Source organism: Notechis scutatus, chromosome 5 (assembly GCF_049901735.1).
Source record: "Notechis scutatus isolate UNSWTSFEM ecotype Mainland chromosome 5, rNotScu1.2, whole genome shotgun sequence".
Lineage (NCBI taxonomy): Eukaryota > Metazoa > Chordata > Lepidosauria > Squamata > Elapidae > Notechis > Notechis scutatus.
This window is the reverse complement of record NC_142013.1, coordinates 1,671,146-1,741,081: the sequence shown is the minus strand read 5'-3', so window position 1 is coordinate 1,741,081 and position 69,936 is coordinate 1,671,146. Positions and strand designations below refer to the sequence as shown.

At 43.7% G+C, this 69,936-nt stretch overlaps 4 protein-coding genes across 4 annotated transcripts in view; 2 read left to right on the top strand and 2 right to left on the bottom strand.

The window, feature by feature from the left end:
• LOC113429704 (maestro heat-like repeat-containing protein family member 7) overlaps positions 1–303 on the top strand; it is a 48,050-nt gene extending 47,747 nt beyond the window's left edge. The window contains 1 exon segment of the mRNA XM_087967511.1: positions 26–303. Coding sequence (XP_087823637.1) covers positions 26–303 — 278 coding nt within the window.
• Positions 304–11,208: 10,905 nt separating this feature from the next.
• KCNE3 (potassium voltage-gated channel subfamily E regulatory subunit 3) lies at positions 11,209–11,780 on the bottom strand. Its single transcript, XM_026690724.2, has one exon. The coding sequence runs from the start codon at positions 11,777–11,779 to the stop codon at positions 11,501–11,503; it is 279 nt and encodes a 92-aa protein (XP_026546509.1). The 5' UTR covers position 11,780; the 3' UTR covers positions 11,209–11,500.
• A 22,419-nt stretch (positions 11,781–34,199) lies between these two features.
• Positions 34,200–36,920, bottom strand: LIPT2 (lipoyl(octanoyl) transferase 2). The gene is given in 3 exon segments (XM_087965914.1): positions 34,200–34,802; positions 36,476–36,877; positions 36,880–36,920. Coding segments are annotated over 3 exon segments (675 nt in total). The 5' UTR covers position 36,920; the 3' UTR covers positions 34,200–34,569.
• Positions 36,921–52,072: 15,152 nt separating this feature from the next.
• The window catches only part of POLD3 (DNA polymerase delta 3, accessory subunit), a 23,687-nt gene continuing 5,823 nt past the window's right edge, over positions 52,073–69,936 (top strand). The window contains 10 exon segments of the mRNA XM_087965934.1: positions 52,073–52,306; positions 56,590–56,645; positions 58,047–58,149; positions 58,737–58,776; positions 59,685–59,817; positions 61,290–61,382; positions 61,384–61,546; positions 63,057–63,138; positions 64,895–65,054; positions 66,077–66,186. Coding sequence (XP_087822060.1) covers positions 52,175–52,306; positions 56,590–56,645; positions 58,047–58,149; positions 58,737–58,776; positions 59,685–59,817; positions 61,290–61,382; positions 61,384–61,546; positions 63,057–63,138; positions 64,895–65,054; positions 66,077–66,186 — 1,072 coding nt within the window. The 5' untranslated portion in view covers positions 52,073–52,174.

Genomic DNA, 69,936 nt, shown 5'->3' with positions numbered 1-69,936 from the left:
CTAATTCTAATTCTATCTCTTCCAGCCCTTTCCAAACTGCAGCACGACCCGGATCCTTCGGTCCGCATGGCGGCTATGGAAGCCATGCAGATGGTCCAGGATGCTTGCGGGGGGCCCTCCATCGCGCTTCGGAGCCAGACCCACTTCAACTTGGACAGGGAGGAGCGCCTCTTCTCCCAGGGACACTGGGAAGCGCCGGATCCCTCGCTGACCCATCGTTGGAATCCATCGTCCCCGGTCTCCCATAGGATAGTGACTGGCTTCGTCCGGAGGCGGCAGTCAGGGGCTGCACGCCAAACCTGACCCACATCCGCGGGAAGGATGGCAGACCAGGACAGGCAGCTGGCTCTTCCGGGAGCGGTGGGCTGCGTCAGAACTGATCTAGAACCCCCCCCCCACCCCAATCCGGAAGGGATCCCCATGAGAAAGCCGGTGATGGACGTGATCCAGTCCCATGGTAGCGTCCGGAAGTCCGAGGCGACCGTGGCAGAGTGAATTTTTCTAGCGAGGCTAATCCGGTCAGTTTCCCTGCCTAGCAGAACGGGCTCATCCACATTTCTTTGTTAGTGTCTCGTTTTCTCCTGGCGCCACTTTTGAGCAAACTTGCAAGGGTGAGGAACCAATTGGGAAGGAGGATGAAAACCATCCCGCAGAGAACGGAATCGCAACGTTTCGATCGAAAGCAGCCTAGTAAAATGAAAGGCAGGTAGTGCTCGACGTACCATGTCCACGTTGGGACCGCTGAAAATTACAAAGCACTGACAAAAGGGACTTTGGATCCGTTCTCACGCTTATGACCGTTGTGGCGTTCCCACGGTCAGAGGATCAAACTTCCGATGCTGGGCAACTGGCATGTACTTATGACTGTTGCAGTGTCCCCAGTGGTAGGATTCAATTTTTTTTTACTACAGGTTCTGTGAGCGTGGCTTGGTGGGCATGGCGTGGCTTAGTGGGTGTGGCTTGGTGGGCATGGCAGGGGAAGGATATACTGCAAAATCCCCCTTCCCTCCCCACCCCACTAGCCTGCTTTCCAGCTCTGTTCTCCTGGGCAGGGCAACCAAAGGAGACCCAGCTGATCAGCTGTGACCATGGCTTGATGGGCATGGTGTTCTGTGGGTGTTGTAGTGATGGCATGACATGGCTTAGTGGGTGTAGCTTGGTGGGCGTGGCAGGGGAAAGGATATACTGCAAAATCCCCTTCCCACTAACCTGCTTTCCAGCTCCGTTCTCCTGTGCAGGGCAACCAAAGAAAACCCAGGCGAACAGTTGGGACTCGATGGGAGGCAGAGGATAGATGGGGTTGGTGGGGCCAGTCAGAAGTGGGATTGGCCGGTTCTCTGAACTACTCAAAAGTTCTACTACCAGTTCTCCAGAACCGGTCAGAACCAGCTGAATTCCACCTCTGAGCATCCCAGGGGTCACCTGATCACCATTTGTAACCTTCCCAGCCATCTTCCAACAAGCAAAGTCAATGGAGGAAGCCCGACTCGCTTAACGACTGCACGATTCACTTTATTATGACTGCAGTGATTTGCTTAACAACCGTGTCCAGAAAGGTCCTAAACTGAGCCAAAACTCGCTTAACAGCTGCCTCGCTTAGCGATGGAAATGTTGGACTCCGTTGTGGGCATAGGCCCAGGGCTACCCGTAGGGACAGCCGTTAAGCGAGAGAACCTCACTTTAACGACTCCCACCAACCGCTCTTCTTTCTTGGCTGCGGCTGTTAAATGAACGTCAGTCGTTAAGCGGAGCTTTCTGAAGCACTGTGTGGAAGAGATCGGACGGCCCCATTGGGCCACTGCAGAATCAGCCGCCATTTTTTTTTCCAAGTGACCGGAAATCAAAGCATCCGGTCGAAATATGGCAGCCACATCTGGAATAACACCAGGTATCTGACCAGAGTGCAGAGTGCTGCAGAAAACTCCGGACATCTTGAAAAGTCAATGTGCGTAAGTGCATGATGGGTGATGATGGTGTAAGAAGGTAAGTGGATGATGGGTGATGGGGGGGTAAGGGGGAGACTTACCTGGGGGGGACCCAGGGATGGGGAAGCCTCCAGGACCCCATGTGGGGGGATGGGAGGAGATAGGCAGGGCAACAGCTGCAGCGTCTCTGTGGTCGGTTGTAAGGGCAAATGACCACAGGGGAAATCGCAGCGGTTGTAACTTCGGGACGAGGCCAGAAGTAGCACCTGGTGGTTAAGTGAGGATTACCTGGAGTAGCGATGAGAGGGAGGGCTTTCGTAGCTGTGCTCCAACTCTTGCCTTTCTTTGCTACAGAACTGAGAACCGCCGGATCGGTTTTTTTTTTTTAAAACAACTGCTGGAATCTGCTGGGAGCCAGGAACTTGATGGCGGACCTAAGATCGCAAAAGATCTCTGGAAAAGATTGAGTCCATGCTGCCCTCGTGTGGCCAATCCAAGAACATAAGGGGTTAGAAAAGCCACAACTCTTTTTATTTCTTATTTATTTACTATGAAATGAATATTAATCCCTTCATTCTATTTTCCAGCAAAAGGCCCCAAAACAAGCTACAATTATAATCTAAATTTGGTCTTAAAGAAACCAGTTCAACAAATATAATATTGAATATTACATAATGTCTATCATATCTATCAATCAATCTATCTCTATCTACGGTATCTATATCTATATCAGCTATCTATCTATCTATTTAATTATATCTGTCTATATCTATCTATATCTATCTCTAATCTATCCATCTTTGTCTCTCATATCTATCTATATCTAATTATCTCTAGCTAGCTATCTATCATCTAATTATCTATATCTATCTCTAATTATCTCCAGCTAGCTATATCTATCATCTATCTATCTAATTATCTATATCTATCTATCTCTATATCTAATTATCTCTAGCTAGCTATCATCTATCATCTGTCTATCATCTACCTCTCTATCAATTTATACCTATATATCTATCTCTATGTAATATATCTTTATTTCTATCTCATATCTATATCTAATTATCTCCAGCTAGCTATCATCTATCATCTAATTATCTATATCTATCTCTATCTCTAATTATCTCCAGCTAGCTATATCTATCATCTATCTAATTATCTATATCTATCTATCTCTATATCTAATTATCTCTACCTAGCTCTCTACCTAGCTATCATATATATCTATCATCTACCTCTCTTATCAATTTATATCTATATATCTATCTCTATGTAATATATCTTTATTTCTATCTCATATCTATCTATATCTAATTATCTCCAGCTAGCTATATCTATCATCTATTTAATTATCTATATCTATCTATCTCTATATCTAATTATCTCTACCTAGCTATCATCTATCATCTATCTACCTCTCTATCAATTTATATCTATATATCTATCTCTATGTAATATATCTTTATTTCTATCTCATATCTATCTATATCTAATTATCTCCAGCTAGCTATATCTATCATCTATTTAATTATCTATATCTATCTATCTCTATATCTAATTATCTCTACCTAGCTATCATCTATCATCTATCTACCTCTCTATCAATTTATATCTATATATCTATCTCTATGTAATATATCTTTATTTCTATCTCATATCTATCTATATCTAATTATCTCCAGCTAGCTATATCTATCATCTATCTAATTATCTATATCTATATATCTAATTATCTCTACCTAGCTATCATCTATCATCTATCTATCATCTACCTCTCTATCAATTTATATCTATATATCTATCTCTATGTAATATATCTTTATTTCTATCTCATATCTATCTATATCTAATTATATCTGTTAGGTATAACATTGATACCAAATATGGTTTGGGTGAATAAATATATAAAACTTAGATATCATGGTTTAAGTGCTTATCACTTTAAGCACAATGCAGCAGGCAATTAGCCGATTAAGGGTGCGGTTAGAAGTTACAATATAAGGAAGCATTAGAAGCTGGAAAGCTTACTGTCTGTCTCTGACTGTAACTGAGTGCTGTCTGTAACTGTGTGCTGCTGCGACTAACTGTGTGCTGCTGCGACTAACTGTGATTACTGACTGTGAGTGCCTGTGACTGAACTGTTATTGTTTGCTACTGTTTGCTGATTACTGCGTAATTCTACTGAATATCCAGCGTTTGTTTCTCTGGAGAGTGAAACCGGAGGAGGAGAAGATATCTTTATCGGCTGATAAAGATATTGCAAGGACTCTTAACTTGGACTATACTAGTGAGTCTTACTGGATGGAAATACTGTGAATGACTTAATGGACTGAATGACAATGATTAAACTCTAACTGGATTAAAAACTATTTAAACTACAAACAGTGTTTGTGTTCAGTGTGTGTATACTCTGGGGCCCTTCCGCTCTCCTTTGGTTGCCTGGCTTGACTACTGCTGCAATACTCTTCTAGGGGTTAATTCCAAACCCCTAACATTGGTTATGGGCCCAGCAGCATAGTCTAACTAACCAGGATATAGCAGAGAGAGTTGGTGTGAGTTGCACATTACTGTAAAAACAAACTGTTTTAATTAGTTTAAAATAGTCAGAATATCTGAAGAGTAATGGCACAAATAAATTTGTCACAACTGTCCATGATATCCAGGCTGGATGGAACAAACTATGTTTCATGGTCAATGAAATGTAGTTTACTTCACGCAGAGAAGGTTTGTGGGACATTATAGCAAACCCACCAGATGTGAGTAGCTGGGATCCTGCTGATGATGATGATAAAGAAAAGTTACAAGACTTTAAACTGAAGAATGAGCAGGCTTTATGCATCATAGGACTGACTCTCTGTGATCAGCAGCTTGTCCATATTCGTGGAGAAGAAAATGCTGCAAACTGCTGGGAGAACCTCAGGAAGATTTATGTTCGGGACAGTGTAGGAGCACATATAAATCTTACACGGAAGCTTTTTCGAACGCATCTTCAGAGGAATGGAGATATGTTAGTTCATTTAAACTGTATGAAGAGCATTTTTCAAGATTTGCAAGAAAAAGAGCTTATATTTAATGAACTGCAACAAGTCTACATAATATTATCTTCATTAGATCAAAGCTATGATGACTATGTGACTTCGTTAGAGGTATTGCCAAAAGAAAGCCTCTCATTAACCGAGATTACAGGCAGGCTACTAGAAGAAGCCAGAAGAAGGCGTGAGCGTGACGAGCTGAGAGAAGATAAGAAAGAAGAGGAATTATCTTCAAAGCTTGAAAGAAACCAGATTAGCAAAGTAAAGCACCTGGAAGAAGAGAATTTATCTTCGACGGCATACACAATTAAAAAGTGTTTTAATTGTGGAGGCAGAGGACATTTGGCAAGATTCTGCAAAAGAGAAAAAGCCAGAATGTAAAAAAGCCAAAGAAAGCATTTGAACTAGCCACATTTAGCAACTCTGATGTGAAGAATAATTTATGGGTGGTTGACAGTGGCGCATCCCACTGCATCACAAGAGATAAGACAAAATTTATAAAAATGTCTACAAGTTCTCAACATATATCTCTTGCTAACGGCTGGAAACTGAAAGCTAAAGGTCAAGGTTTTGCACGTTGTCCGTACATAAACCAGGATATAAAAATGTTGTATGTACCGCAACTAAAGTTTAATTTGCTTTCAGTAAGGGTATTAGATAAATTAGGTTATGTAATTACTTTTAAAGATAATAATTGCATAATTGAAAAAGATAACAAAAGGGTAACTGCAGCTTTAAATGGAACATTATATGTATTAGATAATAGTAAGAAAGGGGAGGCACAAACTGTATTTAATAATATAAAGCCTCATGATGAATGTATCCATTTATTGCATAGGCGTTTGGGGCATGTAAATTTTAAAATGCTAAAACGTACAGTTGAGTTATCTGAAGGAATAAGGTTAAAACCTTGTGATAAATATTTGCGTTGTAATGTTTGCTGTGAAGATAAGAGCAAAGTATTGCCTGCAAATAGGCTAAATGGTTTCAAAACAAAAGAACCTTTAGAAGTAGTATTTGCAGACATAATAGGTCCAAAGAAACCCAGTATGGGGGTGCTAGATATATACTGAGCATTATGGACCATTATTCTAGATATGGGTTTTGCTATTTAATGAAAAGCAAAACTGAAACATATCAACATTTTTTCAATTGGCTTAGGTTTGCTGAAAGAAAGTCTAAACGACAACTGATAACCCTGGTAACAGATAATGGTACGGAATTTATTAATAACAAATTCCAGAACAGACTTAAGGTAGCTGGAATAGAGCATAAGAAGTCTGCTCCATACAGGCCAGAACATAACGCTTTTATTGAAAGAAGAGGCCAAACACTACAGGCAATGGTTAGAACAATGTTAAATGATTCTGGGTTACCTGATTCTTTGTGGGGGGAGGCTACAATGTGTGCTAATAACATATTGAATAACGTTGTTAATACAACAACAGGTGAAATTCCATTCACCAGGTGGCATGGCAGGAAACCTGATCTAAGTTACCTGCACACATTTGGTGCACCAGCATGGGTGCATATTCCTGCACAACTCAGAAAAAAAGGGCAACATAGAGCTAAAAGATTTTTCTTCGTTGGTTATCAGGCTAACCATAGGGCATATAGATTTTGGGAGAAAGGCACATCTAAAGTGTTATGTAGTGCTAGTGCCCAATTTCTAGAACATGAAGGATGGGAGAAATTAGAACAGGATGCCAATAAAGATGTAGTTATTGAATCCTATAGAAATCCCATTAGTTATCCCTGTAACTTTAAAAATAAAGTAAAGAGACAAATACAGGATGAAATAGTGCCCATAGAGGAAGAAACAGATTCAATAGCTGAACAGGATGAGGAAGATGAACAGGTAGTAGTTCAACAAAGTCCTCCTGTAAGCCCTGTAATTCCCAGAAGAACTACACGTATATCTAGACCGCCTGATAGGTACCAGGCTAACACAGTGTGCCAGATTAATCAAGTTCCTAATTCTGTAGAAGAAATTAAAAAGTATCCTAATAAGGAAAAAGAAAATGGTATGCAGCAATGAATAAGGAACTGAATTCATTAAGTGATATGAAAGTGTATGAGAATGCCAAATTACCTGCAGGAAAGAAATCCATTGGCTGCAAATGGATATTTAAGGTAAAAACAGATAAAGATGGTAATTTAATCCATAAGGCAAGGTTAGTAGCCCAAGGTTTTAGGCAGAATGCTAATGACTATGATGAGGTGTTTGCACCTAGTCTTAAGGCAGCAACCTTGAGAGCAGCTTTAGTGTGGGCAGCTAGTAAAAACTATATAGTTAACCATTTAGATGTGGAAACTGCTTACTTGCACGCCCATTAAAACATATTATTTATATGAAAAACCTGTTGGTATTAAAAGTGAAAATAAGGATAATAATGATTGTTGGTTGTTAAAGAAAAGCCTCTATGGTCTTAAACAATCAGGCTATGAATGGAACCAGTATATTGTAAAGGAACTAGACAATATAGGATTTAAAGCTGGTTTAGCCGATCCATGTCTGTTTAAGAGGGAGACAAATGGGAAAGTATCATTATTATTACTATTCACAGATGACATTGCATTGATAACTGAAACTAATGATGAAGCAAATAAAATAATAGCATCATTAGGAAAGAGAATAAAGATCAAGCAATTAGGGGAGATAAAGAAGTATCTCGGTTTGAATATAAAGAAAACACGGAAAGGTTTTAAGATATCTCAGGAAGATAAGATAAGCAAATTGCTAAAAGATTACAAGATGGAGCTTTGTAAGCCAGCTAAGACTCCAATGAGTCAGGAGTTTAGCAACACTGATGTACAAAGCCCTGAGTTTGATAAGGTGATTTATCAATCTTTAATTGGTAGTTTGAGTTATATTAGTAATTGGTCTAGACCAGATATATCGTACTGTGTGAATCAGTTGGCTAGATTCAATTCTGCACCATGTGAAAGACACTGGAATGCAGCTAAGAGGATATTAAGATATCTTAAAAAGACAATGAATTATTCATTGTATTTAGAACCAAAGGGTGATTTAATTTTGAGTGCTTATGCAGATGCTAGCTTTGCATCAGAAAGAGACACTAGAAAGTCGACTTCAGGAACAGCCATAATGCTGGGTAATACATTAATAGGCTGGAAGTCAATAAGACAACAGCATATAAGTTTGTCTACTATGGAGGCAGAATTCTCCTGTTTATCATTGTTATGTACAGAATTAATAATGTATAAACAAATGTTAATTGATATAGGTATAACTGTGGATTATCCTATAATTATTCATGAAGATAATCAGGCAGCAATTCAAATGGCCACAAATATTGGAGTAAAAACAAGGAGCAAGCATACAGATCTAAGATACCTAAACGTGAGACAATCTGTAAGAAGTAAGATGATTCAGCTAGAATACTGTATGTCGGAGGACAATTTAGCTGATAATTTTACTAAAGCCCAAGGTGCCAGTAAGCACCAGGAGAGTTGTGAAAAATATGGGATAAGATTGTAAGGTATTATATATTTATTTCACCCAAAAGGGGAGTATGTTAGGTATAACATTGATACCAAATATGGTTTGGGTGAATAAATATATAAAACTTAGATATCATGGTTTAAGTGCTTATCACTTTAAGCACAATGCAGCAGGCAATTAGCCGATTAAGGGTGCGGTTAGAAGTTACAATATAAGGAAGCATTAGAAGCTGGAAAGCTTACTGTCTGTCTCTGACTGTAACTGAGTGCTGTCTGTAACTGTGTGCTGCTGCGACTAACTGTGTGCTGCTGCGACTAACTGTGATTACTGACTGTGAGTGCCTGTGACTGAACTGTTATTGTTTGCTACTGTTTGCTGATTACTGCGTAATTCTACTGAATATCCAGCGTTTGTTTCTCTGGAGAGTGAAACCGAGGAGGAGAAGATATCTTTATCGGCTGATAAAGATATTGCAAGGACTCTTAACTTGGACTATACTAGTGAGTCTTACTGGATGGAAATACTGTGAATGACTTAATGGACTGAATGACAATGATTAAACTCTAACTGGATTAAAAACTATTTAAACTACAAACAGTGTTTGTGTTCAGTGTGTGTATACTCTGGGGCCCTTCCGCTCTCCTTTGGTTGCCTGGCTTGACTACTGCTGCAATACTCTTCTAGGGGTTAATTCCAAACCCCTAACAATATCTTTCTCTCTCTCTCTCTCTATCTATCTATCAGTATCTCTATCTATCTCTATGTATGTACTGTATGTATGTATGTATGTATTCGTGTGTGCATGTATGTATATGTACAGTATATGTATGTTTCTCTCTCTCTCTCTTCCCTTTTCTCTAGGAGCACCTCCTGAAGAACAGATCAAACGAAGACTACAAACCCCCAATACGTGATAGAAAATCCAGAATAGTTCGTTCTTACTTCAAAAGAATACACTATAAATAAAGATTTCAAAAGTGTTCACGGATTGCAGCTTCTTCTGTGGGACTATGGGAAATTTTGCTAGTTTTTAATCATGCTCCTTTGCAGCCAGGAATAACCGGCGGGTCCCAGTTCTCTCCGTTTTTCCTTTATCAAAAAGTTTAGTTATTCATTCATTCAGTTTGGAATAAATCTGTTCCATCCTCCAGGTGACTCTGCCACAGCCAACCTCCGAACATCAAAAGAAAGAAAGAAGGAAAAGCATAATGGCAATAAACCAGATGCCAACTTTTGCAATGATTTACTTTGGGCTGGGCTCCCAAGATACATCAATCAGTTGTCCTGTTTTGTTTTGTTTTCCTTTCTTTGATCCAGGTATTATTACCCTTTGGGCGAAGTTTTAACACAGGTAGATTTATTTGTTTTTTCCAGACTGCAGGCAGCGGAATGCAAGGACTTGATCAAGTTCTGTGAGATATTAAAAAAATAAATTAATTAAAAGTTCCTCCAAACACAAATTGTTTTCTACCACTGGCACTTTGCCCCTCACTCAAAATGCCCGGCAATCTCATTTTTAACTAGCTACAGGAAGTCCTCAACTTATGACGGTTCATTTAGTGACCGGCAAAGTTTCAAAGGCACTGAAAAAAGTGACATAGGACCATTTTTTTATTCACACTTACGACTGCTGAAGCATCCTCAGGGTCATGAGACCAAAATTCAGTCACTTGGCAACCGACTCATATTTACGATGGTTTGCAGCGTCCCGGTGTGTGTGTGACATCATCCCCCCTTTGCAACCGTCGGACAAGTGAAGTCGATGGGAAACCGGATTCGCTTAACCCCTGTGTTGTGAACAATTGCAGTGATTCCCTTGTGACGAGAGGTCGTAAAATGAGGTATCACTCACTTAACAACTGTCTGGCTTAGGAACAGAATGATCGGGTTCCATTGTGATCGTAAGACGAGGACTACTTGTATATGACAGTGGGCGTAAGGGAGAGAGAGAAAGAGAGAGCATCTCTGTCCAATTGCGTTGTAGAAAAACAGCATCTACCCAAATCTTTAAAGGTTGACTTTTCTCACCATAAACATATAAATATCCGAACTAGACTGCGTTGTTTCTCTGTGTCATGTATGTGGCTATATACATAATTTTTTAATTATTTTTTTATTATCTTTATTATTGTGGTTATATAGTGTTCCATTGGATGTGGTGATCCTTCGAGAGCTGTATGCCACGGAATTTCATTTTTAATGTATGCCAATTAGTCTACATTCAAAGTGACAATAGTTATTCTACATTCTATTCTTCTCTTCTCTTTATCCTCTTTTCTATTCTCTTCTATATTCTCCTTCTCCTCTTCTATATTCTCTTTTCTCTTCTCTTCTCTTCTCTTCTATATTTTCTTCTATATTCCTATTCTCTTCTCTTCTAAATTCTATTCTCCTTCTCTTCTCTTCTATCTTCTCCTTCTCTTCTCTTTATATTCTCCTCCTTCTATTCTCTTCTCTTCTATATTTTCTTCTCTTCTATATTCTCTTTTCTTCTCTCTTCTATAATCTCTTCTATATTCTCCTATTCTCTTCTCTTCTCTCTTCTCCTCTTCTATATTCTCTTCTATATTCTCCTCCTTCTCTTCTCTCCTATATTCTTTTTTTCTAGTCTATTCTATATTCTTATTCTATTCTATTCTATTCTATTCTATTCTATTCTATTCTATTCTATTCTATTCTATTCTATTCTCTAATTCTATTCTATTTTCTACTCTATTTTATTCTCTCCATTCTATTCCATTCCATTCCATTAACAGATAAATAAATAAATACCTTGAACCCTTCCCACCTTCCAATTTGTTTATTGATAGGAAGAAGTAGATTAGGAAAGCTTTTAAAAAATTACTTTACAAAACTTTATAAATGGGTCATTTAAGGCAGGTGACGTCAGTCCCTCTGGCTTCTTTAAAGAGCCTGCTTTTAAAATCCCTTAGATTTTTAACTTTTTTCTCTCTCTCTCCACGCTCCTTGGAACGTAGACGTTCCTCCGGTCCTGAGTTCGAGACTCGACGCCATTTTCATGGCTGACTGAAAGGCCCGCGAGGACTCCCGTGGCTCCTTCTCGTTGCCTCCTCCCTTCAAATCATGTTCGCCCGGTTCTTGATGTATATGTGGTAGGGGTCGCTGGGCTTGTCCACCGCCTCTCGGGATCGGGTGTAGCTTAGGATCAGGCTGCCAACCGTCAGAGCAAAGAGGAGCATCATGAAAACGATGTACATGTAAGCATAAGTGTCTTTTCCCTCCTGGTCGGCCTTGCCCAGCCGGGAACAGGGCTCCACACGGGAGATGGTACCGTTGAAGAGCTTCAACATCACGTCCAGCTTCTGGAACCAGGTCTCGGTGTGGTTAGAGGCCATCCTGGTCTTGGGCCCAATGCTGGTGGAGCAAAACAGAAGGACATTTCGGAATGATCACCCATCCTCCCCAGAGAACAGAACCCGATTCCCTGGTGAGAACTTGGAGAGGAAGGACACCCCCACACCTCCATCTGCAACGACCTGGATACGGTGCCTAGAAAAACAACCTGTACCTGAACATCAGCAAGACAAAGGAGATGGTTGGTGTTAGACTTCCGGAAGAAGAGAGAGGAACCCGCTCCACTTGACACCGAGGGGGGCTGTGTGGAGTTTTCCTCCTTTAAATTCCTGGGAATCTACCTCGGTGAAGATCTCACCTGGAAAATCAAGGTGGGCAGAAAGGCCCAAAAGAGACTCCGTGTGATGACCCAAAGGGGCGTGGCACAAAAGCAACCAAGTCACAAAAATAGGTAAAGTCCCTTTAATTCCTCCAACTTGGCCCCCAAAATCCAGTTATCATCGGCTGGAGAAAAGAAAAAAAACTCTCCCAAGAATAGTTTTTAAAGGGAAGAAATTCAATCCGAACCCAAAGTAGATCTAAATTATAAATAAAAACCAACACAAACCACAGCTGCAGCAATTAACAAGACAGGGCAGGATAAGGAATTGCAGACTTCAAAAGATAACAAAACGCACGCCGTTGGGAGGTTGCCCAGAACTAAGACAGGACTTGACAAACAAAGATAATGCACGCTTTGCTTCCAGCAAGGTTCTGTGCGCAGACACCCTTTTAAAATCCTGTTTTCCCAGCTGCAGCTAATGAAGGGAATCAGGGCCCTTTTCTCCCCCGGAAACCCACATTGCTCCCTTCTCCGTTCCTCCCTGCATGGCCTAGGATGTAGAGGGGGTAGGCCTGGGTCTTCCTCTGAATGCCCAGCCAGACTGTGCCCTTCCCCAGTTTCCTCCCCAGCCACCAGACAGAGCCACACTCCCACTCTCTGTCAGCTGTTCGACTCCCCCTCAGAATCAGATTCCGACAGGGTCATGACACGCAGCGACCTAGATATGGTGCCCAGAAAACAACCTGCACCTGAACATCAGTAAGACAAAGGTGATTGTGTCAGACTTCCAGAAGAAGAGAGAGGAGGGGGGGCTGTGTGGGGAGTTTCCTCCTTTAAATTCCTGGGAATCTACCTCAGTGAAGATCTCACCTGGAAAATCAATACAACCCAGGTGTCCAGAAAGGCCCCAAAGAGACTCCATTTTCTTAGGGTCTTGCGAAAGAATAAAGTGGGCCTCCTTTTACCAGTCCACAATATTCTCTCATTCTCTCACACTGCATGACGGTGTGGTATGCTGGCTTGACAGCCGTGGATAGACATTACAGAGGATGGTGAGCACAGCACAAAACCTCGTGGGCTGTTCCCTGATACCACTAGATGACCTCGCCGGGGCTCGCTGCCTTAAAAGAGTAAGGAAAATCCTCAGGGATGACTCACACCCCGGTCAGCCCTTCTTCGCCCTCCTACCATCGGGAAGGAGATAGAGGAGCAGAGCCAGCTGCACCAACAGGCTGTTGTGGTTCGCCAGCAGCAGGTGCAGACAGCTGAGGCCTCGGAGAGCGAGGACTCAGGTGAGGGGCCTGCGTGTGATGCAGGGATGGGGCTAGGACCATCAGGGAGTGGAGTGCGGCCTTTGGAGCTTGTGGGGGCTGGCAGCAATGAGGAAGAGGCCCCCGAGGAGCCTGTGCCCAGTGCGCATGCACGCAGGAAATTGCTCGAAGGAAAAAGCAGCGGCAGCAGCACAGGTAAAACTCAGGAGTAAGGCTGCAAGGTAATGGCCCCTCCCTTAAGGGATAAAAGCCAGCCTGAGAGACCGGGATTCTTTGCAGGAAGCAAAGACGTTTTAGCACTTCAAGCCTTGTGGACGTTCAGACTATCCTGGCTTGTATTTGGAGACTTTTGGTTTGATTATTTCCTTGCCATTTAATCTACCGTTCTTGGCAGCGTTGCACCGCCTTGGCGAGGCTCGTTCTTATCTGGGACAATGAGTTTGAAAGAGCCTTTTAACCGTGAAGGAACGGAACTCACAGAGAGGCATGAAAAGGTTTTGCTTTTATCTCTGTTTGGTGTTTGGTTTACTTGGGACAAGGTTTGGGTCAGAACACAGGCTGAAGAACAGTTTCCACCCATGGGCTATCAGACTCCCGAATGGAAAATAACTTCATGTCAGCATAGTATGACAGATTGTGCGACCGGTGTGTTGTGCAATGGGTAATAAGATTGGCACTGTATTAGGGACTTCTGTTCTCACTGTGAGTTGTGTGTGTGTGGGGGGTTGTGCATGAAGGGAGGCTCAGCCAACCTCACTGTACACATGTTGTACTCTGACAATAAAGGTAATAATAACGGATGAGACCCTAGGTCTCCTCTAGGGCAGGGGTCTCCAACCGTGGCAACTGGTTAATTGTCTTCCCTGTCAAGAAGTTTCTCCTTAGTTCCAGGTTGTTTCTCTCCTTGGTTAGTTTCCATCCAATATTTCTTGTCTGGCCTTCAGGTGTTTTGGAGAATAGCTTGACTCCTTCTCTTCTTTGGGGCAGCCCCTCAAATATTGGAAGGCTGCTATCATGTCGTCCCCAGTTTCTGCAACTATTCTTTTGTAAGTTTTACCCTCCAGTCCCCTAATCCTTTTTCTCGCTCTTCTCTGCACTCTTTCCACAGTCTCAACGTCTTTTTTACATTGTAGTGACCAAAATTGGATGCTGTACTCTAGGTGTGGGCTTAAGCGTATGGTACAGTCACCCACTCCACCCCTGTTCCCGGTAATTCTCAATTTACCAAGCACTCAAAAGCTATATTATATTCGATCCTTTCTTGTTCCTGCCCTCTGCAATGTCCACTCCTTTTTCCTTTTTTCCCCTAATCTCAAGATCGTCTATCAAAGTCTTTTATTTTTTTTTCCCCCTTCCCGCAGATCCGGTTCCTGTTGATCTCAGTGCTCTCTTTCCCAGTCATCTTAGTAACCTGAGAGGCGATAACAGCCATACCTGGCCTCCAGGTGTGTGTTTGGAGAACCTGGCCCATCCCTGCAGGGCATTAGAGGTTTTTTTTTAAGGGTGCAGGTTTTTTTTCCTCTTAGTGTCTGTTTCTCAAATTTAAAACGCGCGGACTTCAACTGCCAGAATTCCTCAGCCATGCTGGTTCAACCATGGGCTTCATTTAACAACTGCGCACATTCACTTAACGGCCGTGGTTTTAAAAAGAAGATGTAAAAATCGGGTAGATCACGTGACTAACCCGTTTTTATAACTATAATGGGCAGGCACCATGACCATCATATATCAAGGACTATCTGTATCTCTCTGCTTCTTTTGAGATCCAAAACAATTTTTCTTGACCTGCCTCGATGTGAGAAGGAGGCAATCACTTGAGCATGAACCAGCCATGTGCTGCAGCCACCAAAAAAGCCAATGTAATCCTGGGCTGCATTATGAGACGGACAGAATCAAGATAATATGAAGTTCTGATACTGCTTTACAAAGCCTTAGTAAGGCCACATCTGAAATACTGCATCCAGTTTTGGTCACCACATTATTAAAAAAAGAGGTTGAGACTCTAGAAAGAGTGCAGAGAAGAACAACCAGGATGATGAGGGGACTGGAGACTAAAAGATATGAAGAACGGTTGCAGGAACTGGGCCTGGCTAGTCTAGGGAAGAGAAGGACCAGGGGAGACAGGAGAGCAGCCTTCCAATAGTTGAGGGGTTGTCCCAGTGAGGAAGAGGGGGTCAAGCTATTTTCCAAAGCCCCCAAAGGCCAGACAAGGAACAATGGATGGAAACTGAACCAGGAGAGAGATTCAACCTGGAAATAAGGAGAAACTTTCTGACAATGAGAACATAGCCAACACCCAAGAAGATCGGCTCAAGGTCCAGATGGATCTTGACAGACTCGAACACTGGGACCTATCTAACAAAATGAAATTCGACGTAAAGAAAAATAAAGTCCAACATTTAAGCAAAAAAAACCAACAGCACACACATAGACTGGGTGAAACCAGGCTCAATAGCAGTAACTGGGAGAGAGATCTTGGAGTCTTAGTGGACAACCAGCTAAATAGGAGCCAGCCGTGTGCAGCAGCAGCAGCCAAAAAAGCCAATGCAATCCTAAGTTGCATTAATAGAGGGATACAATCGAGATCAAGTGAGGTACTAATACCACCCTATAAAGCCTTAGTAAGACCACACCTGGAGTACTGCATCCGGTTTTGGTCACCACATTATAAAAAGATGTTGAGACTCTAGAAAAAGTGCAGAGAAGAGCAACCAGGATGATGAGGCTCAAACATACAATGAACGGTTGCAGGAACTGGGCCTGGCTAGTCTAGGGAAGAGAAGGACCAGGGGAGACAGGAGAACATCTTCCAAAATTTGAGGGAGGGGCTGCCACAGAGAGAAGGAAGGGGGTCAAGCTATTCTCCAAAGCACATTTGAAGGCCAGACAAGGAAGAATGGATGGAAACTGATCAAGGAGAGATTCAACCTAGAAATAAAGAGGAATTTTCTGACAGTGAGAACAATCAACCAATGGAACAAAAGTTGCCCTCGGAAGTTGTGGGAGCTTCATCCCTGGAGGTTTTCAAGAAGAGACTTGTCAGAAATGGTGTAGGGTCTCCTGCTTGGGGGGGAGGTTGGACTAGATGACCTATAAGGTCCCTTCCAACGGACAGACGGACACAATACAGAAGCCTGATGATGGCAGATGAGATTCTGCCGAAACGTTGCTACAACTTTAAAAGCACAACTACAATGACATGGGAAAATACCCGAACAAAGCTGAATACCATACATGTAAGTACCCGCGAAAACTTAAGAAAACATACATACATACATACATACATACATACATACATACATACATACATACATCCTCCAAGAGATCAGCCTTAAAATGTTATAATTCATGCCGTTCTTGGATCAGGCAAGTTGTTGTGAACCTGCTCGGTGGGAACACTTAAGGTCCCTGCCAAGCAGCAGAACAAAAGCTGGCTGATCGCCCGGCGTAAATTTGCACACAACCGGGTGGGATTGGTCACACCGACACGAGGGTAACCATTCCTTCAAACTGAAGTCCCGTTGCATTCAATGGTACAGTTCTACAGAGGAAGGATGGAGTCTGTCATCGGCACCTCTATCACTGTCTGATTTGGCTCTGCAACCCAACAGGACAGACACAGACTCCAGAGAGTAATCAGGACTGCAGAAAAAATAATTACTACCTACCTGCCTCCCATCGAGGACCTGTATATACTTCACAAGTCAAAAAGAGGTCTGAGAAAATATCTACAGACCCCTCACATCCTGGACATAAACTGTTTCAACTCCTTCCCTCAAAACGAGGCTGTAGAGCCCTGCACACCACAACAACTAGACACAAGGGGAGTTTTTCCCCCCAACATCATCCCTCTGCTAAACAACTCATTCACTCAACACTGTCCAATTATTTACAAAGTCTGTACTATTATTATTAATCCTCCCATCCTTTCACCCATCTCCTCCCACTTATGACTGTAACTTTGTTGCTTGTATCCTTACGATTTATATTGGTTGTTTCCTAGTATGATTCAATTGCTTATTGTACCCTTTGACTATCATTAAGTGTTGTACCTGATGATTCTGGACTCTTGACAAATGTGTCTTTTCTTTTATGTGCACTGAGAGCATTTGCACCAGAGACAAATTCCTTGTGTGTCCAATCACACTTGGCCAATAAAGAATTCTATCATCTCTCTCTCTCTCTCTCTTCTATCTATCTATCATCTATCTATCTATCTATCTATCTATCTATCTATCTATCTATCTATCTATCATCTATCTATCTATCTATCTATCTATCTATCTATCTATCTATATCTATCTATATCTATCTATCTATCTATCTATCTATCTATCTATCTATCTATCTATCTATCTATCTATCTATCTATCTATCTATCTATCTATCTACCTACCTATCTATATCTATCTATCTCTATATCTATCTATCATCTATCTATCTATCTATCTATCTATCTATCTATCTATCTATCTATCTATCTACCTACCTACCTACCTACCTACCTACCTACCTACCTACCTATCTTACTCTTTGCAGGCTAAAAATGCTCAAGACGGGCGTCTCTTGAACCGCAAGATGCAATTAACCTCCTTTTTTTTTATTTCCCCAAATAGCAAAGTCTAGATTAAGCTCTTTTTACAAAAAAAAAAAAAAAAAAACATAACCAGTCTGACCAGTTTCAGATCTTAACTTTCACTTCTCCCGACCATTTCCTGAGGGCTGCAAGAATCAAGGGCTCTTTTGTGCAATTCAGCGCAAACACACACACACACACACACACACACACACACAAACACACCCCTGCTAATTTTCCGCCTTCCCTCCACAACTGCAGTGATTTGCTTAACAGCAAAAAAATTAAAAATTAAAAATAAGCTCACAAAATCAGCACCACTCACTGAACAACTTGCTTAGCGACGGAAATCTTGGTCCTGATGGAGGTCGTATGTTGAGGGCTTGTCTGGGCCACTCCTCACTGAAGGACCGGTGCAAAAATTGTCTCTACGGTTACGCAAAGCCCAAAGCAGACGCTGTTTTGCAGCCCTGCGTGAAATGAAAAGCAGGAACGGTGAAGGAGTATTTTATCTTCCAGACAAACCGAGATCCGCCCTCCAAACAATCTTCTTTTGGTTGAATGCCCTGGAAGACCGGATCATGGGATCACCTCCTCCTGGGATCACCTCCTCCTGGCAAGCATCTGACTCTCCCTAAAAGGGTTAGTCGGTTCCGTCAAACTCCGCCTGGTTTCTGGCTAACACAGCTCTCCTTCTACAACGGCTGCAATTCTTGAGCCTCTCAGAACTGCAGAGTTGGAAGGGACCTTGGAGGTCTTCTAGTCCAACCCCTTGCTCAAGCAACAGACCCTAGACCGGGGGGTCACCAACCTTTTGGAGCTCAGGGACCACTCAATGCGTCATTTTAAATCCCGTGGACCACGAATGTGAATTTTTCTAAAGAAAGACATAGTATTTAGTGCAATATAGAAAATGCAAATAATTTTCCTGCAGGTCTCCAGTGATCCATGGGCCACCAGTTGGTGACTGTTGCCCTAGACCATTTCAGACAAATGGCTGTCCAATCTCCAGTGATGGAACACCCACAGCTTCTGGAGTTAAGCCATTCCACTTATTTAACAGATTAACAGAGTTGGAAGGGACCTTGTAGATCATCTAGTCCACCCCCCCCCCCGCCGCCCAAGCAGGAGACCCTCCACCATTTCTGATAGAGGGCAGTCCAATCTCTTCTTGAAAACCTCCAGGGATGGAGCTCCCACAATTTCTGGTGGCAAGTTGTTCCACTGGTTAATTGTTCTCATTGTCAGAAAGTTCCTCCTTATTTCCAGGTTGAATCTCTCCTTGACCAGTTTCCATCCATTATTCCTTGTCTGGCCTTCAGGTACTTTAGAAAACAGCTTGACCCCTTCCTCCTCTCTGTGTCAGCCCCTTAAATATTGGAAGATGCTCTCCTGTCTCCCCTGGTCCTTCTCTTCCCTAGACCAGCCAGGCCCAGTTCCTGCAACCGTTCATCTGATGTTTTAGTCTCCAGTCCCCTCCTCATCCTGGTTGCTCTTCTCTGCACTCTTTCTAGAGTCTCAACGTCTTTTTTTTTATAATGTGGTGACCAAAACTGGATGCAGTATTTCAGGTGTGGTCTTACTAAGGCGTTCCAAAGCGGTATTAGAACTTCACTTGATCTTGGTTCAACATCTTTTTGATATCATGGCCATCAAAACTGGATGCCACATTCTAATAATCTCCTTCACTCAGACATTCAACCAAGCGGTAAACAATGTCACTTGATCTTGCAGAGATCCAATTCTGGGAAATTTGTCTGCCTGGAAAGACCATTCCCCATCCCTGCTGTAGGGGGGAAAAGTTTACAGCGCAGTCATGGGGTTATGATGTTTTTTTCAGTGCCGTCGTAACTTCGGTCACTAAAAGAATTCTTGTAAGTTGAGGATCACCTGTAGAAATTAGCTTTCTTCTTTTTTGCTTCAAACTCTCCAATTCAACTTGTATCCAGTAAATAATTCCAACCGACTACCAACTCGTAAGTATGGCCAGGTATTTGATGGCTTTGAGGGTGTTTCCACCATCCAGTGTTGTCCTTGCCACTTTTCTCATTCTTTACTAATCACATTTTAAACTTCTCCGTCCATGAGATTATCTAACTCTTTAAAAAAAGTCCAGATATTTATAAATGTCATCCCGATGGTTCCTGATGAATTGTCCATTCGGCATTGTAATGTCATTACTCTTTGCTGTTTTACCTTGATTTATTTCCACCCTAAGCACATTTCCTTGACCAATTTCCATTGCTATACAACTGTGCTACAAATTCTCCCAGTGCTGGTGAGCGATTCCAATTTCTGGTTTTCCGTAAATCTTCAGATCATCCATATAAAGCAAATGGGAGGTTTTATTAACATTTATTAAAAAATCTCTGGTACCAAATCCCAAATGTACTTTTTTTTAGGAGGAAACTGGACTTTCTTGGTTTTTCTTTGAAGATGTTTTGCTTCTCATCCAAGAAGCTTCTTCAGCTCTGACTGGATGGTGGGGAAGGGAAGGATTTCTCTTCCTTGCAGACAGCTGGTCGTTTGCATCCTTTTTAGAGGGTCCTTGAGGCCACTTGGAGGTTTGTCTGTGTCCTCTCAGGGTCACCTGAGTGGTGTAAATCAGGGATCCCCTTTTTGGCGCGTGGCCCGGTACCAGCATCAGCTGGGCGCCGTGGCTCAGGCTGGGCGCCGCATCTTTTTGATGAGGGGAAAGCTCCGGAAGCCTTACCATGGCGGCGTCGGGTATCGGTCCGCGACGGGGGGGGGGGGGGGGCCGGGGGGGAAATGGTTCCTGTAGTCTGCATTTTTTTCTCTCTCTCTGGAAATCCATTCCTTCTCCTTCAAAAGGAAAAAAACCAGAAAGTCCAGTTGCCTCCTGAAACAGCATCTTTGGGACAACTGTGACCTGAAGGACGGAGAATCTCTACAGACTTTGGTACCAAGATTTGTTTTCTGCAAAAATCACTGAAGTTGGGAGCAAGGCAAGGACAAACAGTAAGGGTGATGACTCTTCTCATCTTGACAAGCCCATATTTTTCACTTCCAATCACCTGATTTCCACTGCTTTGTTATTTTTCCTACAAACAGACTAATGTTTTTACTGACATCGGTTGTTTCCAAACATCTGATGGTCCATCTATGGGGCAATGAATCAACTGTCTTGATTTCTATTGTTTTAGCTCACATGCTGTTCCATTTGGGAGGACTCAAAGCAGATCACCTCGAGACAAAATGTTCTTGACGACATTAGTAACACAATACACACGCATGCACACATCCACAATGCACGGTCACTTGGGAGCAACCCCATGTCCATGGGTGGGTGGGGCGCAGGGCCAGAAGGACCAATGAAATCATAAGCATGACACAAATTGAGATGAAGTTCGTAGAACGTAGAAGAACAGAGTCAGAAGGGACCTTGGAGGTCATCTGGTCCAACCCCCTGCTCAGGCTTTCACACAAATGGCTGTCCAATCTCTTCTTCAAATCCTCCAGTGATGGAGCACCCACCAGCTCTGAAAGTAAGCTGTTTCACTGGCTAATTGTCCTAATTGTTAATTAAACAGTGGAAGTATTATAATACTTATGGTTATTAAAGTTGGACCTTAAAAAAGCAGGACAGGAAGAAAAATTCAATGGTGAGAAAAGGAAGGTTGTACATTTAGGCAAGAAAAACAAAATGCCCAGGTACAGTATATGTGGTACCTTACTCAGTAGTAGTAGCTGTGAGAGGGATCTCGGAGTCTTAGTGGAGGACCACTTAAATAGGAGCCAGCCGTGTGCAGCCGCCGCCAAAAAAGCCAACGCAATCCTAGGCTGCGTCAACAGAGGGATAGAATCAAGATCACATGAAGTGTTGATACCACTTTATTACCACACTTGGAATCTTGCATCCAGTTTTGGTCGCCGCGGTGTAAAAAAGACGTTGAGACTCTAGAAAGAGTGCAGAGAAGAGCAACCAAGAGGATTAGGGGACCTGAGGCTGAAACATATAAAGGAAGGATCAGTTGCTGGAATTGGGGATGTCTAGTTTAATTAAAAGAAGGATCAGGGGGGACATGATAGCAGGGTTCCAATATCTCAGGGGTTGCCCCAAAGAAGAGGGAGTCAAGCTATTCTCCAAAGTTCCTTGTCGTAAAAAAAATAATTCAATAAAAGAGGAACACAGACAAACCACAGGCAATAAATCCTACTTTGAGATCAAAGGTTTATTTCATGAGCAATTTGGAATATGAACAGCCATGGTAACACAACTTAAATCAAATAACTCATTGCAATGAGGTCCACTGACATGGCTGAGTCTGGCAAGGAGTAGCCATGGCCAATGGCCCTGAACACATCCCAAAACATTCTTTATATACTTTTCTGCACGCATTTCACAACTTACTTCTGTGTTCTTTCTTGCTGACAGACAGTCTCCACATATACCCGTGTACATCTCAAACCTCTATCTATCGGCTACTTTCTGTCCCTTATTTCTCACGGTTTTCAAAACTACGTTCTTTGCAAAAATCACACTCCACAGCAACAGCTCAGCAGGATTACAAATAGTTCTGGTACATTTTGAAATCATCCTATCTAAAACTTTGGTTCGTGTCTCTTTTCTTCTGGGGTCTGCTATCGTCCATGGGCCTTGTGGAATCTGATAGATCAATAGCCTTTTTTTTTTCTTCCCACACCCTAAAGAGGCAGGACAATCAGCAAAGGGTGGAAACTAATCAAGGAGAGAAGCAACCTAGAACTAAGGAGGAAACTTCCTCACAGTGAGGACAATAAACCAGTGGAACAACTTTCCACAAGAAGTTGTGGATGCTCCAACACTGGGAGTTTTCAAGAAGAGATTGGACAGCCATTTGTCTGAAGTGGGTGTGTTAGAAATGAGAAAATTCAAAAATAAAATGTAGATGAAGAGAATAGTATATCAAGTTGCTCTATAGACATTTACTATCTTGAAAATATATTTTCTAATGCACTTACTCATTGTTAAACATGTACCTGCAATCAATTATATCCTCCTGTATCAAGTAATGCCAACCCTATTTCCTCCAGGAATTGGTACATATCTCACAATACACGCACACATTTGACATAACAAAAACCAAAGTGATCAATTAGGAGGACAACAGGAGAAGAGAAAATAAAAGATAAACATGACCCTAGCTTCCTTGAACAATTGAAGTTAGATTTTGTTTTTCAAAGCATCTGCTTAAGTTTAATCTTGGCACATTGGGATTTTAAGTTATAACCAGACTTTTCCTTTGCATAGGTGAATATGTTAGAGATGCATATAATCATTATGCTGTTCTAAGATGGCTGGAGAGAAGATGCGCTGAAGGTGTGGTGTTAGAAAATAGATATTTCTTTGTTCTCAGACCGTTAGAAAGTTTTAGGGAGTTTTTTTACAACTTGCAATATCTGGTACAAATGGTTGTATAAAAAGGAAATAAAGATGTCTAGTGAAACCGATTAAACAAACAACCAGGGAAAATGGAAATAAGGATAAATGTATATATAGCTACGTATATATGTAAAGCGATATAATTAAATAAATATTGTATTATAATTGTAATAATAACAAAAAAAAGTAAGGATCTAGGAAACAAGTTATAGATTTACTTATAACAAATGACTTTAATGGACACTTAGAAATGTACACTGCTATGGAAACATTGCAAAAAAAGAAAAGAAAGAGGCGCTGCTGAAGGGAAATTCCTTAATGCCAAGTAAGATAAGGAAAAGCCATGTTGGCAAAATATGTGAAGGGTGGTCATTGGGAGGTATTGAAGGACATGATGTTGTCTGCATAAGGCATCTCGGATTAGCTGTGTTCGGTCACTGGGTTGATGTAGGAGGGGCATGTGGGTGGGGGCTAGAAAAACTATAAAATGTAATGTTTTGACATCTTGAGGTGTGGTTCTTAGCTCAAACCTCATGTTGCGATAAGCTAAGATCCTACCGCTCTTTGCAAACAGCTTTTTTTCCCCTTTTGTATGCTTTGATTTAAGCTTACAAATAAAATCTTATGTGTTTTCACCGATCCAAGTTTTTGTTATTTGGAATCATTTCCAACAGGTGTAGGGTTTCCTGCCTAAGCAGGGGGTTGGACTAGAACAGCGGTCGCCAACTGGGGGGCCAGGAGAAAATTTTGGTGGGCCGCAGAGAAATCTCACCCCCAGAACACCCCCCAAAAAAACAATTAATCCAGGCTGCGCAGAAACACAAGGCTGCCCAGCCCACATGGCCCAGCGGAACCCTCCCTGCCCACTCACTCCTTACCCGGCAAACTTTCCTGCTAAATTGCTATTTTTCCTTTTTCCGACCATCATCTGTTCTGCTGTGCCGGGAGATTTAGATTAGCTAGGAAGCAGGAAATGGTTGGATTTCTTGCTTTCTAGCTAGTCTTTAGATCTTCGGCTCTGCTTTTAAGCACAGCCGAACCTCCCTTAGGACTGAAGTTTCTGTTATTCAGTGCAGACTCACGGCAAGCAAATTTTATGTGACAGACTGAGCTAGCCGATGGCAGATAGATAGATCACTGAATGATTCTGTGAGCAACTCAATCTGCCTGCCTGCTTTGCCTGATTTTGGGTAAAAGTTGCTCTTTTTTTAGTAAAAAAGTCAATATTTATATAAATATATATAATATTTACATACAAGCCAAGCCCAGCCAGTCACATGACCACCAAGCCACACCCACAAATTAGGCCACGCCCACAGAACCGGTTAGTGGTCCCTGGGATTTAAAATGATGAGTTTGGTGGTCCCCGAGGTCCAAAAGGTTGGCGACCCCTGGACTAGATGACCTCCGAGGTCCCTTCGCACTCTGTGATTCTAAAATTGACTCACTTGAGCTGTGGCGCTGGAGGAGGCACCTGCGTATCCCTTGGAGTCAGCAAAGGTGACTAATAAGCAAGTACAGAGCACATAACAGCAGACATGTTCCTGGAAGCCAGAATCATAAAACTGTGTGTCCCGCTTATTCCGGTCATGTTATGCAGGGGAATTCCCCGGAGGAAGCCATTATTCTTGGATGAGTTAGCGGTAAAAGGAAACCAGGCCTCCAAAGAACACGGCGGTTGGGCCCCATCAAAGTTGACACCAGCCAGAGCAGAGAGAACAACTTAATCAGAATAGAGCTGGAAGGGACTTTGGAGGTCTTCTAGTCCAACCCTCTGCTCAACCAGTGAAGTGAAGAGAAGGACCAGGGGAGACAGGATAGCAGTCTTCCAATATTTGAGGGAGGGGCTGCCCCAGGGTTGTGGTTAGCCGGCAGCAGGTGCAGATGACTGAGGAGAGCGAGGACTCAGATGAGAGGCCAGGACCATTAGGGAGTGGAATGCTGCCTTCAGAGATTGTGGGGGCTGGCAGCAATGAGGAGGAGGTTCCCGAGGAGCCTGTGCCAAGCGTGCGCAGGGCTGCTCGCAAGAAAGAGCAACTGCAGGAGCACAGGCGACTCGGGAGTAAGGCTGCAAGGTAACGGCCCCTCCTTCAAGAAGATAAAAGGCAGCTGTGCAGCAAATGTTCTTTGCAGGAAGCAAAGATGTTTTGAAACTCAGCCTTGTGGACATTAGAGTTGATATTTGAAGACTCTTGTGTTGTGAAATATTTCTTATCTGTTGTTGTTTTTTGGCAGCCTTGCAAAAACTTGACAAGGCTCTTTCTTGTTGCAGCTAATTAGTTGGAAGCAGCCTTTTTTAATCTGTGAAGAAACAGGATTCATAGATGAAACATTAAAAGGTTGTGCTGCTGCCTTTGTCTTGTGTTTTCGCTCTTGGAACCAGGTTTGGGTCAGAACACCCAGAGAGGACGACAGGGCCAAGCTATTCTCCAAGGCACCTGAAGGCCAGACAAGGAATAATGGATGGAAACTGAACAAGGAGAGATTCAACCTGGAAATAAGGAGAAACTTTCCGACAGTGAGAACAATCAACCGATGGAACAGAAGTTGCCTTCAGAAGTTGTGGGAGCTTCATCACTGGAGGCTTTCAAGAAGAGACTGGACTGCCATTTGTCAGAAATGGTGTAGGGTCTCCTGCTTGGGCGGGGGTTTGGACTAGATGACCTACAAGGTCCTGGTTCTGCAACCCAACAGGACAGACACAGACTTCAGAGGGTAATTAGGACTGCAGAAAAAACAATGGCTACCAACCTGCCTTCCATGGAGGACCTGTATATACTGCATGAGTCCAAAAGAGGACTGTGAAAATATCTACAGACCCCTCACATCCCGGACATAAACTGTTTCAACTCCCACCCTCAAAACGACGCTATAGAGCACTGCACACCAGAACAGCTAGACACAAGGGGAGTTTTTTCCCAAACGCCATCACTCTGCTAAACAAATAATTCCCTCCACACTGTCCAACTATTTACAAAGTCTGCACTACTATTACTATGAATCTTCTCCTCACTCCTTATCATCCATCCCCTCCCACTTGTGACTGTATGACTGTAACTTTGTCGCTTGTATCCTCACAATTTATATGGACTGTTTCCTAGTATGATTTGATTGCTTATTGTACCCTATGACTATCATTAAGTGTTGTACCTGATGATTCTGGACTCTTGATGAATGTCTCTTTTCTTTTATGGACACTGAGAGCATTTGTACCAAGACAAATTTCTATTCTATTCTATTCTATTCTAATTCTAATTCTAATTCTAATTCTAATTCTAATTCTAATTCTAATTCTAATTCTAATTCTAATTCTATTCTAATTCTAATTCTAATTCTAATTCTAATTCTATTCATCCATCCATCCATCCATCTATCCATACAACACCAACTCTTAAACTGACAATACTTAAAAAAAAACACTGGGAAATGGGAGGCGTATTTCAGCCTTCTAAGATATATTGCCTGTGTTTTTAGTACACCCGGAAGACAGGAAGTTTACCCTCAGGTTGTTACAGCTTGTGACTGCTCAGGTGAACTTGACACATTCCGAGTTTCGTAAATTTGTGGAAAACAACGCCTGCCTTAAAAGGTGCAATTCTCCTTTGCGTGCCTCGAGGGATTAATTTTATTGCCATCTCTCCAGAACAGTGTTTCGCAACTTTGGCTGGTTTGAGATGGGAGGACTTCAAATCCAAGAATTCCCAAGCCGGCATATCTGTTTTTTCCCTCCAGTGGTGTAAACAAGGATGAAAACCAGTTGATCTGTGTGCTACTTTGAAAGCAAAATAGAACATAGAACATAAAAGAATAGGGTTGGAAGGGACCTTGGAGGTCTTCTAGTCCAGCCCCCTGCCCTTGGCAGATCCTATGCAATTCCGGATCCACCGCATGTGTACATCCATTCCCCACTATCACAAATTTCCTGTTATCACTCCGATCTGTTCCGTGAACGGCCCCTGGTCATAAAGAAGTTCTGACCGCTTTTATTTCCTGGTTTTCCTTCCTCGCTGACCTCACCATTTACGATTTCCACTCACTCCAGGACGGGTGTGTAAATACAACCGCAACGCGCCTCTAAACGCACCAAGAGCCAAAGAGAGATGGACAGGAGCCCCTGAAAAGAAGCTGGATGCCAAAGGGGTACAAAGCTTTTAGGGGCTAGATGATAGATGATAGAAGATGATACCGTAGGTAGATAGGTAGGCATGGAGGTACATAGATGGAGGAGGGTGGGTGGGAAGGAGGGAGGGAGGGAGAGGTATAGGTAGGTAAAGAGATAGAGATATGATGGAGAGATAGATAATAAGAGAGAGAGAGAGAGGAGGGAGGGAGGGAGAGATGTAGGTAGGTAGAGATGATTGAGAGATGGAGAGATAATAGATAGATAGATGATAAATGATAGATAGAAGATGATAGATGATAGATAGATAGATAGATAGATAGATAGATAGATAGATAATGATAAGATAGAAGATACATAATAGATGATAGATAAAAGATAGATAGATGATAGAAGATGATACTGTAGATAGGTAGGTAGGTAGGTAGGTAGATGGAGGAGGGAGGGAAGGAGGGAGGGAGAGAGAGATGTAGGTAGGTAGAGAGATAGAGGGATGATGGAGAGATAGAGAGATAATAAAAGAGAGAGAGCGGAGGGAGGGAGATGTAGGTAGGTAGGTAGGTAGGTAGAGATGATTGATAGATAGATAGATAGATAGATAGATAGATAGATAGATAGATAGATAGATAGATAGATAGATTGATAGATAGATACGAAGGTAAGCAGGGATAGATAGATGGATGGATAGATAGATAGATAGATAGATAGATAGATAGGGGGAGGGGGAGAGAGGGAGAGAGAGCGTGTTTGGGGGGATTCCCCCAAGTCTTCCTGCTCACAAGTTAGTTGATCCAGGTGTCTTTGGAAGCCAGGTTTCTGACTCAGGTGCATTTCAACCTGGGCGACCTTTGCAGAAACCACAAAAGCCTTTATTACCGCCCGCCCGTCTTTCCCACGGCCCGATTGCTCGCTCGGAGCAGGGAATCCATTGGCGTCGGTCCCCTCCTGACTGCCAGAAACACGTGTGCGCTTTCACACACCTGGGTCCGTCCGCAAATCCCCCCTCCCCTCCCCCGGCTCTGTCTTGCAAAATGAGAGACCCTCCCTGCGCCGCGTTCCTGGGTTCGCACAACCACCTAAGGCAGGCAAGGAGGCATTGGCAACTTTAAGGGTGGGTGGGTGGGTTTCAAGTCCTAAAATTCCCCCAGCTCCAGGAATTTCAAGCCCCCACCTCTCCCGTCTTCGAGTTGTCAAACCCTCTTCCAAGCCAAGCGGCTGGTTCCCACAACCTGCAGACCCACCCCCCGCACCCCCGAACGCGTGTTCCAGCTGACCCGGAGGATGCGAGCGAGCTATCCGCGCGGAGCTTTTTCCCCGGGAACTCGTTTCAAGCACCCAGCCCGCTTTGGCTGCAAGCCCCCCCAGTTCCTCCTCGACCCGGGACGAAGCAAGCGAGGGGCGCTCTGCACGTGCTCAGAGGCGCCCTCGCCCGTCGCCCAGGCTGCAATCTCCTCCGAACTACCCACCCCAAGCAGCAACGACCACTCCGCACTCACCGCTGCCCCGCGGGCGCCCTCCGAGATGCCTCGCCTCGCCTCGCCCACCCGCCAAGCCCCGTCCGCGGGCGCCGCCTCGTCGGAGCGCAGGGCGTGGGGCGAGGCTCCGGCAAGCCTTCTTCCTCCTCCGCCCGCGGGACGGAATCCCGGGCCGGCTTGGCCGGTGGAACCCCCCCCCGCCTGGCGGGGGTTCAAGGAAGGCGGGAGCCCGCGGGCGCCAGGGACAAGCGGCGGGGCGAGTGGCGGGCGCCAGGTTGCAAATGGCGCAGCCCGTGGGGGGGCGTTCCGCGGCTCCCAGGGCCCCGCGCACGCCGACCCTGCAAGGTAGATCAGGTAGCTTAAAAGCCCAGGCTCTTTTTTTTTAAAAAAATAAAAAAATTACTTATACATTTTTTTTTCTTTAATATATTGAAGTGCTTAATGAATAGCGTATTTTCTGAGTCAGTTGCTTATATAAAATGCTATAAAATCGACAGTCTGTGCCCGTCAGTGATATTTGGGATGCATTTTTGAATGTTCAGTTCTGAGCTTCATGTTTAATTAATTAATAATAATAATAATAATAATAATAATAATAATAATAATAATAATAATAATAATAATAATAATAATAATAATATATTTGATTGATATCTAGGATGCTGACAGCAACCCGTATCAACCGTCAGTGCCAGTCAGTGATATTTGTGATGCATTTTTGAATGTTCAGTTGACTGAGCTTCATGTTTAATTAATTAATAATAATAATAATAACAATAATAAGAACATTTGATTGATATCTAGGATGCTGACAGCAACCCGTATCGACCGTCAGTGCCAGTCAGTGATATTTGTGATGCATTTTGAATGTTCAGTTGACTGAGCTTCATGTTTAATTAATAATAATAATAATAATAATAATAATAATAATAATAATAATAATAATAAATTTGATTGATATCTAGGATGCTGACAGCAACCCATATCGACCGTCAGTGCCAGTCAGTGATATTTGTGATTCATTTTTGAATGCTCAGTGGACTGAATTTCTTGTTTAATGAATAAAAGAGATGTTTTCTTCTATGTAATAGTAATCTTCAATCATTTACTTAAACATACCCATAATCTTTCATCTTCTAAGCTACCCCTTTTATCTAACCGCTGGCAAAACAAATCCCACATTTAAAAAAAAAAAATATTCTAATTCTAATTCTTGTCTTTTATTTTTTAACGTCAATCTACCCATCTCTGTACATTCTAATATTTCTTCTCATTATATTTTCATCCGTGGGACCTGGCTGTTTTTTTTTAAGTTTGGGGGCTCCAAGTAAAGTAAAGTTTTCACGCTGGGTGGGCTGGTGGGCTGGATTAATATCACATCCCTCCTCCCCCCTCCTCATTCTATAGGTAGTCCTTGACTTACAACAGTTGACTTAGTGACCATTTGAAATTGCAATGGCGCTGAAAAGGGAGATTTGGGACTGTTTTTCACCCTTACGACTGTTGCCGCATTGCTATTCGGATGCTTGACAAGTGACTCACGTTTATGACCGTTGGACAGTCCCGTGTGTGTGTGTATGTGTGTGTGTGTGTCACACTGTCCCCTTTTGCGACCTGCTGACCAACAAAGTTCATGGGGAAGCCGGATTCATTTAACAACCATGTGACTAATTTAACAACCGAAGTGATTCACTTAACAACGGTGGCCAGAAAGCTCGTAAAATGGGGCAAAAGTCACTTAACACACGTCTCCCTTGGCAACAAAAATTTGAGTCGTAAGTCGAGGAATACCTGTACTCCCCTTCCCTTCCCTATCTTTTGGCTAGAGCTGTGAATTGTGTTTTGTAATTTTTGTGGTATTTTATTGATCTCGTTTTTATAGCTGGATATAGTAAGCCGCTCCGAGTTACCTTGTGTAATAAGTAAAATAAACAAGTAATAAATAAAAGAGGTCAGCAGGGGGCGCTTTCATGGCTGAAAGAAAGGCCTTAACTCTGCTAAACAGCTAATTCACACAACACTGTCCAACTATTTACAAAGTCTGCAATACTATTACTATTAATTTTCTCCTCACTCCTTATCGCCCATCCCCTCCCACTTGTGACTGTGTGACTGTAACTTTGTCGCTTGTATCCTTATGATTTATATTGACTGTTTCCTAGTATGATTTGATTGCTTATTGTAATGTAGCCTATGACTATTATTGTTGCACCTGATGATTCTTGACAAATGTCTCTTTTCTTTGATGTACACTGAGAGCATTTGCACCAAGACAAATTCCTTGTGTGTCCAATTCCTTGGGCAATGAAGAATTCTGTTTCTATTCTATTCTATTCTATTCTATTCTATTCTATTCTAATTTATTCCTGATTCTATTCTATTCTATTCTATTCTATTCTAATTTATTCCTGATTCTATTCTATTCTATTCTATTCTAATTTATTCCTGATTCTATTCTATTCCCTATTCTATTCTATTCTATTCTATTCTATTCTTATTGTACCCTATGACTATTATTAAGTGTTGCACCTGATGATTCTGGACTCTTGATGAATGTTTATTTTCTTTTATGTGCACTGAGAGCATTTGCCCCAAAGACAAATTCCTTGTGTGTCCAATCACACTTGGCCAATGAAGAATTCTATTCTATTCTATGGATTTCTATCCTCTTTTCTTTTCTATTCTATATTCCATTCTATTCTATTTATTCCTGATTCTATTCTATTCCCTATTCTATTCTATTCTTTTCTATTCTATTCTATTCTATTCTATTCTATTCTATTCTTATTGTACCCTACGACTATCATTAAGTGTTGCACCTGATGATTCTGGACTCTTGATGAATGTCTATTTTCTTTTTATGTACACTGAGAGCATTTGCACCAAGACAAATTCCTTGTGTGTCCAATAAACACACTTGGCCAATAAAGAATTCTATTCTATTCTATGGATTTCTATCCTCTTTTCTTTTCTATTCTATATTCCATTCTATATTCTATTCTTTTCTACAGTATGTTCTATTCTATTCTTTCCGTGCCCTCGTCACTAAGTGAAAGTTCATAAATTGAGGACCAAGGGGCAGCCTCTCCTCTTCGAGGGAAATTCCAGGCCAAAAATATAGGAAAGTGCCAATTCTTGCAAAGACATAAATCGAAGTTGGGCCGAATTAATTCCGTTCTTGTCCAGATGGAACCAGTTAATGGAACCCAGTTCCGCCCAGCCAAAGGCCTGGGTGCCCTTTGACCTGAACCATTGTCTCCTCTACAGGTAGTCCTCGACTTACGACCACCGTTGGGCCTCATGTATCTGTGGCTGAGTGAGACATGCGTTAAGTGAGTTTTGCCCCGTTTTACGACCTTTCTTTTCAGTGAACCCCTGCGGTTGTTCCGTCAGTAAGAAGGTTGTTAAGTGAATCCGGCTTCCCCCTTTTGGGTTTGCTCGCCAGAAAGGGGAATCACCTGATCCTGGGATGCAGCGACCGTCATAAATGTGAGTCAGTTGCCAGGTGTCCGAATTTTGATCAGCAAAGGGGTATGCGGCAAAGGTCCTAACTGTGAAAAACGGTCATATAAGTTGTATTTTTCAATGCCGTCGTAACTTTGAACAGTCACTAAAGGAACTGTCGGAAGCAGGGGCGGGATTTAGCCGGTTCAGGTGAACTGGATGTTCCACTGACATCTGGTTCGCCAAACCGATAGTTGAACCGACTGGCTGTTTTCGCTCTCCCAGAGTCCCGAGGGAAGCCTCCGGATTCTGGGGAAGACCTCTGGGAAGTTCTGATAGGCTACACCCACCATGGTCACGCCCACCCAGCAACCAGACAGCGAACCGGTTGCTGGGATGTTTGAATCCCACCCCTGGTCGTAAGTTAAGGACTACCTGTATAGTATTGTATACACATATACACACACACACTCTTTGTGGATAGAGGGATGGATAGATAGGAGAAAAAGATAGTAGATAGATAGATAGACAGATCAGAGAGAGAAAATAGAAAGACGAGAGAGAGAGAATAACTTTATTGTCACTTTAAATGTATACTAATCAACAGATATTAAAATTAAATGATGGCTGGATGAAGATAGCTGGATGGACGGATGGATAGATAAGATTGATAAAGTGAGATAAGAGACAGATAGATAAAATAGATACGATAGTGGTAAGATTAATAGATAAGAATTAGATAACATAAGATTGATTAGATTAGATATAGTAAGATGATAGATATGTAGATGATTGATTGATAGATAATATATACACACATATTTTCTGATGCTTTATTTAAAATAAAGTTGATAATGATTGCATGACCTCTGGGGGTTGACCTTTGAAATGTGCTTGAGATTGTCCGCTCTCTGGCCCACTCCAGATCTGGCATATCCGTGAAGCATTCTTTTATTTTTGCAAAGGCTGTGATTGACAGGCAGTCCGGTCTAGTGGTTAAGGTGCTGGCTTGGGAACCAGGAGACGGGGAGTTCTAGTCCCGCCTCAGGCATGAAAGCCATCTGGGTGACAACTGACTCACATTTATGACAACCGATCCCCTTTGGCCACCTTCTGACAAGCAAAATCACTGAGGAAGCCCGATTCGCTTCACAACCGTGTTCCTCGCTTAACGACTACGGTAATTCGCTTAACAAATGTGGCGAGAAAAGTCACACGTCAGCATTCCCGCAACCCTCCATTCCAACCAATCCTAGGGCACGCAGGGAGGAGAGGATAAGGGAGAGACGGGAATGGCATGGTCTACGGGGGAGGAAGGGGCCCTGATCCCCTTCATGGGCTGCAGCTGTGAGGACTGGTTAAAAGGACGAACATGCGCATGGGCCAGTGCTGGAAACAAAGCATGGAAGTATCTCTAATCTGTCGTTCCTTTCTGAGTTTGGTGTCCTTCCCGGTGTGTGTTCCGATATCTGTGGACATCTTCAAGCCCTTATCTTGCCTGGTTCCCTTAATTGCTTCAGTGTGGTTTGTGTTGTTTTTACTCTTTATAATTTATAGGCATTTTTAGTTGAAACGGCATTTCCTCCTTTTCGTAACTGTTTGTGGGGGAGTTTTTTTGTCTCCAGTCAAGGATATTTGGAGCTTTGAAGCAAAATGAAGGAATAAAAGGGGCTTCACCTGTTTTTGTGACTGTGTTTATTTTGTATCCCACCCTGGGTCATCACAGGAATCCCAAATCTGAAAGTTTCGGGCTTCCTTGCAAAAATCAAAACTCCAAATCCATCCCCCCCCTTAGCCATCACCACACCACGTGGTCCAATCCCCATCCGTCCTAAAGTAAGATTCCCATTTCATTAGGCGCCACACTCAGTGACCTTGAACCAGCAAAAGAACTTTATTTTGTCTTCACTAGATATACTCCAATGAATTCCTCCCTCCCAGTTTCACAGGCTCAATTGTGGCAGCATTGGGAGCCTCGAATCTCTGGCTTCCAAAGCTCAGAGTCATAAAATGGGCCAAAAGTCACTTCACCTATGTCTCACTTAGCAACAGAGATTTCGGGCTCCACTGCGGTCCTAAGTGGAGGACTACCTGTGTCAGAAGTCCACGTCCTTGCGTTGTGTCGTCGACACAGTCTGTCCGCCAGGAAGAAAACCCGCCAGCCAGAAAAAACTCCACCATTTAATATTTTCCAAAGAGACAATCCAGGATCTCGCAACGCGATCGTCATCTGCGGTCCCTCATTCCTCTAAACCAGGTTCCTCGATTAAACTGCAGTTAAAGACTTCTTGGAAAACTTCCAGGAAGGGCTGCGTGGCTTCTTCCACCGAGACGTGTCTGTGGAGTTCCTGGCTTAGAGAGGTCACCCCCAGGCCCTCCAGGCCACACGGGACGATGTGGTCGAACCACGTCAAGTCGGTGCAACAATTCAGGGCCAGTCCGTGTGTGGTGATGTGTTGGCCACAATGCACGCCTGGAGGCAAGCAGGGAAGAGAGAATATTATATTATATCAATATATGAATTGGAAGACAATATTGTACAATAATAGTAATAATGGCGACACAATATCAATACAATATTATACAATATCAATAAAATATCATACAATAATAGTAATGAACGAATTGTAATACAATATTGTACAATACAGGAAGAGTAATAAAGGTGATACAATATTGTACAATATTAGTACAATATTCCGCAATGCAATACAATAATAACAAATTGTAATACAAATGTAATACAATAAAATATCCTGCAATAATAGCAATGAATGAATTGTAATACAATATTGTACAATATTAATACATTATTGTACAATGTAATGCAACAATAACACCACATTCATTGTAATGTCCCCCTCCTATCACTGACTCTGGAGCCCCAGGACGGGCAAGAGCCATGGGTACGGTAGTCCGCTCTCCATGTGCAGCCAGAGCCAGCCGGGCACCATGGGCCTGGTGGTCCCCCCACCTATCCCTTGACTTTGGAGCCCCAGGACGGGCAAGAGCCATGGGTACGGTGAGTCCACTCTCCATGTGCAGCCAGAGCCAGCCGGGCACCATGGGCCTGGTGGTCCCCGCACCTATCCCTTGACTTTGGAGCCCCAGGACGGGCAAGAGCCATGGGTACGGTAGTCCGCTCTCCATGTGCAGCCAGAGCCAGCCAGGCACCATGGGCCTGGTGGTCCCCCACCTATCCCTTGACATTGGAGCCCCAGGACGGGCAAGAGCCATGGGTACGGTAGTCCGCTCTCCATGTGCAGCCAGAGCCAGCCAGGCACCATGGGCCTGGTGGTCCCCCCACCTATCCCTTGACTTTGGAGCCCCAGGACGGGCAAGAGGCATGGGTACGGTGAGTCCACTCTCCATGTGCAGCAGAGCCAGCCAGGCACCATGGGCCTGGTGGTCCCCCACCTATCCTTGACTTTGGAGCCCCAGGACGGGCAAGATCCATGGGTAGGGCCACTCTCCATGTGCAACCTGCAGCCACACTCAGCGGGCACCATGGGCCTAGGGGTCCCCCCACCTATGCCTTGACTTTGGAGCCCCAGGATGGGCAAGATCCATGGGTACGGTAGTCCACTCTCCATGTGCAGCCAGAGACAGCCGGGCACCATCTGGCCCCCACCTGTCCCTTGACTTTGGAGCCCCAGGACCAGCCGTGCGTACGGTAGTCCACTCTCCATGTGCAGCCAGAGCCAGCCGGGCACCATGGGCCTGGGGTCCCCCCACCTCTCCCTTGACTTTGGAGCCCCAGGACGGGCAAGATCCATGGTGCGGTAGTCCACTCTCCATATGCAACCTGCAGCCACAGCCAGCGGGCACCATGGGCCTGGGGGTCCCCCACCTCTCCCTTGACTTTGGAGCCCCAGGACAGGCAAGATCCATGGGTACGGTAGTCCACCTCCATGCGCAACCTGCAGCCCCAGCCAGCCGGGGCACCATGGGCCTGGCAATCCCCACCTATCCCTTGACTTTGGAGCCCAGGACAGGCAAGAGCCATGGGTACGGTAGTCCCCTCCATGCGCAGCCTGCAGCCCCAGCCAGCCGGGCACCATGGGCCTGGGGGTCCCCCTATTATCCCCAACGTCGGGCACGGCGCCCCTCCTTCCCCCGGGCCGGGGTCCCCTCCGTCTCACCCACCGATGGCGCAGAGCTTGCGGTCGCCGAGCCAGACGCCGGTGCGGGGCGGCGGGAGGGCGCGGGCGGCGGGCAGGCCGAGGCGTCCGCAGGCGTCCCGGGCCAGGCGCTCCAGGGCGGCCACGTAGGCGCGCAGGGCCAGGCGGCGTCGGCGGAGGTCCAGCACCGGGTAGGCCACCAGCTGGCCCGGCCCGTGGAAGGTCAGCCGGCCGCCGCGGCCCAGGCGGGTCACCTCCGCGCCCAGCGCCCGAAGCCGCCCGGCCAGGCCCGGCTCCTCCTCCCCGCGCAGCCCCGCCGTGTAGACCGGGCCCCGCGGCTCCCAGACCACCAGCCGCTCCGGCTCCCCGGCTCCCTCCGGGCCCCGCAGCGCCGCCGCCCCCGCCGCCTGCGCCCGCAGCGACGCCCCAGCGAGGCCCGGCCCAGCCGCACCAGCCGCACCGCCCGCATGGCCCGGGAGCCTTTTGCAAGAGCGTTCCCTTCCCCTCCCTTCCTTCTTCTTTCTTTCCTTTCTCTTTTCCCTCCTTCCTCCTCTTCGTTTCCTTTCCTCCTTCCCCTCCCTCCTTCTTCTCTTCCTTCTCCTCCCTCCCATCTCCTTCCTCCCCTTCCTTCCTTCCTTCCTTCCTTCCTTCTTCCTTCTTTCTTTCTCTTTCCTCCTTCCCTTTTCCTTCTTTCCTTTCCTTTCCCTCCTCCTTCTTTCCCTCCCTCCTTCCTTCCTCATCTTTCCTCCCTCCCTCCTCTTCCTTCCTTTTCCTTCCTTTATCTCCTTCCTTCCTCTCTGCTTCCTTGTCCTTTATTCCCCTCCTTCCTTTCTTTCTTTCTTTCTTTCTTTCTCCTCCTCCCTTCCTCTTTCGTTTCACTTTCCTTTCCCTCCCTCCTTCTTTCTTTCCCTCCCTCCCATCTCCTTCCTCCCTTCCTTCCTTCCTTCCTTCCTTCCTCCCATCCCGCCCTCCTCTTCTTTCTTCCCTCCCTCCCTCCCATCTTCCTTCCTTTCCTTTCCTTCCTTTTATCTCCTTCCTTCCTTTCTTTCCTCCCTCCCATTTAATTCCTCCCTTCCCTCCTTCCTTCCCTTCTTTCTTCTTTCTTTCTTTCCCTCCTCTCCCTTCCTTCCCCTTTCGTTTCACTTTCCTTCCTCCTCCCTCCTTCTTTCTTTCCCTCCCTCCCATCTCCTTCCTCCCTTCCTTCCTCCTTTTCCTTCCTTCCTCCCATCCCGCCCTCCCCTCTCTCCTTCCTTCATTTCCTTCCTCCCTCCCTCCCATCTTCCTTCCTTCCTTTTCCTTCCTTTTATCTCCTTCCTTCCTCTCTGCTTCCTCCTGTCCACTTTAATATCACTTCCCTCCCTCCCTCCTTCTTTCTTTCTTTCTTTCTTTCTTTCCCTCCTCTCCCTTCCTTCCCCTTTCGTTTCACTTTCCTTTTCCTCCCTCCTTCTTTCTTTCCCTCCCTCCCATCTCCTTCCTTCCTTCTTTCCTCCTTTTCCTTCCTTCCTCCCATCCCCCTCCCTCTCTCCTTCCCTTCTTTCCACTTTCCCTTCACTTTCCCTTCACTTTCCCTCCCTTCCTCCCATCTTCCTTCCTTCTTTTCCTTCCTTTTATCTCCTTCCTTCCTCTCTGCTTCCTCCTGTCCACTTTAATATCCTCCCTCCTCCCTCCTTCTTTCTTTCTTTCTTTCTTTCTTTCCCTCCTCTCCCTTCCTTCCCCTTTCGTTTCACTTTCCTTTTCCTCCCTCCTTCTTTCTTTCCCTCCCTCCCATCTCCTTCCTCCCTTCCTTCCTCCTTTTCCTTCCTTCCTCCCATCCCGCCCTCCCTCTCTCCTTCCTTTCCCTCCCTCCCTCCCATCTTCCTTCCTTCCTTCTTTTCCTTCCTTTTATCTCCTTCCTTCCTCTCTGCTTCCTCCTGTCCACTTTAATATCACTTCCCCCTCTCCTTCTTTCTTTCTTTCTTTCTTTCTTTCTTTCCTTCCCTCCTCTCCCTTCCTTCCCCTTTCGTTTCACTCCCTTTTCCTCCCTCCTTTCTTTCCCTCCCTCCCATCTCCTTCCTCCTTCCTTCCTCCTTTTCCTTCCTTCCTCCCATCCCGCCCTCCCTCTCTCCTTCCTTCTTTCCCTCTCCCTCCCCTCCCATCTTCCTTCCTTCCTTTTCCTTCCTTTTATCTCCTTCCTTCCTCTCTGCTTCCTCCTGTCCACTTTAATATCACTTCCCTCCCTCCCTCCTTCTTTCTTTCTTTCTTTCTTTCTTTCCCTCCTCTCCCTTCCTTCCCCTTTCGTTTCTTCTTTCCTTTTCCTCCCTCCTTCTTTCTTTCCCTCCCTCCCATCTCCTTCCTTCCTTCTTTCCTCCTTTTCCTTCCTTCCTCCCATCCCGCCCTCCCTCTCTCCTTCCCTTCTTTCCACTTTCCCTTCACTTTCCTTCCTTTCCCTCCCTTCCTCCCATCTTCCTTCCTTCTTTTTCCTTCCTTTTATCTCCTTCCTTCCTCTCTGCTTCCTCCTGTCCACTTTAATATCACTTCCCTCCCTCCCTTCCTTCCTTCTTTCTTTCCCTCCTCTCCCTCCCTCCTTCCTTCCCTTTCGTTTCACTTTCCTTTTCCTCCCTCCTCCTTTCTTTTCCTCCCTCCCATCTCCTTCCTTCCTTCCTCCTTTTCCTTCCTTCCTCCCATCCCGCCCTCCCTCTCTCTTCCCTTCTTTCCACTTTCCCTTCAATTTCCCTTCCCTTTCCCTCCTTCCTCCCATTTCCTTCCTTCCTTTTCCTTCCTTTTATCTCCTTCCTTCCTCTCTGCTTCCTCCTGTCCACTTTAATATCACTTCCCTCCCTCCCTCCTTCTTTCTTTCTTTCTTTCTTTCTTTCTTTCTTTCTTTCTTTCTTTCTTTCTTTCTTTCTTTCTTTCTTTCTTTCCCTCCTCTCCCTTCCTTCCCCTTTCGTTTCACTTTCCTTTTCCTCCCTCCTTCTTTCTTTCCCTCCCTCCCATCTCCTTCCTTCCTTCTTTCCTCCTTTTCCTTCCTTCCTCCCATCCCGCCCTCCCTCTCTCCTCTCTTTCCTCTTTCCCTTCACTTTCCCTTCCCTTTCCCTCCCTTCCTCCCTCCTTCCTTTTCCTTCCTTTTATCTCCTTCCTTCCTCTCTGCTTCCTCCTGTCCACTTTAATATCACTTCCCTCCCTTCCCTCCCTCCCTCCTTCCTTCCCTTCTTTCCTCTTTTACTTCACTTTTACTTTCCTTACCTCCCTCCTTCCATTTTTCTCTTCCTTCTCCCTCCCTCCCTTCTCCTTTCTCCTTTCCTTCCTTCCTTTCCTTATTTATTTATTTATTCTTCATTCATTCATTCATTCATTCATTCATTCATTCATTTATTTTATTTGGTTTGTCAGTTGCTTACAAGATAATAGGTATAAGTGCAAACATAGTTATGAATACATGGATACATATAAGAAAAATAAAAATAAAAAAATAAAAGAAACAATAGGACAAGGATGGTAGGCACATTGGTGCACTTATGCACGCTCCCTACAGACCTCTTAGGAAAGGGGTGAGGTCAATAGTAGACAGTCTAAGGTTAAAGTTTTTGAGGTTTCTTCCTTCCCATTCTTTCTCCTTTTTATCTCCTTCCTTCCTTCCATCCATCTCCTTCCTTCCTCTCTCCTTCCCTCCTTTCCACTTTCATTTCACTTTCCCTCCCTCCCTTCCATCTCCTTCCTCTCTCCCTCCTTCCTTTCCTTCTTCCCACTTTCGTTTTGCTTTCCCTTACCTTCCCTCTCTCTCTTCCTTCCTTCTTTCCTTCTTCTCCCCTTTCCTTCCTTCCCTCTTGCAGAACTCAGCTCAAGGGATCATGAACTTTTTGCTCTTTAAAAGTTTAATTTATCTTCCCTTTGGATGAACAACCTCCGGTCAACACTGTAGAAACACGGCTGTATCCAAATACATAATGCAATGCCCTATTTGTGTTTTTTACGATAATGCAATAAAACAGTATAAATGAGGGAAAGAATCAAAGACTTTTTTTTTGCACAAATGGCAGGTGTAGCAAACCTGGGCCAGGCCACCTCTGAGCTGCCAACTCTTAAACAAGAGTGCAAAATAAGTTGTCGTCAGAGCCGAGAGATGGCAAATGTGTTGACTTTCTCACTTGTTAAAAGGATCATGATGGTGGAACATGCTTCATAAACCACATCAGTCAAGCAAGATGCAAGAATCACCCAGTTCCTATTCTTGCTTAAACCAACTTCTCACATTTTAGCTGCTATCCAAATATATTTAGAACTCCCAAAGTCCCAGAATTCCCCACCATGGCTGACTGGTGAATTCTGGGAGTTGAAGTCCACACCTCTTCAAATTTGCCAAGGCTGAGAAACAATAATCATTAATCACATAATGCAAGCAAAATTTGATTGGGAGGCCTATTGGTATCTTAATGATTGTATTACTTTCTTGTTTGTATGTACGCTGAGTGCTTAAGCACTGGAGACAAATTCCTTGTGTGTCCAATCACACTTGGCCAATAAAGAATTTCTATTCTATTCTTTTTTATTCTTTATTCCAATATTCTATTCTATTCTATTATTCTATAGAATTTCTATTCTATTCTTCTATTCTATATTCTATATTCTATATTCTATTATTCTATTATTCTATTATTCTATTTTCTATTCTTTTCTATTCTATTCTATTCTGTTCTATTCTATTCTATTCTATTCTATTCTATTCTATTCTTCTGTTCTATTATTTTCTTGTCCAATCACACTTGGCCAATAAAGAATTTCTATTCAATTCTATTCTTTATTCCAATATTCTATTCTATTCTATTCTATTCTATTCTATTCTATTCTATTCTATTCTATTCTATTCTTCTGTTCTATTATTTTCTTGTCCAATCACACTTGGCAATAAAGAATTTCTATTCAATTCTATTCTTTATTCCAATATTCTATTCTATTCTATTCTATTCTATTCTATTCTATTCTATTCTATTCTAGTCTAGTCTAATCTAGTCTAGTCTAATCTAGTCTAGTCTAGTCTAGTCTAGTCCAGTCCAGTCCAGTCCAGTCTCTATTTCTGTTCTATTCTATTCTATTCTATTCCAGTCCAGTCCAGTCCAGTCCAGTCCAGTCCAGTCCAGTCCAGTCTCTATTTCTATTCTATTCTATTCTATTCTATTCTATTCTATTCTATTCTATTCTATTCTATTCTATTCTATCCTATCCCATCCCATCCCATCCCATCCCATCCCATCCCAGCTGAAGGCCTCAGTCCCAATTGCACCACGAATTCTGAGCGTGCACCTGTGTAACACACTCACCTTGGCCTGATTCCATTGGGATGCATGCCTTCGGCACTCTCATCTTCCCAGAGGATGCGTGACCGATTTATTTATTTTCAGAGAAGGAAAAACCTATTTTCCCCCTTCTTGGCCTTCCGTGGCAGAGCCCTCAGAGCTGGCAGGAAGTCACGGTGACTTGATAAATCCGCTTCCTTTTGGAAACGTGACAAGGAAGCAGGTTCTGTCTCAGTCATGCTTCGTTTATAGCCGATATCCGGTCTTTATGTCTTAAAAAGGGAGTTTAGCTTCTTTTAGGAATAATACCAGAAGCACATAGGAAGGATTTAATTTATTTAATAGTACATGGGTTGACGGAGGCTAGAATGATATATGCACAATACTGGAAGAAGGAAAGCACACCACCAGAAACAGAGATAATAAGGAAAATTATGGCCTTGCAGAATCGGACAAGTTTACCCTAGAATTAAAAAAACAAAACAAGGGGGAATCTGAGTACTATGAAACGTGGAATAAATTCTATCAGGGGTTGCATAGAAGAACGCAAGGTCGGAACATAAGTAGCTATGACGATTAGATTAATTAGTAAACAATCTTTGAAAGAAGAGGATTGTAAATGGTGAAGTAAAATTTATATACGTATAACAATTGCAATGCCAGAACGGATGCATTGTGTTTATTCTTATAATAAAAATAAAAATAAATAAATAGGGAAAAAAAGAGAGAGAGAGAGACATTCCTGCACGTGGAAATGACCCTGTTTCTCTCTTGCTGCAGAGAGAAATAATTCTAGCATTGCTTTTAAATTAAAATGTCAACCTTTGCTCAAATATTTCTTATTGTTTATTCATATATATGTCGCCAAGACACTCTCCAATATATATATGTCGCCAAGATACTCTCAATCTTACATGGGAAAAGACCCGAACACGCCAAGCCCTGCATTCCTGGACCCGTGAAAATCTATGAAAACAAATACGATATATATATATGTGTATATATATATAGATAGTAGTGGAGGATGGGATGTGGATCTTTGGTTATTGGCTTCTCCCACATAAGATTGGAAGTAAGTCTCATTCATCATCTTCAGGCTTGTGTCTTTCAGCTCTGTGCTTCACTCTGAGAAGCACAGAGCTGAAGACACAAGCCTGAAGATGATGAATGATGTAGATACTTCCAATCTTATGTGGGAGAAAACCCAATAACCAAAGATCCACATACATACATAACATATAACATATATATAATATGTTTTTAAAATCCTTTTAAATAAACGAATAAATCGACTAATCCTTTAGAAATCAATGTGAATCAATATGACTTTAGAAATCGGTATGACTTCCTGCTTGGGCAGGAGGTTAGACTAGATGACCTATGAGGTTCCTTCCAACTCTGATTATCTGTTATCTGAAACTAAGAAAAAAAGGGAGTTTAGCACACAATTCCCAGCCATCTGAAGGGATTCCCATGCGCCTTGTTTGTGGCAGAGTTGTGAAAAGTTGCAGGGGTAATCCTCGACTTACGACCACGAACCTTTCAGCCTATCAATTTGGTTGCTAAGCGATGCAGTTGTTAAGTGAGGTTTTTCTTGTCCCATTTTACGACTTTACTTGCCACGGTGGTTAAATCCAGCCCGGCACATTTAAAAACCAGCTTGCCAACAGAACCACAGAACAACAACAAGGCAACAGTCCTGATTCTGGACATAAGTTGAAACCAGGGTTGGGATTCAAATTTTTTAACAACCGGTTCTGTGGGCGTGGCTTAGTTGGTGGGCATGGCTTGGTGGTCATGGACTGGGTGGACGTGGCTTGGTGGTCATGTTATTGGCTGGGTGTGGCCAACTCAATATCACTCACATTGAGGCACGCATCTCCTCGCCTGGCTTCTCGTGACTGTGGCTTCTCGCAACAGTCGTAAGTGTGAAAAAGGGTCATAAGTCACTTTTTAAAGTGCCATTGTAACTTTGAATGATCCCTCCACACAAGCAAAGTACCAGCAAAGGAGGGGGGAAAAACTCCAGAGAAGTTCCAGAGAGAGGAAGTCTAGTCCTGCCAAGAATGTAATAAGGGTTAATGGAGAGGCAGTTTCTGTAAGCAACACCAGCATGTTTCCTTCCTGCCTTCCTTACAGGATTAGCCCTGTAATTCCTTCTAACAACCAGTTCTCCGAATTGCTTAGAATGGTAACAACTGGTTCTAGTGAATAGGTGCGAACTGGTAGAATCCCACCCCTGGTTGAAACTAACTGTAGTAGACTAACTTTGTCGGCATTGCCGCTCCTTCGATTTAGTCTCGTCTGCTGGGAACTGCCTGGGCAAATCCTGGCATTTATTTGGAGCATCATTTTAACAGAATAACAGATAAATAAATAGAATAACACAAAAATAGAATAAACCTCCCACTATATCATTTCAGACAAATGGTTGTCCCATCTCTTTTTGAAAGCCTTGAGTGATGGAGCACCTTCCCGCTTCTGGTGGCAAGTAGTTTCACTGGTTATATGATGAGCCAGGGCATGACACAAAAATAGCAAAGTCACAAAATTAGAATAAATTCCCTTTAATGCCTCCAACGTGGCCCCCAATGTCCAATTATCCTCGGCTGGAGATCAAACTCTTCCAAAAACAGTCTACAAAGGGCAGAAATGCAGTCCGAACCCAAAGTAAAGATAATTAAAAATAAAAATAAAACCCAACACAAACCACACTGAAGTAATTAACACGGCAGGCCAGGATGATAAATTGCCTGCTTCCAAAGGATAAGGCAACACCCAAAATTGGGAGGACGCCAAAACTCAGATAAGCCTCGACCTAGATAATGCATGCTTTGCTTCCAGCAAGGAGCCGTGTGCAAATGCCCCTCTTATATCCTGTTCTCCCAGCTGCAACTAATGAAAGGAATCAGGGCCCTTTCCTCCCCCGTAAGCCACGTTGCTCCCTTCTCTGTTCCTCCCTGCGTAGCCTAGGATGCAGAGGGGGTGGCCCTGGGTCTTCCTCTGAAGGCCCAGCCGGCCTGTGCCCTGCCCCTCATTTCTTCCACAGCCACGGGAGCCACACTCCCGCTCCCTGTCAGCTGCTCAATCTCCCCCTCAGAGTCAGACTCCAACAAGGGCATTATAGGTTAATTGTTCTAACTGTGAAGAAATTTCTCCTGATTTCCAGGTTGCTTCTCTCCTTGATTAATTACCATCCATTGCTTCTTGTCCTGCCTTCATGTGCTTTGGACAATAATTTGACCCCCTCTTCTTTGGGGATAGCCCCTCAGATATTGGAAGGCTGCTATCATGTCCCCCTGAGTCCTACTTTTCACTAACACTGGACATCCCCAATTCCAGCAACCATTTTCTTTCTCCACCTTGACTTCCTGTTGCTGATTTTTTTTTTTAAGTGGCAGGCTGTTCTGTGGAACAAGTCAGTCCACCATAAAACAGGGAATCAGCCGAAAAGGTGCACGGAAGAGGATCATTTAGATTTTTGCATTGCTTTAATTGCTGGGTTGTGACGTGCTTGAAGCAGGGATGGGCTTTAAGGTTTATGGTCTCCAACCCTTTCGCCAAGTTTCCCACTGGCATCTCATGACCTGCCCATTTGAAGGTGGGTGGGGGCACAGTCTTTGGGGCGAGGCTGCGGGGTTAAACCCGGTTGGCTTCTGGAGATCTCTCATGCCAATCCCACCTATTATTATTTTTTTGTGACGACGGATTAACAGAGTTGGAAGGGACCTTAGAGGTCATCTAGTCCAGGGGTCGCCAACCTTTTGGACCTCAAGGACCAACAAACTCATAATTTTAAATCCCATGGGCCAAAGACCCTGGGAAAATCCCCCAAAAAGTCTACAGGAAAATCCCCCACCCTGTTTTCCTACCGATCGATCGTTCTTTATTTGGGATCGCAGGATCCGGTCTCCAGCTCCGTTCTCAGGGGGAGAGAGAGAAAGAGAGAGAGAGAGGAGAGACTTTGGGCTTCATGCAAGGAAAGCAGCAGAAGCCGCAGAAGTCTTTCTTTCTCTCCCCCAAACTCTGCCAGAAATGAGCCTCTTGGAGCAGGAGGCCTTACAGGATCCCAAAGACTCATTTCTGGTGGAGTTTGGGGGAGAGAAAGAAAGTGCAGCCAAAATGGGCTAAAGCACAATTGTCTCACTTAGCAATGGAAATGTTGCACTCCGTTGTGGCTATAAGTCGAGGACTAGCCATAATGTACTTGCCTACGCCTTCAGTCTGGGGATGGCAGGGCAGGTTCTCAACGATCTTGTAGATAAAGCCTAAATTTATTTTATTTCTTTATGGCTCAGATTTATATCCTAGTTTTCCAAGGCATTCAGCAGATAACACAAGGACACACAGTGACGTCTCCAATGTACACGTAGGTGACTGAACTAGACTGCGCTGTTTCTCTGCATCACACAGTATAGGTGGGTGTATGCATAATTTTGTATTTATTTATTTATTTTGTCATGTTTAGGGTATATTGGGGGGGGTGAGCTTTTGGGAACTTCATGCAATGAAATTTCATTTTAATGTATGCCGATTAGTATGCATTCAAAGTGACCATAAAGTTATTATTCCCTTCCCTTCTATTCTATTCTATTCTATTCTATTCTATTCTATTCTATTCTTCATTCTATTCTATTCTTTATTCTATTATATTATTCATTCCATTCTATTCTGTTATTCAACCTATTCTTTATTCTATTCTTCATTCTCTTCTATTGTTTATTCCATTTTATTCTTTATTCTATTATATTCTATTTTATTCCATTCCATTCTATTCTTTTCCATTCTATTCTATTCTTCATTCTATTCTATTTTCTATTCTATTCTCCATTCTATTCTTCATTCTATTCTGTTCTGTTCTTTCTCTTCCGTTCTGCTCATTCATTCGTTCATTCATTCTGTCATGTTCATGTAGAGTCTATTAGGGGTGGAGTATCTTTTGAGAGCTGCATGCCACGAAATTTCATTTTAATGTACACCGATGAGCGTACATTTAAAGTGACCATTGTTATTCTAAGTTATTCTAAGTCCAAACGAGGGCAGAGAATCGAAGAAAAACACCGGAAGTGTTTGTGTTCTGGGTTGTATCACTTCCCTCCAGCTGTTGGCAGGGGGAATTCCAGAGGTTTTTTGTTTTTTTTTTGCACCCTGGTTCACAAATTCTGCAAATCCTGACGCAAACCAAGGCTTCCTGCTCCAGCTAATAATAATTTGGGGTCAGAAGGAAGCAAGCGAAGTCCATCCCAACTGGTTTTTGTAAATAAGGACATTCGGTATTTCACCCAGAGTTGGAAGGGACTTTGGAGGTCATCTAGTCCAATCCCCTGCTCAAGCAGGAGAACCCTATATAGGTAGTCCTTGAGTTACGACCACAACTGAGCCCAAAATTTTGGTCGGTAAGCGAGATATTTTGTTCAGTGGGGTTTGCCCCATTTTTCAGCCTTGACACCGTTGTTAAGTGAATCACTTCAGTTGTTAAGTTACATGTGATTGTTAAGTGAATCCTCCTTCCTCCTTGACTTTGGCCATCAGATGGTCGCAAAAGGTGATCACGTGATCCGACGACACCACAACTGTCATAAATATGAGTCAGTTGCCAAACGTCTGAATTTGGATCCCTGGGGATGCCGCGTCGGTCCTAACTGTGAAAAACTGTGGAGAGCAGGGAAAAAAAGTCCCTTTTGTCAGTCCAGTTGTAATGTTGAACAGTCACTAAATGAACTGTTGTAAGTGGAGGACTGTGTGTCATAATTTGTCCGGTGGGACCTAGCCTTTCCCAGGATAACATTAGAATTAGAATAACAGAGTTGGAAGGGACCTTGGAGGTCTTCTAGTCCAACCCCATACTCAGGCAGGAAACCTTGTATACCATTAACCGTTAGGATACAGCAACAAGGTTACAGTCATAGATGGGAGGAGATGGGTGAAAGGATGGGAGGATTAATAGGAATAGAATAGAATAGAATAGAATAGAATAGAATAGAATAGAATAGAATAGAATAGAATAGAATAGAATAGAATAGAAAATATGGAATGAAGGATAGGATAGGATAGGATGGATTGGAATGAATAGGATAGGATAGAAAATATGGGATGGAGTGAAGGATAGGATAGGATAGGATAGGATAGGATAGGATAGCATAGCATAGCATAGCATAGCATAGCATAGGATGGAATGGAATGGAATGGAATGAAGAATAGAATAGAATAAAGAATAGAATAGAATAGAATAGAATAGAATAGAATAGAATAGAATAGAATAGAATAGAATAGAATAGAAAATATGGAATGAAGGATAGGGTAGGATAGGATGGATTGGAATGAATAGGATAGTATAGAAAATATGGAATGGAGTGAAGGATAGGATAGGATAGGATAGGATAGCATAGCATAGCATAGAATGGAATGGAATGGAATGAAGAATAGGATAGGATAGGATAGAATAGGATAGGATAGGATAGAAAATATGGAATGGAATAAAGACTAAGATAGGATAGGATGGGATGGAATGGAATGAAGAATAGAATAGCATAAAGAATAGAATAGAAATAAGAATTGGGAATAGAGAATAGAATAGAATAGAATAGAATAGAATAGAATAGAATTCTTTATTGGCCAAGTGTGATTGGACACACAAGGAATTTGTCTTTGGTGCAAATGCTCTCAGTGCACATAAAAGAAAAGATACATTTGTCAAGAGTCAAGAATCATCAGGTGCAACATTTAATGATAGTTGTAAGGTACAAATAAGCAATCAAATCATACTAGGAAAGAGTCAATAATAGTAATAGTAGAGATTGGGCAGCCATTTGTCTGAAATGGTAGAGCTGCCTTGAGCAGGGGGGTTGGACTAGAAGACCTCTGAGGTCCCTTCCAACTATTTCAGACAAATGGTTATCCAATCTCTTCTTTAAAAACTCCAGGCAAATATAAATGCACCTCTCAAAATAGCCTTTTCCAGGATGGAAGGCAAACACCCCCTTTCCTCCCCAAAAGCTGGCACCTTCCAGCTGTGTCAGCAGAAACAACAACAACCAAAAACGTCAAGAGCGGCGTAACCCGCACGCAAGGCCCAAAGTGCCAGACGTAAAACGGGCAGGAAATTGGCCCCAAAATTTGCAAAAACAGGAAACATCCGGAGGAAACCCAAAAGATGCACAAAGGGGCTGCAGAGAAGGAAGGGGAAAAGGGAGAAAAGGTTCAGATTTCCTAGATTTTTGCATTGGAGGGTGTCTTTGTGTGTGTGTTTGTTTGTGTGTTTGTGTGTGTGTGTGTGTGTAAAGCCATTTGGAATGCATGGAAATAAATAAGAAGTGGGGGATGGAGAATAATAGGCTGGAGATGGAAAGGAGAAGTCCATTTTTTTAAAAAAATAATCCCTCTATACCCGTGGAACACTAAACTACACAGACTATAAATACCCCAAATGTTTGTTTTAGAGATATATACATATATAAAGTGTCAATATATTCCTTTTTTCTTTTTACCTGAATTAGTGACCTATAAAGATGATAGTTTTGTTTATTAACATTAAGAATTGTCGGGTTTCCGGTTCTGTCGGCTGCGTAGGGATTCGCGGCTGCGCGATCCCTGCCGCGCTAACCGTTTTGGGGCTCCGACCGGACGGAGTGCGGAGCAAGGCTGCCCTGCAGGGTAGCTGAAGGTAAGGGGATCCGGAGGAAGGGTTTGGGGTGTTGCAGACCCCCTCCCTGGCCGGGCAGAACCCCTGTTACCAGGACGGTGCAGCGGCGGTCCGCAATGGCCGCCACAAAGAGTTGACAGCCGAGGCAAGTATGCAGCAGGAGGAAGAAGAAAGTTATTGAAAGTGAAAGTTCTTCTTGGTCGACCCAGGGCTTTGAGATTTATCTAATTTAATTCCTGGAAAAGATGGTTTTCTGATGATTTCTTCCACAAGAGAAAAAAAAAAAGCGGCTATTTTGAGGTGCTGAAGGAAAGTTTACTCTCCCTCCCGACGGAATTAAGCCGGAAGGAGAGGATAAAGAAAATATATAAATTTGGATCTTGTTGGAGGAGATGCCTTGAAGACTTGAGGACAGAAATACAATCTTAATAAGGCTTTAAAATATAGACTTGGATTCTTTTTTTTTTATTTGTTTGATACCACCCTGGAAGAGGAAGGGGGAATTTTGGCTTGCTTGGATTTATTGAGGATTGTGGATTTTGGGATTGTTTTGCCTTTCTCTCGAATATTTGGTTGGTGTAAGAAGAAAGAGGAATAAAGAAAAAGAAAAGATTTATTTATAATGGCTTTCCTTTTTGAAGACCTGAGGGATGAATATGAGCAAACAAAAGCAGCCTGCAAAGATGGCATGGAAAAAGCTTTTCTATTTCTAGAAATGGCGCTGGTCAATTACCAACAGACAATGGAACAGATGGAAACGGAAGAAGAACAACAAGGAAGAGAGCGAAGACGCCATCTTCATTGAATCCCAAAACTTATCTAAGGAAGAAGGAAGGAAGAGAACAAGGAAAATGAAGGACTTAAGATCTAAAAAAACATTTGAGAAAGAGAAAATATGATGCAAAGTAAATATAATGATAACAAACAAGAGAAAAAGGGAACACAACAGAGAAGGGATCCCAGCAAGGCAGAGGTTAGAAGAAGAAGGGGGCTAGGAAGATTTGGTGGGGAAGAAAGAAAGGGAAAGGCGGAGAAAAGCCTCAAAGCTTTAAAATTGGATGGGAGAAGAGGGATTTTTTTTAGAGACAAAGGATGAAATATAATTTTCTGTAAGAAAGATTCTGCTAAGGTACAGAAGATGGTATTGTAACATTTATATTTGAAATAGTAAATTAGAATGGTTTAAGATTTAATAAGAAATTAAAATGTTGAAGTTTTTAATAATGATTGATTTTTAAAATGTAATAAAATATCGAAGGAAAGGAGGATACAATGTATTTAAACATTTTTGGTGGATAGAATGTACCAAGCAGAACCAAATTGGGTATTTGTTATGCTGAATGTTAATTTTACTAACTTAGGGGAGGATAGAAAGGCATCATACTCTGATTAGTGATTTCAGGAGAAATTTTTTTTTATTATAAGAAGAGATAGAGGGATAAATGAATGGGCAAAAGATACAAATTTAATGATTTAATTAAGATGGATTAAATAAGATAGAAATGTGAAGAGTGATATGTGCTATTATTTTAGCCCATGCAAAGAGAGGTAACTGGGGCCAAGGTACTTTACTAAAAGATTTTTTTTTGTTTGTTTGTGTTTGTTTGTGTTTTATGAGAATATTGGGGGAAATTATTGTGAAAGACAGGGAAAGATTTAATATGTAATGATTTGTTTGTTGTTGAAACTTTTAATAAAACTTGTTTTAAAAAAAAAAAAATTGTGAATTAATATAGTTAATATGTTTAAAAACTGTCAAATTCTCTCTCTCTCTCTCTCTCTCTCTCTCTCTCTCTCTCTCTCTCTCTGTATATCTATATCTATATCTATATCTATATCTATATCTATCTATCTATCTATCTATCTATCTATCTATCTATCTATCTATCTATCTATCTATCTATCTATCTATCTATCTATCTATATATGTTTTCTTAAGTTTTCGCGGGTACTTACATGTATGGTATTCGGCTTTGTTCGGGTATTTTCCCACGTCATTGTAGTTGTGCTTTTAAAGTTGTAGCAACGTTTTGGCAGAATCTCATCTGCCATCATCAGGCTTCTGTATTGTGTCCGTCTGGAAGTACCCGTAAATACATGTAAGTACCCGCGAAAACTTAAGAAAACACACATATATATATATGGTATTTAGTGTACTGCCAAGAAAATGATATTGAAAGATGTCGATATAATTTCTATTACGGAAACTCTATTATAGAAAATATTTGTAAATACTTTTAACATTCTGTTTTTGTAAACTTTTTAATATCTTGAACTTTAATAAAGTATTTTTTAAACTGAAAAAAAGGAAAGGAGAAGTCCATTTTTTAAAAAAATAATGCAATTTTGAAAAAAAAAAAAGGAGGAAAAAAAAACCCCCATCTAAGCCAGCTTTCTCTGATCAGCAAAAGCCTAGAGGGACCCTGGATATCTGGGGCCTGCAGGCGATCCTCGACTTATGAACCCAACGGAGCTCGAAACAAAGATCTCGCTCATCAACGGACAGTTTGGGCTCCATCGGGGTCGTAAGACGAGGACGACTTCTAACCGCCTTTCCCAGCCGCCTGCAAATCCCATCATCCTCTGCGCCAGGTTGACGATACGTAAAGAACTCAAGCACCTTTTCCCCGCCCACCGGGCCCGAGATGGAGAGGCATGGGCTCGAGGCCAGAGCGCATGCGCCTTTGCTGCGGCGGCGGTTGTTGAAGGAAAATTGTCCCTGCGCGGCCGCCGTGAGCTTCGCCGGAACTGTCTCCGCTCGGCCGCCGTAGCGAGCGCGCGCGAAAGCAGGGAATCGCGGCCTAGCGTTGCCATGGCGGCGGCGGTGGAGGGTCGCGGAGGGGAAGGGTCGCTGTGGGGCTCTCGGGGCCCGGGTCGACCCGTCATGGAGGACGAGCTTTACCTGGAGAACATCGACGAGTTCGTCACGGACCAGAACCGAGTCGTAAGTGCGAAATCTGTGGGGAGCGGGGGGTTGGAGGTGTCAGTAAAAAAGCTTTATTGTTATAAATAAAATAAAATAAATAAAAAGCTTCATTATTGAAACGCAATTAGTTGCTTTTCTCAGGCGCTGCGGCCCCTTTTAGGCCCCAGACTCCAATTCAGCGTCGTTCTCCCAACGTGCTCTACTCCAACTCCCATCATCCGCAGCGGGTGATAGGGGTTGTAGTAGTAGGCCGAGGGTCTCTTGACCAAGAAAGAGGGATTCGAAGGGGCGACTCCTGAAACTCCGGGGGAGCCTTATTGCTGCTGCTCTACCAGGGGCTACAAGTATCCCATAATATTCTTGGCCTTTTTAGCCTCCGTGCCCCCCCAAGACTCAAGAGGGGGGGTTTCCCTCCCTCCCCATACACACGCATTTTTTGGGGGGGGGGCTGAGTTTTCCAATGGCAGGTCTGGTTACGGATCTCTCCTCATTTGGAGAGGGGGCTATTGTGCCTCCCCCCCCTCCATCCAGAGAAGCCCTGAACTCTGGACTCCCCTCTTGCATTAAGGAAAATAATGATAAGTGGTGATAAATGCATTTGTGTGTGTGTGTGTAGTAAATGAAAAAAAAAAAGAATGTGATGACCTCTAGAAAATAAGCGCATAAACTATATATGTCTACATACACAGACTAATTAATATATATATATATATATATATATATATATATATATATATATATATATATATATATATATATGTATGTATGTATGTATGTATGTATGTATGTATGTATGTATGTATGTATGTATGTATGTATGTTTTCTTAAGTTTTCGCGGGTACTTACATGTATTCAGCTTTTACTGTAAAAGTCTGACTCACAGACAAACACAATACAGAAGCCTGATGATGGCAGATGAGATAAAGTTGCTACAACTTTAAAAGCACATCTATAATGACGTGGGAAAATACCCGAACAAAGCTGAATAACATACATGTAAGTACTTGTGAAAACTTAACAATATATATATATATATATATATATATATATATATATATATGTATGTATGTATGTATGTATGTATGTATGTATGTATGTATGTATGTATGTATGTATGTGTACATATATATATATATATATATATATATATATATATATATATATATATATATATATATATATATATATATATATATATATATATGTTTTCTGAGGTTCTCGCGGTATTTGTATGTGGATCTTTGGTTATTCGGGTTCTCTCCCGCGTAAGATTCAAAGTATCTGAGGCAACGCTTTCGGCGAGGTCCCACTCGCCATCTTCAGGCTGCTTTCGGCTTAGTGCCAGTGCAAGCAGTGTGTGACCGGAGCTGCCATCTCTCTCTATATACAAGTGGTGGGGGGATGGTGTGCTGGGCTGGTTGGCTGTGCTGCAGCCTCTTGATTGGTTGATGGAGTTGATGTTGGTATAATGGGCTGTGTAATGGCCTTTTGTTGTAGGAATATCCTGGATCTTGTGCTGTCATCTCCTGGAGGTGGGAGCCTCTTGTGTTTTAACGGCTTGGGTAATGGGTTGTGTGATGGGCTTGTGAGTTCTTTTTGTTTTGGTATCCTGGGTCTTGCGTTGTAATCTCCTGGGTCGTTTGTGTTTTGATCTCTTTTCGATTAGCCTCCTGTGTAGTAACAGCTTGGGTAATGGGTTGTGTGATGACCTTGTGAGATTTATTGCTGTGGTATCCTTGGTCTTGTGCTGTGATATCTGGGTCATTTGCTGTGTTGTGACTTCTTGAGTTCTTGAGGTGTAATTTCTTGAGTTTTCTGATGTGATGTCCTGAGCGGGTGGCTGTGATGTAGCATTTTGGGTTTTTAATATGGCTTTGAGTTTGGGGTCTGGGTCTGTGTTCGTTTGGCTTGAGTTCGTGAGTGGGTGCCACATCTTCATGGTGGGGGTCAGTTCGCTGTGTATGGTTCAGAGGAGTTTGAAGTGGGTAGTGATGCAGCTGCAGTGATAGAAAACGCCCACACAGCATGAATAAAAGAGATGACACCTCCGCTTACCAGCCATTTGGAAACCCGCCTCATGAACAGACGAGTACCCAACATGATAAATGACACCAGACCCACACCCATGAGGGCCACACAAGATGCCACCACCACACGTCCACGTAAAAATCAGACTCACACCCACACAGAAGATGAGACACGACCACAGACCAGAAGCCGCACTGCAGCTGCATCACTACCCACTTCAAACTCCTCTGAACCATACATGAAGCGAACTGACCCCCACCATGAAGATGTGGCACGACCACGAACTCAAGCCAAACGAACACAGACCCAGACCCCAAACTCAAAGCCATATTAAAACCCAAAATGCTACATCACAGCCACCCGCTCAGGACATCACATCAGAAAACTCAAGAAATTACACCTCAAGAACTCAAGAAGTCACAACACAGCAAATGACCCAGGATATCACAGCACAAGACCAAGGATACCACAGCAATAAATCTCACAAGGTCATCACACAACCCATTACCCAAGCTGTTACTACACAGGAGGCTAATCGAAAGAGATCAAAACACAAACGACCCAGGAGATTACAACACAAGACCCAGGATACCAAAACAAAAGAACTCACAAGCCCATCACACAACCCATTACCCAAGCCGTTAAAACACAAGAGGCTAACGACCCAGGAGATGACAGCACAAGATCCAGGATATCTCTACAACAAAAGGCCATTACACAGCCCATTATACCAACATCAACTCCATCAACCAATCAAGAGGCTGCAGCACAGCCAACCAGCCCAGCACACCATCCCCACCACTTGTATATAGAGAGATGGCAGCTCCGGTCACACACTGCTTGCACTGGCACTAAGCCGAAAGCACCAGCCTGAAGATGGCGAGTGGGACCTCGCCCGAAACGCGTGCTTCTAGATACTTTGAATCTTACGCGGGAGAGAACCCGAATAACCAAAGATCCATATATATATATATATATATATATATATATATATATATATATATATATATATATATATATATATATATATATATATATATATATATATATACACATACATGTATGTGTGTGTATATATGTATATGTACATATATGTGAATTTCGTTGTATGTATACTGTGTATATACGTACAATGACAAAGAATTCAATTCAATGTGTGTGTGTATATATATGTGTATGTATGTATTTACACTATGTGTATACGTGTGTAAATACATAGTATGTGTACTTCTCTATATGTAGTGTGTGTGTGGATATCAATTATCTATCTATCTAATCTAATCTAATCTAATCTATATGGTATTCAGCTTTGTTCGGGTATTTTCCCACGTCATTATAGTTGTGCTTTTAAAGTTGTAACAACGTTTCGGCAGAATCTCATCTGCCATCATCAATCAGGCTTCTGTATAGTGTTCGTTGAACACTATACTATACTATACTATACAGAAGCCTGATGATGGCAGATGAGATTCTGCCAAAATGTTGCAGCAACTTTAAAAGCACAACTCATAATGATGTGAGAAAATACCCGAACAAAGCTGAATGCCATACATGTAAGTACCCGCAAAACTTAAGAAAACAAATATCTATATCCATCCATCCATCCATCCATCATCTATCTATCTATCTATCTATCTATCTATCTATCTATCTATCTATCTATCTATCTATCTATCTATCTATCTAATCTCTATAGTTCTGGAGAGATCATCACATTCTTGATTTACAGTCTCTTTCTCTCTCTGTAAATAAAAAATGTTATCTCTCCAGAATAAATATATAAACTGTACACACACACACACACACACACACACACACAGAGAGAGAGAGAGAGAGAAACACATACTATATACTTACACAGGCACACACAGGCACCCCTATAGACATAGAGCGAGAGACTGTCTAAATGAGAAAAGAATGGGATGACCTATCCAGAACAATAAATCATCCAAACAACAATTGGGGCTGCCTCCTATTGTATAATAATTTTATTAATGCCTGCATAATTGCATGCCAAGCCCCACTCAAACGATTTTCTCAAGCTCCCAAAAGTCAGCTGTGAGGTAGCTTTTTTGAAGAATTGCATTGTGAAGAACAATACATGCAGCCACAATTAACCCTGTAGAGGTGTCGGTTCTGTCTTCAAGCAGAGGCTGGAGAGGTCAGCCTCAGTGGACTCCAGGACACTTCCCAACTCCAGGATGATTGTAGTAGTGGAGGTTCAGTTTGTGGTGGTATTTTTGTTACAATAATGACATGCGTTCCTTTGCAGGTGACATATAAATGGCTGAGCTTCACCTTGGGAGTTCATGTGAATCAAGCAAAACAGTAAGTATTGATCTCTCTTGTCTGTACTTAGTCGTCCAGATTCAAAAGGGAGCACATCTCTAATCCTCAGGTAGTCCTCATGACCACAGTTGAGCCCAAAATTTCTGTTGCTAAGTGACACTATTGTGAAGTGAATTTTGCCCAGTTTACAATCTTTCTTGCTATAGCTGTTAAGTTAGTCATACAGTTGTTAAGTGAACCTGGCTTCCCCACTGACTTTGCTTGTAACAACCACAATCTAGACCAGTGGTTGCCAACCAGTGGGCCGGGGACCACTGGTGGTTCGTGAGAAAATTTTGGTGGTCCACAGAGAAATGTCACCCCCCCCAAAGCAATTAATCCAGGCTGTGCAGGAACACAAGGCTGCGCCGCCCACATGGCCCGCGGGAACACAAGGCTTGCATTGCTTGCTATTGCAAAGAACATGAGGTAGTGAGAGGAGGGGGGAAAGGGCGGAGGGGGGGAACATGCCTCACTCACCCCACGCGCCTGGCCTGGCCACCGGGCTGCTTTCCGCTTCTTTCTTCTGCCTTTGGCTGCATGCAAGGAAAGTAGCAAAAGTTTTTCTTTCGCTCCCCCAAACTCCACTAGAACTGAGTCTTTGGGACCCTGCAAGGCCTCCTGCTCCAAGAGGCTGTGCCAGCAAAGACTCATTTCTGGCAGAGTTTGGGGGAGAGAAAGAAAGACTTCTGCGGCTTCTGCTGCTTTCCTTGCATGAAGCCAAAAGTCTCTCCCCCCCACTTGTGAATGGAGCTGGAGACGGTATCCTGCGATCCCAAATAAAGAATGATCTATCGGTAAGAAAACAGGATGGGGAATTTTCCTGCAGACTTTTTTGGGATTTTCCCAAGGCCTCTGATCCGTGGGATTTAAAATTATGAGTTTGGTGGTCCCTGAGGTCCAAAATATTGGCGATCTCTGATGTAGACTACCATCACTGAACAGCAAAGCGATGTTTGGCTTAAAGATCGCTTCATTTAGTGATGGAAATTCCAGGACTACATGTAAACAAACTTTATTACATGTCCATCTTAATTTGGGACCATCTTTGGAACATGCCTTTGGGGCAGGGATCTTACCCTCAAAGAGAGGGACCGGCCCAAAGTCACCCAGCTGGCTTTCATGGCTAAGGCAAGACTTGACCTCACTGTCTCCTTGGCCTAAAGTCACCTAGCTGGCTTTCATGGCTTAGAGCAGGACTTGAACTCACCGTCTGCTGCTTTCTAGCTTGGTGCTTTAACCCCTAGACCAACCCACTTTTAATTTTAGCTGTTTAATCTTGAGCTGCACAGCATACTTTGGATGACATATGCTCTTGTTTAATTTCTCGGGACAGTTATTGAAAATTTCAAAACATTAATTGTCTGTCTTAATCTCGGCCTTTGCCCTCTTTTTTTACAGAATGTTATATGACTACATAGAAAGGAAACGAAAGGAGAACGCGGGAGCCCAGTTGCATGTCACCTATTTACTGGCAGGGAACCTTGTTCAGAATGGGCACACCGTAAGTCAGAAAGGGGCTTTCTCTTGCATTGGACATTTTGAATTTAAATTTAGTAGCCGGAGTGAAACCTGGTCATTATATCAGGCTTCCAGCAAACCTCCATTCCAATCAATAACTCTGAGACAAACACATCTCAAAAGTACCTTTATTAGGATAGTAAAACTGGCACATCTGTGGAATCCTGAATGAAAGTTTTCGAACTTCCTACAATATCTCAAAACTACATCCCCCCCTTGGCCATCATCACATCACATGGCCTAATCACGATCTGTCCAAAAGTAAGATCCTTATTTCATCCTGTACTTAATGACCTTGAACTAACAAAAACAATTTGTCTACTTAGAGCTGCTCAGTTGAATCCACCGCCACCCTCCCACTCACTCAGGCTTGTGGCAGGGTGGAAGCATCGAATCTCAGTGTGGCTTCCCAAGCGGACACATTGCAGGCTTAAATCGTTCCCCTCAAGATGAGTTCTACCGCTGTCCAGAAAACATGGACAATGCAGATTGTATATGTTAATAATCAATCTTGATCTATTGGGCGATAACAAATATTTGTTGAAGTAATAAGCTTTTTTTTCTTTCTAGTACCATAAGGTTGCAGTAGTGAGAGAAGACAAATTAGAAGGTAAGTTTGTACACAACTTCAAAATCATTTCTGAAAAATATGATGTGTGTGTGTGTGCGTGCACACACACACACACACACACACTAAGGGGGCGCGGTGGCTCAGTGGCTAAGACGCAGAGCTTGTCGATCAGAAAGTTTGTTGGTTTGAATCCCCAGTGCCACATAACAGAGTGAGCTCCCATTCCTTTCCCCAGCTTCTGCCAACCTAGCAGTTCGAAAGCATGTAAAAAATGCAAGTAGAAAAATAGGGACCACCTTTGGTGGGAAGGGAACAGCGTTCCGTGCGCCTTTGAAGGCGTTTAATCATGCTGGCCACATGACCACGGAGACGTCTTCGGACGGCGCTGGCTCTTCTTTGGCTTTGTAATGGAGATGAGCAGCGCCCCTTAAAGCTGGAAACAACTAGCACATGTGTGCAAGGGAAACCTTTACACATACATACATACATACATACATACATACATACATACATACTATTCTAAAAATACGAGTTCCAGGTTTACTTGTAAGAGAAGAAACAGACACCTTGTGATCTCCGGAACTAAAATTATATTTATTATACTTATTAAGCTTTCGTCAGCCTCTGCTGACATCATCAGAGTGTTAAACTACCATTACAGAGATCCATCCATGTAATGGTAGTTTAATACTCTGATGATGTCAGCAGAGGCTGATGAAAGCTTAGTAAGTATAATAAATATAATTTTAGTTCCGGAGATCGCAGGATGTCCGTTTCTTTAGATACATGCATGCGTGCGTGCGTACATACATACATACATACATACATATCCCACCACAGCAAGAATGTGAGGTGGGCTGGGCTGAGAGAGAGAGACCGGCCCAGTTTACACCACTTGCTTTGAGAAAATCTTCCTCTTCTTTAAGCGGCTTCTGCCTCCTTTCCAGCCATGAAGTCCAAGTTCTCCACGTTGGCCAGCGTGCACGTCTACAGCATCCAGAAAGCCCAGCTCAGGGACAGCAGCCCCCTTTTCAACACCGACTACGACATCCTCAAGGCGAATCTCGAGAACTGCGGCAAGTGAGTGGGAATCGTGGCAAGGCGGCCATCGGTTTCATGGCGGACGCTCCTCTGAGCTACGCATCGCAAGCTGCCAGCCTGAAATCAGTAACATGGGGGGAGGGGGGGGAGGGAAGGAACTTACAGGAATCGAACCCAAGACGTACCGTCCCATGGGAAGCACTAGCCGCCAGCGAGCGCACAAAGAGAGGGCTTTTGAACCATTTGTTAACGCCTGATTGGACCTTGTCTGATAACCACGTGGGATTGTCCAGGACCAAAGGAAAGTTAATTTATCTTTTGCACTCAGAAATCTCTGAGACAGCTTTGCCTCTTCTGCAACCACTTTGGCTTTACTTAAAAGTACAGGTAGTCCTTGACTTACAACCACAATTTTCAGTTGCTAAGTGAAACTGCTGGTGACCTTCTACCGCTGCACCATAGAGAGCATTTTAACTTACTGCACACCTCTGTAGGGTTTGCCAATTGCACAGGGGCAGATAGGACAGCACTCCGGAGGGTTAACGTCATTGCCCAGAGGATCCTGGGTTGCCCTCTTCCCTCTTTGGAAGAGCTTTATAACTCCTGCTGCCTTAAGAGAGTTCAAAACATTCTCAAAGATCCATCTCATCCTGGGCACCCCCTTTTTTTGGAACTATTACCATCTGGCAGACGGTACAGGAGAATAATAAAAACAAGGGCAAACAGGCTGCAAAACAGCTTCTACCCCAGGGCAGAAACTCTGTTGAATTCTACTGTATAGTGCAGTGTTGGTGGTTTTCCATTCAATGTGTGGAGGGTGAAGGATGTGTGTTTGTGTTTATTTTCATGGTCATGATGTGCACTGAAGATGGTGTTTGATTTCATTGTACGAGGTGCAAGGGCAATAAAGGAAACTAAACGAAGCGAAACTAAATGTGTTTTTAAGTGGATTTTACCCATTTTACGAACTTTCTTGCCACCGTGGAGTGGATCACTGCCGTTGTTAAGTCGATCACATGGTTGTGAAGTGAATCTGGCTTCCCTCATTGACTTGGCTTGCCAGAAGGTCGCCAAAGGGGATCATGTGAGCCCTGGGGGCCACTGCGTCCGTCGGAAATATGAGTCAGTTGCCAAAGTATCTGAATTTGGATCGTGGGGATGCTGCAACGGTTGTAAGTGCGACCAAACCGCCTTAAGTCACATTTTTCAGTATTGTTGTAACTTTGGTCACTAAATGAACTGTGGTAAGTTGAGGACCACCTTTTGGCTAATCATGGGCCAGGAGTCTCCCTTTAATAATTGACCCACGTTGGGACAATCGACAAACGGATCTGAGCGAGCCGGGCAGGACTTTGCTGAACTGTAAAAGTGTTTCCAGATCTTTGACAATTTTACTTAACAATTTCCTCACTCAACAACATAACATTTTTGGGGCTCGACTGCGGTCGTAAGTTGAGGACTGCCTGTAATTTAGTTCCACTGCCAGCTGAACGTGCTTGTTCTGTTCCTAGATTCAGCGCCATTTGCTGCCCTGCCGCCGTCACCAGGCCTGTTGCCGAAGGCTCCCCGGCTGAGACCCCCGCCCAGCCGCCCCCTCCACAAGTGTGCCCCCGCACTCAATGGCCATGCTCCAGGCATGCCTTCCAAGCAGCCCGCCCAGCCGATGAAAGGCATTATGGGAATGTTTGCGGCCAAAGCAACCTCCAAATCCAAGAACGCCCACAAGGAAGTGAAACCGGAGACCAAAGAGACGCCCCCCGGTGTAAGTGTTCATGCTTAAAAATACCTGGTCGGGGGGAAGAGCCAGGGAGGGCTGGGGAATTCTGGGAGTTGAAGTTCACACATGTTCAAGTCGCCCCGCCGTTGAAAAACCTTCACCTAGAGCAGGGATCGGCAACCTTAAACAGTCAAAGCCGCAAAGGTCCTAAATAGAAGCCACCCTGTTCAACTCTGGAGTCAGCCGGAAGTCCAGTTCCCCCCACCATAGAGTCTCCTCCTAGAATAGTGTCCTTTTTTCTCTAGTGACCGGAAGTCCAGTCTGCCCCGCTCCCCCAAAAACCACCATAGAGTCCCCTTCTAGCACGACATTCTTTTTCCTCTGCTGACCCCAAAAACAAAGTTGGGGTCCCACCACAGTTGTCCAAAAACAGATTAAATCCATAATGATCTTACACAAGAGTTTCTAAACCTGGCAACTTTTAAGTCTTGTGGACTTCAACTCCCAGAAGTCCTCATCTGGCCAAGGTGTCCATGTTAGCTGAGGAATTCTGGGAGTTGAAGTCCACAAGTCTTAAAAGATGCCAGGGTTGGAGAACCCTATTCCAAGCTGGAAGAAAGTTGTTGAACTAACCAGGATTGTGGTCCACTGTAACAAGGTTGGTATTTTCTTTCTGGCTTCCAAGCTAAGGAGATACACCATGGGCAGAAATTAAAATAGTTTGTTAAGTGCAACAAAGCTTAACAAAGATGTCGAACAGCGTCTTTTTAGCTGCTCCCATGCTCCTGTGATGACCTGGGGCGTGACACAAAAATAATATAGTCACAAAAGTAGAATAAATTTCCTTTAATGCCTCCAACTTGGCCCCCAATGTCCAATTATCCTCGGCTGGAGATCAAACTCTTCCAAAAAGAGTCTACAAAGGGAGTAAATGGAGTCCGAACCCAAAATAAAGATAATTAGAAATTTAAAAAAAACCAACACAAACCACACTGAAGTAATTAGTAGGCCAGGATGATAAATTGCAGACTTCCACAAGATAATGCAACACCCATAGTTGGGAGGATGCCAAAACCCAGATAAGCCTCAACCAAGATAGTGCACGCTTTGCTTCCAGCAAGGAGCCGTGTGCAAACGCCCCACTTATATCCTGTTCTCCCAGCTGCAACTAAAAGGGAATCAGGGCCTTTTCCTCTCCCGTAAGCCATGTTGCTCCCTTCTCCGTTCCTCCCTGCATGCCCTAGGATGCAGAGGGGGTGGCCCTGGGTCTTCCTCTGAAGGCCCAGCCGGCCTGTGCCCTTCCCCCGTTTCTTCCACAGCCACCGGAGCCCCACTCCCACTCCCTGTCAGCTGCCCTCAGACTCCAACAAGGGCATGACAGCCCCTGTTGTTGCTTAGGGATTTCTTAATGATAACCAGAAGAACAAGCATATTTCAGCTGTCCTCATTCGAACTCATCACTTATGGGATCACTGCCAGAATCCTGACAGTGGCTTTATTGGATTTTTATTGTGTTTCCAGGATATCTTCTTTTCTAACTGTTTCTTTTAATCAATTCTAGGCTTCGGTGACCAACAGTAAAGGCCCAGCGAAAGGAAACATGCTGAACAATTTCTTTGGCAAGGCTGCTGTTAGCAAAGAAGGTAAGCTCCTCTCTGTGTTTTCTCCTCCGTTGTAAGTCCACGTCGTCTTTGACTTACGGCCAATGTTGAGCCGAAGTGTTCTGTCCCTAAGCAAGACGCTAGCTAAGTGAGTTTTGCTCCATTTTGCAACTTTTCTTGACGACAATTGCTAAGCGAATCACTGCAGTTGTTAAGCTAGCAAGACAGTTGTTAATGAATCTGGCTCCTCCCCCCTTGACTTGTCAGACGGTCGCCGAAGGGGATCACGTGACTCCCTAGACACTGCAACCGTCATAAATATGAGTCAGCTGTCAAGTATCCAAATGTAAATCACAAGACCATGGGAATACTGTAACGGTCATAAGTGTGAAAAACGGTCATAAGCCCCTTTGGAGTGATATAATTTCAAACGGTCACTAAATGAACTGCCATAAGCCGAGCCAGGCATGAGCCAGTTGCCACGTGTCCAGATTTTGACCATGTAACCAGACAGGGATGCTGTCCTGTCCCCTGTCTGAATCCGAGGAGGAAGACGAACAGCTGACACAGGGAGTGGGAGTGTGGCTCTGTTGGCTGTGGAAGAAACTGGGGAAGGGCAGAGTCCAGCTGGGCAGAGCAGGGGAGAGGTAGAACAAGGAAGAGGGAGTTCAGAGGAAGAGCCAGGCCCACCCCTTCTTCATCCTAGGGCACGCAGGGAAGAACAGAGAAGGGAGCAACGTGGCTTACGGGGGAGGAAAGGGCCCTGATTCCCTTCATTAGCTGCAACTGGGAACATAGTGCTTAAAAAGGGGAGTTGTGCACAGCAAACTGTTGAGAGCAAATAATGAATTTATCTTGTATCGTTGAGACTAATCTGCGTTCCTGGCGTCTTCCCAACTGTGTGTGTTTTGTTGGCCTTTCAAGTCTGCAATTCCTCCTCCTGCCCTGTCCAGTTAATTGCTGCAGCGTGGTTTGTGTGGATTTTTATTTACAGTTTGTATGGACTTTGTTTTCGGACTGAATTTCCTCCACTTAAAGCCCGTTCCTGGGAGAGTTTTTTTTTCTCCAGCCGAAGGTAACTGGACATTGGGGGCAAAGTTGGAGATATTTAAAGAGACTCTTATTGCTTATTTGACTGTGTTGCCTTTGTGCCACGCCCCTTTGGGTCATCACAGATGCTGCCAAAGTTGTAGGAGTGGAAAACGGTCCTAAGTCACTTTTTCAACGCCAGTATGACTTCGCACGGTCACTGAATGAACGATTGTAAGTCGAGGACTTCCTGTTTCAGGGACAAATTAAACCCTGGTTTTGATTGGGGTCAGCTTGCTGCCACTGGAGGAGGCCTTACAGCACGGCTCTTCTTCAAACTTGGCAAGTTTAAAACTTGTGGACTTCAACTCCCAGAATTCCTGAGCGAACATGACTTGGAGGAGGAATTCTGGGAGTTGAAGTCCACAAGCATTAAAGCTGCCAAGTTTGAAGACCCCTGACATAGATGATAGAATAACACAGTGGGGAAGGACCTCGGAGATCTTCTAGTCCAGCCCCCTGCACAAGCAGGAGTCCCTAGACCAGGGGTCTCCAACCTTAGCAACTTTAAGACTTGTGGACTTCAACTCCCAGAATTCCTGAGCTAACATGACATGGAGGAGGAATTACAGGATGAACACTCTCTCTCTCTCTCTCTCTCTCTCTCTCTCTCACACACACACACACACACACACACACACACACACGAAGGTGCTTGTGCCGTCTGGATCATCACGTTAACTTTCCTATTTTCCTCACTTCCGTGCAGGCAAAGCCAGTGCTGAGCCTGAGCCACAGAAGGAAGAGGGAACCGCGGCCAAGTCCCCCATTTCTCCCCTGGACCCCAAATCTCCTCTTAACCCTCCTGGCCATGAGAAGCCCAGCAAGGAGGCTGAGCCGGCCAGAGGGCGGCAGAGGGATAAGAAAAGGTAAGTGGGTTGGTGTTTTTCTCGGTGACCCAGGCTGTGCAAAGAGTTGGGCCTGTTTTCAGTCATTTGTGTGATTTATTGCAACGTGTATATCAATGTTGCCAACCTTGATAACTTTTAAGAGGTGTGGACTTCCCCACCCACCACGTATGGACTTCAAGTCCCAGGATCCCCCAGCCAGCATGGGTCACCTTCAACTCCCAGAATCCCCCAACCATCATTTGTGAACCTGAACTCCCAGAATTTCCCAGCCAGCATGGGTGGACTTCAACTCCCAGAATGCCCCAGCTACGATGTGTAGACTTTACCTACCAGAATTCCCCGGCCTCTGTTTGGATTTCAGCTCCTGAAATTTCTGTGGGCCTCAATCGAGGCTTTGATTTTGTACTCCCAGAATCCCCCAAGCAGCATGTGAAAATATACTGTTGGGGGAAATACTTGGAAGAATAGCATACCTTAAAAAAAAAAAAAGCAATTCAGCTTAAGACCTGCCTGGCTCCCATTTTTAATGTTTGGCAGAGTAGTTCCGGCTGAAAGTTGTCAAATTTATTTTTAAAGGCAAACCTAACTTTGGTCCCTACAAAGAGTGCTTAGTTTGGGAAGATTGTTTAGGGGAGCTGTTTATTTTATTTTAAAAAAGCTCAATAAGAGACTCTCCCTTAAGTCAGAGGGGGCTGTTAAGTGGGTTTTGTCCCATTTTACCACTTTTCTTGCCAGCGTTGTTAAGTGAATCACCGCAGCTGTTAAGCTACTAACAGCGTTGTTAAATGAATCCGGCTTCCCCGTTGGCTTTGCAAAAGGGGACCATCCTAAATATGGAAATTGCCCAAGTGCCTGAGTTTTGATCAGATCCTCGCCAGGATGCTACAGTGTGAAACACGGTCCTAAGTCCCTTTTTCCAGGGCTGTTGTAACTCTGGGTGGTCACTGAATGAATGGTCGTAAGTCAAGGACTCTCTGTGTTTGGCAAAGCTTTTGTTTTTCCTTTCTTTTCAATCTAAGCTGAGCTCTCTTTTCCCTCAGAGCAAAGAGGGCAGACGTGTCTGATGAGGAGGAGAAAGGAACCGGACGCCTGAAGAAGAAAAGGCGTCGAATCAAACAGCCCCAGTCGGACAGCAGTGGAGATGAGGAAGGTGAGTAGAAGCGGGAGACACTTTAAATCAGGGGTCTCCAACCTTGGCAACTTTAAGACTTGTGGACTTCAACTCCCAGAATTCAACTTTAAGACTTGTGGACTTCAACTCCCAGAATTCAACTTTAAGACTTGGGGACTTCAACTCCCAGAATTCAACTTAAGACTTGGGGACTTCAACTCCCAGAATTCAACTTTAAGACTTGGGGACTTCAACTCCCAGAATTCAACTTTAAGACTTGGGGACTTCAACTCCCAGAATTCCTCAGTTAGCAAAGCTGGCTGAGGATGGGAGTTGAAGTCCAAGTCTCCAAAGTTGCTGTGACACCCCTGCTTTAAATCAACCTGGGCCACTTTAAGACTTGTGGACTTCAACCCCCAGATTCCCCAGCCAGCCAGGAATGATAGAGTTGGAAGAGACCAGAAGGGCCATCTAAGTCAGGGGTCTCCAACCTTGGCCGCTGTAAGACTTGTGGACTTCAACCCCCAGATTCCCCAGCCAGTCATGAATGATAGAGTTGGAGAGGACCAGAAGGGTCATCTAAGTCAGGGGTCTCCAACCTTGGCCGCTGTAAGACTTGTGGACTTCAACTCCCAGATTTCCCCAGCCAGCCAGGAATGATAGAGTTGGAAGGGACCAGAAGGGTCATCTAAGTCAGAGATCTCCAACCTTGGCGCTGTAAGACTTGTGGACTTCAACTCCCAGAATTCCCCAGCCAGCCAGGAATGATAGAGTTGGAGTTCAGTTCTGGGAGTCAAAGCCAAAGTTTTGTTGGCTGAAGAATTCTGGAGTTGAAGTCCACAAGTCTTAAAGTTGCCAAGGTTGGACACCCCTGCTTTAAATCAACCTGGGCCACTTTAAGACTTGTGGACTTAACTCCCAGAATTCCCCAGCCAGCCATGAATGATAGAGTTGGAGACGGTCATCTAAGTCAGGGGTCTCCAACCTTGGCCGCTGTAAGACTTGTGGACTTCAACTCCCAGAATTCTCCAGCCAGCCAGGAATGATAGAGTTGGAAGAGACCAGAAGGGTCATCTAAGTCAGGGGTCTCCAACCTGGGCCACTTTAAGACTTGTGGACTTCAACCCCCAGAATTCCTTAGCCAGCCATGAATGATAGAGTTGGAGAGGACCAGAAGGGTCATCTAAGTCAGGGGTCTCCAACCTTGGCCGCTGTAAGACTTGTGGACTTCAACTCCCAGAATTCCCCAGCCAGCCAGGAATGATAGAGTTGGAGTTCAGTTCTGGGAGTCAAAGCCCAAAGTTTTGCTGGCTGAAGAATTCTGGGAGTTGAAGTCCACAAGTCTTAAAGTTGCCAAGGTTGGACACCCCTGCTTTAAATCAACCTGGGCCACTTTAAGACTTGTGGACTTCAACTCCCAGAATTCCCCAGCCAGCCATGAATGATAGAGTTGGAGACGGTCATCTAAGTCAGGGGTCTCCAACCTTGGCCGCTGTAAGACTTGTGGACTTCAACTCCCAGATTCCCCAGCCAGCCATGAATGATAGAGTTGGAAGAGACCAGAAGGGTCATCTAAGTCAGGGGTCTCCAACCTGGGCCACTTTAAGACTTGTGGACTTCAACCCCCAGAATTCCCCAGGCAGCCAGGAATGATAGAGTTGGAAGGGACCAGAAGGGTCATCTAAGTCAGGGGTCTCCAACCTTGGCCGCTGTAAGACTTGTGGACTTCAACTCCCAGATTTCCCCAGCCAGCCAGGAATGATAGAGTTGGAAGGGACCAGAAGGGTCATCTAAGTCAGAGATCTCCAACCTTGGCCGCTGTAAGACTTGTGGACTTCAACTCCCAGAATTCCCCAGCCAGCCAGGAATGATAGAGTTGGAGTTCAGTTCTGGGAGTCAAAGCCCAAAGTTTTGCTGGCTGAAGAATTCTGGGAGTTGAAGTCCACAAGTCTTAAAGTGGCCCAGGTTGGACACCCCTGCTTTAAATCAACCTGGGCCACTTTAAGACTTGTGGACTTCAACTCCCAGAATTCCCCAGCCAGCCATGAATGATAGAGTTGGAGACGGTCATCTAAGTCAGGGTCTCCAACCTTGGCCGCTGTAAGACTTGTGGACTTCAACTCCCAGATTCCCCAGCCAGCCATGAATGATAGAGTTGGAAGAGACCAGAAGGGTCATCTAAGTCAGGGGTCTCCAACCTGGGCCACTTTAAGACTTGTGGACTTCAACCCCCAGAATTCCCAGGCAGCCAGGAATGATAGAGTTGGAAGGGACCAGAAGGGTCATCTAAGTCAGGGGTCTCCAACCTTGGCCGCTGTAAGACTTGTGGACTTCAACTCCCAGATTTCCCCAGCCAGCCAGGAATGATAGAGTTGGAAGGGACCAGAAGGGTCATCTAAGTCAGAGATCTCCAACCTTGGCGCTGTAAGACTTTGGACTTCAACTCCCAGAATTCCCCAGCCAGCCAGGAATGATAGAGTTGGAGTTCAGTTCTGGGAGTCAAAGCCCAAAGTTTTGCTGGCTGAAGAATTCTGGGAGCTGAAGTCCACAAGTCTTAAAGTGGCCCAGGTTGGAGACCCCTGATTTAAATCAACCCTTGGAGCCAATTTGAACTCTCGTGAATCATCGGCTGGGCTTTCCAACCTGCATATATATATATAGAAGCCACCGAGCCTTTCTGATCACTTGGAGCCTTTGCAAATGAAGAACAAAAGGCTATGTGTGCAGCCAAGACGTATAAACGATATGGAAAACGGACAATTTTTTCTCTTCTTGCTATGGTAGAACTTCAAGCGTTCATCCGTCAGGTCATTTGTGGGAGATTCAGAACCAAATAAAGAGGAAGTGATTCATACATAAATGTCCTGCCATCGGGTATAAAGGTAGATAATTTTAGATAGAGGTTCCATTAACGGTCAGTGGTTTCTTAAGGGATCATGTCGGCCTGTGGTATCACAGGCAAATGTTCTATTGAGTACCAGTTACTAGAAAAATGCAAGTAAGCTGTCATTAGCGTATTATTAGTAGTAATTAAGCTTATTTTCAAAGTAGGGCAAAATTTAACTGATATGATATAAAAAAGTTGAGACTTTATAAAAAGAGGGCAGAGAAGAGCAACAAAGAAGATTAGGGGGCTGGAGGCTAAAACATAGGAAGAACAATGGTAGGGATTGGGCATGTGTAGTTTAATGAAAAGGACTAGGGGGGACATGATAGCAGCCTTCCAATATCTGAGGGGCTGCCCCAAAGAAAAGAGGGGTCAAATTATTCTCCAAAGGACCTGAAATCAGGACAAGGAGCTGTTAAGCCTGAATTCCCCAACGAGTGTTAAGGAAAACAAACTTTACAGAATGTGTAGCGTAGTCAGATAGGCAGACAGGTAAATGTGTGAGATAAGTTTGTATTTTAGTTAACACGCAGTAAAAAACAGATACGCTTGTGCTATCAAAAATATAGTTTATTCCATTAGGAATTATAGCATAGTCAAAATAAACGGTCCATTAGTCATGTATTATTTCAGTCAGTTCAGTCGGGGATACTCAATTTGCCAAGTCCATGTTGAATAGCCAATGTCAGTTCACTTACAATAAATCAGTCCGTATTATCTCTTCTCTCCGTTGAGAAATCAACACTCCTTTCTCTCCTCCGTTCCAGTAAGGAAAAACGCAGTCATCAATCCATTCAGTAATTAGGGATCATTAAGCCAGAGAGAGAGAGCTGCAATTGACTTGCTTCTTCTATGGTGCTTTTACAACCACACCCTTAATTACATTCTTGTAGTTAAAGTTA

Coding starts and splice junctions, on each gene's coding strand:
- KCNE3 (XM_026690724.2), bottom strand. CDS start 11,779: ATGGCCTCTAACCACACCGAGACCTGGTTCCAGAAGCTGGACGTGATG.